The 71,337-nt window shown below is 44.6% G+C and overlaps 3 protein-coding genes and 1 pseudogene across 3 annotated transcripts; 3 read left to right on the top strand and 1 right to left on the bottom strand.

The window, feature by feature from the left end:
• The first annotated feature begins 38,260 nt into the window (after positions 1-38,260).
• On the top strand, positions 38,261-41,732 carry LOC124655221 (alanine aminotransferase 2-like). Its single transcript, XM_047194154.1, has 15 exons — positions 38,261-38,321; positions 38,429-38,479; positions 38,703-38,753; positions 38,848-38,913; positions 38,996-39,057; positions 39,255-39,333; positions 39,503-39,607; positions 39,695-39,805; positions 40,029-40,166; positions 40,369-40,443; positions 40,566-40,686; positions 40,755-40,909; positions 41,024-41,098; positions 41,284-41,487; positions 41,592-41,732. The coding sequence occupies exons 1-15, from the start codon at positions 38,271-38,273 to the stop codon at positions 41,730-41,732; spliced, it is 1,485 nt and encodes a 494-aa protein (XP_047050110.1). The 5' UTR covers positions 38,261-38,270.
• Positions 41,733-50,327: 8,595 nt separating this feature from the next.
• LOC124655339 (alanine aminotransferase 2-like) lies at positions 50,328-54,109 on the top strand. Its single transcript, XM_047194252.1, has 15 exons — positions 50,328-50,378; positions 50,492-50,542; positions 50,808-50,858; positions 51,068-51,133; positions 51,212-51,273; positions 51,468-51,546; positions 51,833-51,937; positions 52,047-52,157; positions 52,404-52,541; positions 52,749-52,823; positions 52,956-53,076; positions 53,184-53,338; positions 53,476-53,550; positions 53,672-53,875; positions 53,969-54,109. The coding sequence occupies exons 1-15, from the start codon at positions 50,328-50,330 to the stop codon at positions 54,107-54,109; spliced, it is 1,485 nt and encodes a 494-aa protein (XP_047050208.1).
• A 631-nt stretch (positions 54,110-54,740) lies between these two features.
• Positions 54,741-55,492, top strand: LOC124657822 (annotated as a pseudogene).
• Positions 55,493-57,109: 1,617 nt separating this feature from the next.
• On the bottom strand, positions 57,110-62,888 carry LOC124652020 (AT-rich interactive domain-containing protein 4-like). The gene is made up of 16 exons (XM_047191040.1): positions 62,753-62,888; positions 62,453-62,667; positions 62,183-62,374; positions 61,668-61,721; positions 61,275-61,363; positions 60,944-61,196; positions 60,792-60,848; positions 60,038-60,069; positions 59,580-59,715; positions 59,329-59,499; positions 58,481-59,074; positions 58,251-58,388; positions 58,048-58,146; positions 57,762-57,862; positions 57,585-57,675; positions 57,110-57,513 (listed from the first exon to the last, which is right to left on the bottom strand). The coding sequence occupies exons 2-16, from the start codon at positions 62,615-62,617 to the stop codon at positions 57,379-57,381; spliced, it is 2,307 nt and encodes a 768-aa protein (XP_047046996.1). The 5' UTR covers positions 62,618-62,667; positions 62,753-62,888; the 3' UTR covers positions 57,110-57,378.
• Between the last annotated feature and the right edge of the window lie 8,449 nt (positions 62,889-71,337).

The following is a 71,337-nucleotide window of genomic DNA, read 5'->3' as shown; positions in this document are numbered from 1 at the left end:
TGTAGAGTCTTATAATGTTTACAATATGTCTTTTATGTGAGTTTTGCTGCACCGGTTCATCCTTGTGTTTGTTTCAAATAACCTTGCTAGCCTAAACCTTGTATCGAGAGGGAATACTTCTCATGCATCCAAAATCCTTGAGCCAATATTCATGCCATTTGTGTCCACCATACCTACCTACTACATGGTATTTCTCCGCCATTCCAAAGTAAATTGCTTGAGTGCTAACTTTAAACCATTCAAAATTTATCACCTCTGATTTGTGTCAATGTTTTATAGCTCATGATGAAGTATGTGGTGTTTATCTTTCAATCTTGTTGGGCAACTTTCACCAATGGACTAGTGGCTTCATCCGCTTATCCAATAATTTTGCAAAAAGAGCTGGCAATGGGATTCCCAGTCCCAAATTAATTAACAAAAATAGACACTCCTCCATGGTATGTGATTGTTGGACGGCACCCGAAGGATTCGGTTAGCCATGGCTTGAGAAAGCAAAGGTGGGGAGGAGTGTCATCTAAATAAAACTTAAATAAAAAGGCACTCCTTCATGGTATGAGATTGTTGGCAGGCACCCGAGGATTCGGTTAGCCATGGTTTGTGAAAGAAAGGTTGGAAGGAGTGCCACCCAAAAACAAAATAAAATGGGAGCCGCTCTTTGAAGGTTTGTCTGGCAAGGGGGTTAGAGTACCCGCTACCATTCGTTGACAACAACAAACACCTCTCAAAACTTTACTTTTATGCTCTCTTTATGTTTTCAAAATAAAAGCTCTAGCACAAATATAGCAATCGATGCTTTCCTCTTTGAAGGACCATTCTTTTACCTTTATGTTGAGTCAGTTCACCTATTTCTCCTTCCACCTAAGAAGCAAACACTTGTGTGAACTGTGCATTGATTCCTACATACTTGCATATTGCATTTGTTATATTACTCTATGTTGACAATTATCCATGAGATATACATGTTACAAGTTGAAAGCAACCGCTGAAACTTAATCTTCCATTGTGTTGCTTCAATGTCTATACTTTAAATTATTGCTTTATGAGTTAACTTTTATGCAAGACTTATTGATGCCTGTCTTGAAAGTGCTATTCATGAAAAGTCATTGCTTTATGATTCAGCTTGTTTACTCATGTCATTACCATTGTTTTGATCGCTGCATTCATTACATATGTTTACAATATGATCAAGTTTATGATGGCATGTCACTTCAGAAATTATCTTTGTTATCGTTTTACCTGCTCGGGACGAGCAGTAACTAAGCTTGGGGATGCTGATACGTCTCCGACGTATCGATAATTTCTTATGTTCCATGCTACTTTATTGATGATACCTACATGTTTTATGCACATTATATGTCGTATTTACGCATTTTCTGGAACTAACCTATTAACAAGATGCCGAAGTGCCGATTCTTGTTTTCTGCTGTTTTTGGTTTCGGAAATCCTAGTAACGAAATATTCTCGGAATTGGACGAAATCACCGCCCAGGTTCCTATTTTTCCACGAAGCTTCCAGAACACCCGGGAAGGACCAGAGGGGGGCCACAGGCCCACCAGACCATAGGCCGGCGCGGCCTGGGGGTGGCCCGCGCCCCCCTATGGTGTCGCCACCCCTTCGACCCTCCTGCGCCGCCTCTTCGCCTATTTAAAGCCCCTGCATCGAAAACCCTTACGAAAGAAAGCCACGATACGAGAAAAGTTCCAGAGCCGCCACCATCGCGAAGCCAAGATCTGGGGGACAGGAGTCTCTGTTCCGGCACCCTGCCGGAGCGGGGAAGTGCCCCCGGAAGGCTTCTCCATCGACACCGCTGCCATCTCCACCGCCATCTTCATCACCGCTGCTGCTCCCATGAGGAGGGAGTAGTTCTCCATCGAGGCTCGGGGCTGTACCGGTAGCTATGTGGTTAATCTCTCTCCTATGTACCTCAATACAATGATCTCATGAGCTGCTTTACATGATTGAGATTCATATGAGTTTTGTATCACTACTATCTATGTGCTACTCTAGCAAAGTTATTAAAGTAGTTCTATTCCTCCCGCACGTGTGTAAAGGTGACGAGTGTGTGCACCGTGTTAGTACTTGGTTTATGCTATGATCATGATCTCTTGTAGATTGCGAAGTTAACTATTGCTATGATAATATTGATGTGATCTATTCCTCCTACATATGCATGAAGGTGACGAGTGTGCATGCTATGCTAGTACTTGGTTTAGTCGTTTTGATCTATCTTACACTTAAGGTTACTTAAACATGAGCATTATTGTGGAGCTTGTTAACTCCGGCATTGAGGGTTCGTGTAATCCTACGCAATGTGTTCATCATCCAACAAAAGTGTAGAGTATGTATTTATCTATTCTGTTATGTGATCAATGTTGAGAGTGTCCACTAGTGAAAGTGTAATCCCTAGGCCTTGTTCCCAAATACCTGCTGAGTTACTACTGCTTGTTTACTTGTTTTACTCGTGTTACTACTCGCTGCAATACTACCACCATCAACTACACGCCAGCAAGCTATTTTCTCGGCACCATTGCTACTCGCTCATATATATTCATACCACCTGTATTTCACTATCTCTTCGCCGAACTAGTGCACCTATTAGGTGTGTTGGGGACACAAGAGACTTCTTGCTTTGTGGTTGCAGGGTTGCATGAGAGGGATATCTTTGACCTCTTCCTCCCCGAGTTCGATAAACCTTGGGTGATCCACTTAAGGGAAAACTTGCTGCTGTTCTACAAACCTCTGCACTTGGAGGCCCAACACTGTCTACAGGAAAGGAGGGGGAACGTAGACATCAGGGACTATCTAAGTCCACTACCTCAAACTCAAGGTTCTCGACACGACAATTGTCGCGTCCTCCGAATGACACGTCCACCCGAACTTTTCCTATCGGGGCGCAAGACAAACCGGGAACAATCCCATGGAAAGTTGTATGAGTTGGCTGCAACATATTCTCTGTTATGCCCAGCGTACGCATGGTGTGCTTGTACATGATGTTTATGCTGCTACCATTGTCTATCAGCACCTTGCTGAATTTTACTCGAGTTTCCGGCCCCTTCATGATTGGGTCCAGAACGAGAGCGTATCCACCCGGATTCGGCATGACTTTGGGGTGATCCTTGAACGACCAAGTGATTTCCTGATCTGACCACAGCATGTATTTTGGAACTGCCGGCATCACGGCGTTCACCTCCATGGAACGGCGATGCACGCTCTGCCTGTCCATTGGCTCAGTGACAAAGACAACCATGCATAGATGCGGGTCCTCGTAAACATTCCGGCCTAAAGGTGCCGGTGGAGGTGGTTGGTCATTGTTTCGCTCCACCCGGTTAACCTGCTGGTACTGCTGCCTATTTGGCTGAGGCTGCACCGGTAAGGCGTTTGCTCCAGTGAGTGGTGGTGGAGGTGGCAATGGCTGTTGTTGCTGCATGGGGCCCCCTGGCGCTCGCGCATCTTTTACCGCCCCTTTTGCATTAGGAATTTGGTCCAAGAACAATCCTTTGTTAAGTGGTTCGATGGGTGATCCGGATTCGGCGTGTGCCACCGGCAAGGTTGATCCATGGCGGCTTCCATGGTGTATTTCACGGGCTCTTGCCAATTCTTTTTCTGGCCCCAGGGTTTCTTTTCTACCCACTGCTTCTTAGGACCTGCCCATGGTTGCGATCCGGTTTTTTGTCTCTGACTGCCGCTGGCGTCAAAATTTTCCTGCACGGCAGCAACTTGCTGCGATGCATATCTTCGATCCGGGAAATCTTCCCTTCTTTTGTTGTTCCGGTTATCCCGGTATTGCTGCTGATGCGGATTCGACTGCTCCGGCTCAGCTTGCACTGCCGGCTGCATTGGGTCTCCCAACGCATAGCTATCTGCCACACGTATCATCTCTGCCAAGGTTGTGGGCATGCTTCTCTGCAGCCTTTGCCACAAAGGCGATCCTCTCCGGCATCCTTGACTGAACCAAGCAATGGCTTGTGCCTCAATCACTCCTTCACATGTGTTTCTCATTGAGTTCCACCGGGTGAGATAGTCCCGGTCTGTTTCTCCTGCACGCTGTTGGCACAGCGCAAGCTGTTGGGGCCGGTTTGGCCTTTTGTAGGTGCTGCTGAAGTTGTTCACAAATGCTTCCTCAAAGTCCAACCATCCGTTGATACTTCCTGCCGGCAAATTGTTAAGCCAGATCCTCGCAGGACCCACGAGGTAGGACGGTATGATTCTTACCGCCCAACGCCGGTTTACTCCACCGCCAGCCACATAAACAGCTGTGACATAATCTGCCAGCCAGTCTTCCGGCTTGGTCGTACCATCATACGTTCTTGTGTCCCGGGGCAATTGGAAGTTGCGTACCGGTGGTTCTTCTCTCATGATGCGTGGACCAAAACACCTTGGGCCCGGAGGTCCCTCAGATTCAACTATCGCAGATAGATGTACTCTGTCCAGCCTGTGCCTCGCATCCCGGTCTGGCAAACATCTCTCCCCCAGGCGTTCTCCCAAAGGGTTCCGGTGGACTCTTGTCCGTTCCACCTCGGAATCTGATTCATCGTACTCTTCCGGTTCCGCGGCTCTTGCCTGCCGGTACCTCGGTGGTGGCATTTCTTCATCCACGTACGCCACTCTTGCGGCTCGATAATTTTGCCCGGTTTCATATCTACCGGCATGACTCGTTTCCGGCATAGCCTCCCTTGGCGTAGCCTCGATCCGCCCCTTGGCTTTTTCTACCGGCATCATGTTGCCCGGCTTTTTGTTTTCCGGCAAGAAGCTGGATCATACACGGTCATCCGCCGTGCATTCTTTTCTCTCTCCCTTCTTTTGTCCGGATGAGGGGACGATGCCTGCCCCCGAGACTTGCTTCCGGCATTCTTTGTTGAACGCGCGGATTTTGAGGCCACTCGCCTCGTTCGGCCTTAGCCACTGCTCGGCATTTTGTCTGCTCAATAGTTTTCAACAGCTCTTTTACACGTTCTTGCTGCTTTACCAACTCATCACCGGAAAGAGACTCACATAACTCTACTGCAGCTTTAGCGGCTTTTATAGTTTTATCCGGACTACTGTACTTAGGCTTTTCTACGATGCTAACAGATACAGATGCACTCTTGCCGGCAAGAACTTCCTTGCGCAAATCCTGATCTAGATTGCGAGCCTTAAGCCGGTTTTCCGGTATCCTAGCAGCATGAGCACTAACTGAAGCAAAGCCATGGGCAGCGTTGTACTCACGTAGGGTTAGGTTCAGCTCGCGCTGCGCCCGGATGATGTCGGCGCCGCCGGTAAGCAGGGCCTTGCGCGTGGCCTCCAGCTCCTCCTGAGCCTTTGCCGGGTCGATGTTCTGCGCGATGGGCGTGGCCAGCGTGTTCATCGCCGCTTGGAGAGGTGTTGCCGGTGGTGCTGATGATGCTCCTGCGGCGCCGGCATCACGTTCCAGCGGTGGTTTCGCTGCGCGGGTCGATGCCGCACGCTCATCTCCTTGCTCCACAGCTCCCTTGCCGGTGTTGACCGCACCAGCCATCATGACCTCCACGCTGCCGGCGGCGCGGCCAGCGCACAGCCATCTTGGCGGATCCGGCGCCACCAGCACCGGCGAGAGGCGCTGGCGCACAGGGACGGTGCCGAGGTAGACGCGGATGCTGCCGAACTCGATGGTGCGGCCGTTCTGCGGGAACTTGCCGCCGTTGGCGAAGCAGCCAGCGTTATCGTTGATGAAGTCCATGTTGTAGATGCGTTCCACGAGCGCGGACACCGTGCGCTCGCCGTTGATGTCGAGGAGGCCCGCCCGAATATGAACTCCAGCAAGCGCCACTTCATGCCCCACGGTGGGCGCCAACTGTCGTCGTGGTGAACGGACAGATGCCATGGGATGGCTTATCTTGGGGCCGAATGGGCGCTAGAGGATTCGGGGGAGGGTTTGTGACTAGGTGGACGAACTTCCGGATGCTTTCCTCAAGAACTTGGCCAAGGCCAGGGGTAGAAGAAGAAAGACACAAGGACGAACTCGCTCTAGATCACCATGTTCATTGATCTCAAGACAGGTTACAGGTTGTTCTCTCTTCGTGGATCGCGCGTATGAAAGAGGCTGCTCCCTCTCCTTATATAGGGGAGAGGGTGGCTTACATAACAAGAAACCCTAATGGGATCTTTGACTAGACAAACTACTTTACAAAGATACTTTATAAAGCTACTTTGACCATAGATGACGCCGGGGTCTTCTTTAAACAAGGAGGCTGACGTCCTCCGGCTTCTTTGACCGTCATCCTCCTCTTTGTCTTCTAGCCTTCGTTTAAAGCTACTTTGCTTAGCTCATCCTTGTCCTTTAGCTCCTGACGGAATCTTTGACCAGTCAGCCGACATGCCCTTCCTTCCGGTGCGCCGGTGTCTTTCCTTCCTGGTTCCGGTATACCCCCTTGGGGATACCGGCTTAGCTTCACTTAGCCAAACTTAATCTTCCTATTCCGGCGTGAACATTAAACCGGTATCTTAAAGGGTGAGACCACCCGGTATGGCGTATCTTTAGCATACCGGGGGTCATCCCCCCAACAAACAGGGCGCAGAAGGTAATCTCGCGACAAGTGTTCATGGCAGAGAAGATGCCTCCACCAACAGTCGAGTACCTAAATTGGTCGGGGCAAGACATCGGCTTCACAATCGCAGACCATCCGCAGCAAGTTCCTCGACCAGGACAATCAGCACTCATCTTACCCGCAGTAATCGCTGGTTTCGACGTGTCGAGAGTTTTCATAGATGGCGGCAGCAGCTTAAACCTCATGTATGCGGATACATTGAGGAAGATGAACATATCCTTAGCAAATCTGAAACCAACTGACACACGTTTCCATGGGATCACACCAGAGAAGCCAAGTTACCCATTGGGCAAGATCAACCTCGACGTTCAGTTTGGAACCCGAGAAAACTACAGGATAGAGAATTTGGAGTTCGAAGTTGTCGATTTCCCGTCGCAATATCACGCTTTGTTGGGACGACCAGCGTATGCCAGGTTCATGGCAGTGCCGCATTATACATATCTGTTGTGGAGGTTGCCTGGGCCCAAGGGACCTATCACAATCAAAGGAAGTTTTGCGCTATCTGATAAATGCGATAAAGATTTTCATCGACTGTCAGAAACTTTCGGGATGCAAGCAGAATATGCGGCGCCAAGGTTCACTGATTATGATGTGCTGCCAGAGGTAGGGAGATCTTCTAAGGAGCCAACTTTCAACACAACCAAGGATTCAAAAGAGGTACAGATCCACCCGACAGATCCAAAGAAAACGACGTCCATTGCCGCAAACATGGATGTCACATAGGAAAGCGCGCTCGTCGAGTTCCTCCGTGAGCACTGGAAAATCTTCGCATGGTGTCCAGCTGACATGCCAGGAGTACCCAGGGAACTTGCCGAGCACCACCTCAATTTGGATCCTCTCGCAAGACCGGTAAAGCAACCTTTGCGGCGTTTTTCGGAGCCTAGCCGCAAAGCCATGTTATCTGAAATAGATCGACTCAAAGATGCTGGTTTCATCAGGGAAATATCTACCGAAGCCACATGGGTAGCTAACCCAGTGATGGTGCCGAAAAACACACAATAGTCCTTCGCATGTGTGTCGACTTCACGTGTCTCAACAAACATTGTCCCAAGGATCACTTTCCCCTCCCAAGGATCGATCAAATCATCGACTCCACGGCAGGATGTGAACGTCTTTCCTTCCTGGACGCATACTCTGGTTATAACCAGATCAGGTTAAAAGAAGAAGATGAAGCCAAGACAGCGTTCATTACACCTTATGGCGTGTTTTGCTACAAAACAATGCCCTTTGGTCTAAAAAACGCGGGAGCAACATACCAGCGGATGATGCAGAAGTGCCTAGCAACACAGATTGGAAAAAATGTACAAGTCTACATCGACGATGTCGTAATAACATCAAAGAAAGGGTCGACTCTGATCGAAGACTTGAAGGAAACCTTCGACAACCTCGACAAGTTCTGCCTCAAGCTAAACCCGACAAAGTGCTCTTTTGGAGTTCCTGCAGGAGAACTTCTCGGGTTCTTAGTATCAGCAAGAGGGATTGAAGCTAATCCCGAAAAAATACAGGCCATCGTTACTATGAGAAAGCCAACAAAGCTGAAAGAGATACAACAGTTAACGGGGCGAGTCGCAGCTTTAAGCGGATTCGTCGCCCAGGCTAGGAGAAAAGGCGTTGCCGTTCTATGCATTGATCAAACAGGGGGGAAAATTTCAATGGAACGAGGAAGCAGATAGAGCCTTCGAGAACCTCAAGCGAGCAATTTCGACACCACCAATATTAGTGGCACCGAAAGAGAAAGAACCTCTCCTCTTATACATTGCAGCCACACCACAGGTGGTCAGCACAGCTCTAGTAGTCGAAAGAGAAGAAGAGGGCAAGCTTCATGGAGTTCAGAGGCCGGTATATTTCATCAGCGAAGTACTATCGCCTTCAAAACAGAGGTACCCGCAATATCAGAAGCTGGCATATGGAGTATTCACGACAGCAAGAAAATTGCGCCACTATTTCTCGGCGCACCCGATAATAGTGGTCAATGAGGCTCCCTTGTCAAATATACTGAACAACCCAGAAGCTACGGGTCGTGTCTCCCTTTGGGGAATAGAACTTTCCCCTCGGGACATCACGTACGAAAAAAGAAAAGCAATAAAATCGCAGGTTTTACCAGATTTCATTGCAGAGTGGATGGAACTACAAAACACGGGACCTCCAGACTTATCGAGAACCTGGACAATGAACTTCGACGGATCCAAAAGGTTGGAGGGTGCTGGAGCAGGCGTGATATTGGTATCACCTGAAGGCGATAAGTTGAAATATGTTTTGCGGATGACGTTCCCAAACGCGTCTAACAATGAAGCAGAATATGAAGCTCTCATACACGGGATGAAGATGGTGAAAGCGTGCGGTGCAACCCGATTGAAAATCTTCGGCGACTCACAATTGGTGGCACAGCAGGTCATGAACCAATGCGACGCAGTCAACGAAAGTATGATAGCATACAAAGAGGTGTACAATGAGCTGGAGAAATTATTTGATGGTTGCGAGGTAAACCACATCAGCAGGATGAGTAACGATGAAGCCGACGTTCTTGCGAACATCGGGTCGCAGTGTCTCGCAATCCCTCCAGGCGTGTTTTGGGAAGAGATAAGCGAGAGATCAACAAAGCCAGCAAAAACAAAGAAGGAGAAGAAAGCGAAATCCTCGAGTACCACCAGCGACACGGTAGAAGAAGAAGAGGAGCAGGAGCTAGTCATGATGGTGCAAATTCCATGGATGCAGGCTTACATATCATACATCCTAAGGAAAACGATACCCGACGATCCAGTTGAAGCAAGGCGAATAATCAGGAGATCAAAAGCTTTCACTCGTGGTAAAGGGGAGTTGTACAAACGAAGTATTTCGGGCGTGCTACAGCGATGTGTTACACCCGAAGAAGGAAGAATCATCCTGAAAGATGTGCACGAAGGAATATGCGGGCACCACGCGAGCAGCCGAGCTATCGCGGCTAAGGTTTTCAGAGCAGGATTTTATTGGTTAACAGCAATCGAGGATGCAAAGGAAATAGTGAGAACTTGCGACGCGTGCCAAAGATTCGCCGCCAGACCTCACTCTCCCGCAGCAGAACTCATGCCAATACCACTATCTTGGCCTTTTGCTCAATGGGGCCTCGACATGGTGGGAAAACTACACAAAGCTTCGCCAGGAGGTTACGAGTATATGCTGGTTGCTGTCGACAAATTTACAAAGTGGATAGAAGCAAAGCCGATAAATTCACCGGACGGCGCATCGGCGATTAAGTTCGTAAAAAGCATTGTCTTCAGATTTGGAGTCCCTCATAGCATTGTCACAGACAACGGCAGTAACTTCACGTCTAAGGAGTTTAAAGCATACTGCGCAGAAGTGGGCATCAAATTGAGTTTTGCGTCTGTTGCGCATCCACAGACCAACGGTCAAGTCGAGAAGGCCAATGGCATCATATGCAATGGCATCAAGAAACGCCTGCTAGGACCACTAGAAAAAGCACGGCATACTTGGCCGGAGCAGCTGCCAAGTGTATTGTGGAGTATCCGAACAACACCAAATACGGCAACACAGGAAACGCCGTTTTTTCTGGTTCATGGCGCCGAAGCAGTCCTGCCGATAGAAATAGAGCACGATTCCCCAAGAGTCACAGAATATGATGAAGAAACCTCGAGAGAAGCCCTGGAGGACGATGTCGATGCACTTGACGAAGCTCGAGATGAAGTCCTGTCACGAGTCGCCAAATATCAACAGGATCTGAAGAATTACCACAGTCGACGATTGCGCCCAAGGTCTTTTCAAGTTGGTGACTTAGTTCTGCGACTAAACCAAAAAAGTCACGAAAAACTCGAGTCACCATGGCTTGGACCCTACATCATCACAGAGGTAATCGAAGGAGGAGCATACAGAATCAAAGACAAGAAGACGAGGATTGCCGAGCCAAATCCCCGGAACGTGGCACAGCTTAGGCGTTTTACGCTTAGATGCCGAAATATAGTCTACTTTGTAAACATACAATGTACTGAAACGCCCGCGAGTTTTCAGACGCACTCTTTTCCTTTTTCGGGGCACCGAGTGGGGCCGGAGAAGGTTTTTAATGAGGCGGGCTCGCGGCGCTGCAATATAATAAAGATAGTGTCAATATAATTTCTTTATCGACATACTCAAAAGTCTCCGACCCGACGAATTCCAATATAGTTGCTCGAAAAAAGAAAAAGCCTCGCCTTGGTATCAAAATACCTCGTGAGTCAATAAAAATACAAAGCAGTACCCAACAAAACAGCTCGGGGGCTTATGTTAGCCAAAACTACATATTGAATAAATGCCTTGGTTCAAAATCTCGCATTATACAAATACAGCGAATAGCCACCGAAAACACTCGGGGGCTAAGACAAATATAGAAATATGATGATTGTTTCACAATATAATCACAATCATGATTTACAAGGAAGAATTATCTACCAAAGGAAAAATAATCAGTCTTGATTCAATATATCATCAAGGGTAATTCTGTTTTCTTCAGGAGCAGCGCCAAGAAAATCAGCATAATGACCATCTGCAAAAAAGTCGGCATCCATCCGAAGAAGGTCTTCAATCATTTCCTCGGCTATAGGTGTAACCTTCGTGTTAATTCGATCAACACCAACTCTTCGGCGCCGTACCTTCTCGTGAACTTTCTCAACAACTTGGGTCAGATCAAGCTTTGAGTGGCAGATTTGAAGCATGATAAGGGCAAATCTGGCGCCAGCTACGAGTTGAGCTCGAACAAAGTTATGGATCCTGTGGGCATCCTTAAACTTCTCCATTAACTCGGGAAGAGTTTTTGGTTGAACGTTCCGAGGAAACATAGAGTTATAAACCATAGACAGGGTCTTGGTACAGAAGTCAAGATACTCGCGAACCTGAAGCGCGCGATCTTGAAATCTGACAATTTGGCGAGTTCGCTCAGGCGTGCCCCAAAATAGTACTCCATGCTCTTTGGCAAGACGAAGAAGTACATTGGACCGAGCTTCGACACGTTCATCCTCGGTAGCAGCATCCAAAAAAGAACCTATTTTTTCTTCAAGAAACAGTGCGCAATGAGACGACAAGTAAAAGGGAAAAGAAAAGCACGACAATGAGACATACCTGCCATGTCCAAGCTAGCATCTGTCAGCAGTTGCAGCATAGCATTTTCGCGGGAGATGGCTGCGGTAACTTCAGCAACAGCAGCGTCCTTCTCAGTCACAGCATCTCGAGCTTGTTGGAGTGCAATTCTCTCCCTTTCAGAAGATTCTCGAGATTGCTCCATAAGCATAAGCGATTGCTTCTTCACGGACTGGAGTTGTACTCGAAGTTCTTTCAATTCTTCTACGAGATCCTTACTCGCAGAATCATCAACAAGATTAACGGGCACAGATGATTTCTTCGGCAAGGACGAAGGAAAAACTTCGGAAGAACCAGGAACTGGCGTATAGTTGTCAAAAATCAACTGAAAAATAGAAAAACATCGACATCAATAGTTGGGACAAAGATAGACTTCCATTCATTCTCATAATATGTACATGTCTCTTACAAAAGAAGGACCTCTAGAAGATCTAATCATCGCCAGGAGCACTATGGCGACAATATCAAAAGGAGGAGGCAAACTAAAAACAAAGCAACAGAATATGAAACTAGACCTCCGGCCTCGATGAGCTAGGAGTTGAAGCTGGCTTGATCCCGAGATACGCCAAGATTTTCTTCGAGTTGGGCTTGGCTGCCTTAATCAGCGACCTCCACCTTGATTGCTCTATTTGATCGGTGTCGCCGACCTTCATCCAATCAACAGTCTGTTGGCTGTCAGCAACCAGGGCAACAGAGCTTTCGACAGCAACCTTCATGTTTTCCTGACGCATCTTCAGTCCAAGGTCTTCTGATGAATTGAAGCTCCTGGCAAGGGCAAGGAAAGTCGGGGGCTCCTCTTTCTTCGGGAAGAAGTAGGGGAACAGCGCCGACAATCCTGCACTAGCATTTGCCACGCCTTCACGAATTTCGGATCCATGAAGCTCCAGATACGAAAGTGCGTCAAGGAGAGGGTCATTGACGGGATTCTCCAGATCAAAACCTTGGTTCGTTTGGGCTGTCACAGGAAACAGAACATCAATCAAAAAGAAAATAAGAAGCAGGAAGTCCACTAAAAAAATAGAAGGGATCGATAATATTACTTTCAATACGTCGACTTTGTGATTTCAGACGCTTGAGGATCCCCTGCTCACGAGCAGCTTGTGCAGTTTTGTGCTCGTTTAAAGCAGATTCAGCATCCTCAAGCCTTTTCTGCAGTTCCTCGACACTAGCGACTTTTGCCTTGGCTTCATCAGCTTCGGCCTTGGCTTCGCTAGCAACAAGTTCGGCTTTCTTGCGAGCCGCCTCACTTTGCTCCAGTTCCTGGACAAGTGCGCTGGCACGTTTATTGGCCTCTGCAAGTTTCTCTGTCGAGATGAAAACGGGGGAAAAGATCAAAAAAATTGCGACAAAAAATCAGAAAGAACGGCAAGTATAAAGATTGTTACCTTCAGTTCTGCTGGCATATTCACGGTACCAAATGAATTGGGATCCGATGCGGATAAGATCTTTGATCATAGGCTGTCAAAGAAATGGCATAAGAAAAAAAGAGAGTGAAGGCGTGAAAAAGCAAAATAGAGGAAACATAGATATCGACAAACTTACATCATCCAAGAGCAGAGTCGAAGAGCTGCCCAATTGAGGGGCAGGTTCAAGACTTGTTTCAATCCTTGCCCTTTTTGGTGAAGGAGCAAGGGGGCTTGATGGTGGAGTAGTGGCGACAACGTTTTGTTGAGGAGGCGAAGATTCTTCTCCTTCAACTAGTGTGTCTGAGGCAAGTACGGTATGCGACGTGCTTGTCCGAGGAGCCACGTCAACAGTTGGTACTTCTTCTTCGTCATCACTGCTAATCAATAGCGTAAAAAGCAAGACAAGATGAACATTTCGAGTACAGAAATACGGAGAAATAAAATTGACTTACGAGCTGACGAGGGATCCAACATAAGGATCATAAGCTGCCTTCGGATGAGAAGGAACAACTTTTTCGGCCTTCGAAGTGCCAGAATCCTCGGCGTCATTCCGTTTCCTCTTGTTCTTTGGGGAAACAGCAGGAGGAAGGGATTGCGTCGACTCGCTGGCTTCAGATTCAACTTCTTTCTCGTGGGAAGCCGTAGATTTGTGAGAATCTGCAACTTCACTTTCAGGAAGAGAAGAACCTTGGTTGTCTTCGGCAACGATAGCTTGTTCTTCGACTTCTCCGTCTTCAGGAAGAGGAGGAAGGGAAGCCATAGTAGGATGGTTCTGCAGGAAAATAGCGACAAGAAAAAATTAAAGAGATATCAGTACATTGAGATGCAGGGAATGTTTGGAACAAGATAAAAATTCGAGAAGACAAAATACCTCAGGGAGGGGATTGGCGGAGCTGTATGGTTCCACGCGGCAAGAAGAAGGAACAGGATCCTTCTTGCTCAAACGGGAAATTCTTTGAATCAGCTTCTCCAAGTCCTTTGCAGAAAGATCATTGGAGAGCCTGTTGGCGTCATTCTTGCCAGCATACGTCCACAAAGGATTTTTGCGAGCCTGAAGAGGCTGCACTCTAATTCTAAGAAAGTAGGCAGTGATTTGAACACCAGACAGCTCTTTGCCTCGAGTATTTTGAAGCTGATGAATACGAGACATAAGTGCTTCTGTCGCCTTTTTCTCTTCTTCGGAAGCTTCAGCATCCCAAGAGCGGCGGCGCTGAATTTTGGCATTTCCGTCGAAGGGGATTATGTTGTGTTCCACAGAATTGGCACGTTCTTCGTGTATGTAGAGCCACCTTTTGCGCCACCCTTGGACAGAATCAGGAAATTTGACGTCGAAGTAATCAACATCAGTTCGGACACAGATAACAACGCCGCCTATGTTATAGGAGGCGTTGTGGGAGTGATACGTCTCCAACGTATCGATAATTTCTTATGTTCCATGCTACTTTATTGATGATACCTACATGTTTTATGCACATTATATGTCATATTTATGCATTTTCTGGAACTAACCTATTAACAAGATGCCGAAGAGCCGATTGTCAGTTTCTGCTGTTTTTGGTTTCAGAAATCCTAGTAAGGAAATATTCTCGGAATTGGACGAAACTTTCGCCCGGGGTCCTATTTTTGCACGAAGCTTCCGGAAGACCGAAGAGATAACGAAGTGGGGCCACGAGGCAGCCGGGGGCTAGGGCGGCGCGGCCCGGCCTTGGCCGCGCCGGCCTGCCCCCTGGGCCCCTCGTGTGGCCCCCGACCTACCCTTCCACCTACTTAAAGCCCCCGTCGCGAAACCCCCGATGCGAGAGCCACGATACGGAAAACCTTCCGGAGACGCCGCCGCCGCGAATCCCATCTCGGGGGATTCAGGAGATCGCCTCCGGCACCCTGCCGGAGAGGGGATTCATCTCCCGGAGGACTCTTCATCGCCATGATCGCCTCCGGAGTGATGAGTGAGTAGTTCACCCCTGGACCATGGGTCCATAGCAGTAGCTAGATGGTCGTCTTCTCCTTGTTGTGCTTCATTGTTGGATCTTGTGAGCTGCCTAACATGATCAAGATCATCTATCCGTAATACTATATGTTGTGTTTGTCGGGATCCGATGGATAGAGAGTACTATGTTATGGTGATTATCAATCTATTGTTTATGTGTTGTTTATGATCTTGCATGCTCTCCGTTATTAGTAGAGGCTCGGCCAAGTTTTTGCTCTTAACTCCAAGAGGGAGTATTTATGCTCGATAGTGGGTTCATGCCTTCATTGACACCTGGGATCGTGACGAGTAGGTTCTAAGGTTGTGATGTGCTTGTTGCCACTAGGGATAAAACATTGATGCTATGTCTAAGGATGTAGTTGTTGATTACATTACGCACCATACTTAATGCAATTGTCCGTTGCTTAGCAACTTAATACCGAATGGGGTTCGGACGATAACCTGAAGGTGGACTTTTTAGGCATAGATGCAGTTGGATGGCGGTCTATGTACTTTGTCGTAATGCCCAATTAAATCTCACTATATTTATCATATCATGTATATGCATTGTTATGCCTTTTTCTATTTGTCAATTGCCCGACTGTAATTTGTTCACCCAACATGCTTTTATCTTATGGGAGAGACACCTCTAGTGAACTGTGGACCCCGGTCCTATTCTTTACATAGCATAAATTCTACTGCAATACTTGTGTTTTATTATTTTCTTGCAAACATCTTCCACTCGATACGCTTAATCCTTTGTTACAGCAAGCCGGTGAGATTGACAACCTCACCTGTTTCGTTGGGACAAAGTACTTGGGTTGTGTTGTGCGGGTTCCGCGTTGGCGCCGGAATCCCTGGTGTTGCGCCGCATCACATTTCGCGACCATCAACCTTCAACGTGCTTCTTGGCTCCTACTTGGTTCGATTAAACCTTGGTTTCTTTCGAGGGAAAACTTGCTACCGTGCGCATCATACCTTCCTCTTGGGGTTCCCAACGAACGTGTGAGTTACACGCCATCAAGCTCTTTTTCTGGCGCCGTTGCCGGGGAGATCAAGACACGCTGCAAGGGGAGTCTCCACTTCTCAATCTCTTTACTTTGTTTTTGTCTTGCTTTATTTTATTTACTACTTTGTTTGCTGCACCTAAACAAAACACACAAAAAATTAGTTGCTAGTTTTACTTTATTTATTGTCTTGCTCTATATATCAAAAACACACAAAAAAATTAGTTACTCGTCTTTACTTTGTTTGCCTAGTTTACTTTTTTATTGCATCATGTTTCCTTTTAATTTTACCACAAAAGACATACCGGTAGGACGTGGGTCCATAGTTGGGAGAAATAATATAGAAGAATTTTTCAATCATGTTAGTATTACTGAAGATTTTGAAGATAGACACTTGGTAGAACTTGCACCTACCTATGAAATTGCTGCTGCTGCTTTAGTTCGCATGTTGGAAACTAAATTTGTTAATCTCAATCCTATAATCCAACACATGTTTCTTACACTCGGTGATATGGAAGAAGGGGAAAAGAAAGATTTTGTTTTAGAAACCCTTCTTAGAGAATTTGGTGGTCTAGCAAGAGAGGCTAGAAAGGTCTTTGCTAAATTTAATATGCTAGGTTCTCATACTAATTTTGTTGGTCTCCTTGAAAAAATGGACATGGATAGAATAAGGTACACAAAAATTAGTTGCTAGTTTTACTTTATTTACTGTCTTGCTCTCTATATCAAAAACACAAAAAATTAGTTACTTGCATTTACTTTATCTAGTTTGTTGTATTGCTACTAAAATGAGTAATCCTGAAGTTGAAGTTCGTTCTTTTAAGCAACAAGGTGGAGAAAGTTTTAAAGATGCTTGGTATAGAATTAGTAATGCTCATCAAAGGTGCATTAAGAAACACTCCACCACTATCCTTCTTAGGAACTTTTATGTTGGTTTATCTAGTTGGAATAGATATGTTCTTGATACTCTTTCGGGAGGTAATTTCCTAGGTACTCCCGCTTTAGAAGCTAGTTGCATCATTGAGAGTCTAGTTGGAATACCACCTGTTAATGAAATTAAAATTGAAATATCCCTTGAGGATGTTATGAAAAAATTGGAAACCATAGAGAAAAAATTTCCAAGTATTGAAACTAAATTGGAAATGTTATTGGATAAAACTGATGAACTTGATAAATCCCTAGGAGGAATTGATGAAAGAATTTGTGTCCTAGGAACTTGTGTTGTCCATGATAATCAAACCAATAGGATTGATGAACTTGAAAAAGCTATGGGAACCTTGGGTTCAACCTTTTCTTCTCTCAAGTATAATGAGAAAGCTTATGTCGGTAAAGAGCAAAAATTCATGTATGCCTCTAAAGTGCCTAAACAAAAGAATTATTATAGGCCTAAAATTGCTAAAACCCCTAGCACCACCATAGAAAATTTAGATAATGGAGCACCTAAAGTACCCTCTGCAACAAGTTGTGTTTGCATGCAAAATAATAATGTTGATGCTCCATCTCCTGATGTTACTTGATTTGCACTTTCTGCGCCTAGCTGAAAGGCGTTAAAGAAAAGCGCTTATGGGAGACAACCCATGTTTTTACTACAGCAATTTTTTGTTTTGTTGAGTCTTGGAAGTTGTTTACTACTGTAGCAACCTCTCCTTATCATGTTTTTGTGCCAAGTAAAGTTTCTATGTCAAAGTTGATGTTATATTTGGGATCGCTGCGCAGAAACAGCATTGCTGTCTGTCACGAATCTGGGCACAGTTCTCTGTAGAAAATTCGAAAAAATCTGCCAATTTACGAGCGTGATCCTCAGATATGTACGTAACTTTCATTAGTTTTGAGTTTTTCCATTTGAGCAAGTCTGGTGCCAGCTTTAAATTCGTCTTTACAGACTGTTCTGTTTTTGACAGATTCTGCCTTTTATTTCGCATTGCCTCTTTTGCTATATTGGATTTATTTCTTTGATCCATTAATGTCCAGTAGCATTATGCAATGTCCAGAAGTGAAAATAATGATTGTGTCACCTCTGAATGTGTGAATTATTAATTGCGCACTAACCCTCTAATGAGTTTGCTTGAAGTTTGGTGTGAAGGAAGTTTTCAAGGGTCAAGAGAGGAGAATGATATACTATGATCAAGAGGAGTGAAAGCTCTAAGCTTGGGGATGCCCCCGTGGTTCACCCCTGCATATTTTAAGAAGACTCAAGCGTCTAAGCTTGGGGATGCCCAAGGCATCCCCTTCTTCATCGACAACATCATCAGGTTCCTCCCCTGAAACTATATTTTTATTCAGTCACATCTTGTGTTCTTTACTTGAAGCGTCGGTTTGTTTTTGTTTTTGTTTTTGTTTGAATAAAATGGATCCTAGCATTCACTTTTTGGGAGAGAGACACGCTCCGCTGTTGCATATGGACAAATATGTCCTTAGGCTTTACTCATAATGTTCAAGACGAAGTTTCTTCTTCGTTAAATTGTTATATGGTTGGAATTGGAAAATGCTACATGTAGTAATTCTAAAATGTCTTGGATAATTTGATACTTGGAAATTGTTGTGCTCATGTTTAAGCTCTTGCATCATATGCTTTGTACCCATTAATGAAGAAATACATAGAGCTTGCTAAAATCTGATTTGCATATTTGGTCTCTCTAAGGTCTAGATAATATCTAGTATTGAGTTTTGAACAACAAGGAAGACGGTGTAGAGTCTTATAATGTTTACAATATGTCTTTTATGTGAGTTTTGTTGCACCGGTTCATCCTTGAGTTTTCTTCAAATAACCTTGCTAGCCTAAACCTTGTATCGAGAGGGAATACTTCTCATGCATCCAAAATCCTTGAGCCAACTACTATGCCATTTGTGTCCACCATACCTACCTACTACATGGTATTTCTCCGCCATTCCAAAGTAAATTGCTTGAGTGCTACCTTTAAACAATTCAAAATGCTCATCAATTTGTGTCAATGTTTTATAGCTCATGAGGAAGTATGTGGAGTTTATCTTTCAATCTTGTTGGGCAACTTTCACCAATGGATTAGTGGCTTCATCCGCTTATCCAATAATTTTGCAAAAAGAGCTGGCAAGGGGATTCCCAGTCCCAAATTAATTAACAAAAATAGACACTCCTCCATGGTATGTGATTGTTGGACGGCACCCGAAGGATTCGGTTAGCCATGGCTTGAGAAAGCAAAGGTGGGGAGGAGTGTCATCTAAATAAAACTAAAATAAAAAGGCACTCCTTCATGGTATGAGATTGTTGGCGGGCACCCGAGGATTCGGTTAGCCATGGTTTGTGAAAGAAAGGTTGGAAGGAGTGCCACCCAAAAATAAAATAAAATGGGAGCCGCTCTTTGAAGGTTTGCCTGGCAAGGGGGTTAGAGTACCCGCTACCATTCGTTGACAACAACAAACACCTCTCAAAACTTTACTTTTATGCTCTCTTCATGTTTTCAAAATAAAAGCTCTAGCACAAATACAGCAATCGATGCTTTCCTCTTTGAAGGACCTTTCTTTTACTTTTATTGTTGAGTCAGTTTACCTATCTCCTTCCACCTTAAGAAGCAAACACTTGTGTGAACTGTGCATTGATTCCTACATACTTGCATATTGCACTTGTTATATTACTTTATGTTGACAATATCCATGAGATATACATGTTATAAGTTGAAAGCAACTGCTGAAACTTATTCTTCCTTTGTGTTGCTTCAACACCTTTACTTTGATTTATTGCTTTATGAGTTAACTCTTATGCAAGACTTATTGATGCTTGTCTTGAAGTACTATTCATGAAAAGTCTTTGCTATATGATTCACTTGTTTACTCATGTCATTACCTTTGTTTTGATCGCTGCATTCATTACATATGTTTACAAATAGTATGATCAAGATTATGATGGCATGTCACTTCAGAAATTATCTTTGTTATCGTTTTACCTGCTCGGGACGAGCTGAACTAAGCTTGGGGATGCTGATACGTCTCCAACGTATCGATAATTTCTTATGTTCCATGCTACTTTATTGATGATACCTACATGTTTTATGCACATTATATGTCATATTTATGCATTTTCTGGAATTAACCTATTAACAAGATGCCGAAGAGCCAGTTGTTGTTTTCTGCTGTTTTTGGTTTCAGAAATCCTAGTAAGGAAATATTCTCGGAATTGGACGAAACTTTCGCCCAGGGTCCTATTTTTGCACGAAGCTTCCAGAAGACCGAAGAGATAACGAAGTGGGGCCACGAGGCAGCCAGGGGCTAGGGCGGCGCGGCCCAGGCCTTGGCCGCGCCGGCCTGCCCCCTGGGCCCCTCGTGTGGCCCCCTGACCTACCCTTCCGCCTACTTAAAGCCCCCGTCGCGAAACCCCCAGTACCGAGAGCCACGATACGGAAAACCTTCCAGAGACGCCGTCGCCGCGAATCCCATCTCGGGGGATTCAGGAGATCGCCTCCGGCACCCTGCCGGAGAGGGGATTCATCTCCCGGAGGACTCTTCATCGCCATGATCGCCTCCGGAGTGATGAGTGAGTAGTTCACCCCTGGACCATGGGTCCATAGCAGTAGCTAGATGGTCGTCTTCTCCTTGTTGTGCTTCATTGTTGGATCTTGTGAGCTGCCTAACATGATCAAGATCATCTATCCGTAATACTATATGTTGTGTTTGTCGGGATCCGATGGATAGAGAGTACTATGTTATGGTGATTATCAATCTATTGTTTATGTGTTGTTTATGATCTTGCATGCTCTCCGTTATTAGTAGAGGCTCGGCCAAGTTTTTGCTCTTAACTCCAAGAGGGAGTATTTATGCTCGATAGTGGGTTCATGCCTTCATTGACACCTGGGATCGTGACAGTAGGTTCTAAGGTTGTGATGTGCTGTTGCCACTAGGGATAAAACATTGATGCTATGTCTAAGGATGTAGTTGTTGATTACATTACGCACCATACTTAATGCAATTGTCTGTTGCTTAGCAACTTAATACTGAATGGGGTTCGGACGATAACCTGAAGGTGGACTTTTTAGGCATAGATGCAGCTTGGATGGCGGTCTATGTACTTTGTCGTAATGCCCAATTAAATCTCACTATATTTATCATATCATGTATATGCATTGTTATGCCTTTTTCTATTTGTCAATTGCCCGACTGTAATTTGTTCACCCAACATGCTTTTATCTTATGGGAGAGACACCTCTAGTGAACTGTGGACCCCGGTCCTATTCTTTACATAGCATAAATTCTACTGCAATACTTGTGTTTTATTATTTTCTTGCAAACATCTTCCACTCGATACGCGTAATCCTTTGTTACAGCAAGCCGGTGAGATTGACAACCTCACCGTTTCGTTGGGACAAAGTACTTGGGTTGTGTTGTGCAGGTTCCGCGTTGGCGCCGGAATCCCTGGTGTTGCGCCGCATCACATTTCGCGACCATCAACCTTCAACGTGCTTCTTGGCTCCTACTGGTTCGATTAAACCTTGGTTTCTTTCTGAGGGAAAACTTGCTACTGTGCGCATCATACCTTCCTCTTGGGGTTCCCAACGAACGTGTGAGTTACACGCCATCAGGGAGCGATTGCGGCGGAGGCAGAAAATGCGTTTCCAAAGAGCCCAATTAGGAGGGACTCCAAGGAAGCACTCACACAGCGTGATAAAAATGGAAATATGGAGGATGGAATTGGGGGTCAACTGGTGCAGTTGAATCCCATAAACAAAAAGAAGGCCGCGGAGGAAATCGTGAATTGGGGCAGAAAGGCCGCGGATGAGGTGATCAACGAAACTAACCCGGTACTCCATTGGAGGGTTTGGGTAGCTTTCTTCGCTGGGAAAGCGGATGGCGTCTTCCTTCTTCATCAGGCCAAGCCTCTTCAGCATGTTGAGGTCTTGGTTGGAGATTTTAGATCTCTCCCAATCAAGATCTTCGGCGGCCATCTTGGATTCAGGAGTACTGTGGCGAGTAAGTCGCGTGCGCGGTGGCATCAACCACACTGGAAAAGTAATGCTCGTGCGCGCGGAAGATCAAAAAGAGTTGGGCGCAGGGGAAGTTTTTGCACAGAAGAACAGATATGCGGCGCAAGCGAAGGAGTGAACCGAGGTTGAAGAAAGGTTTATATAGGAATCAGACGAAGCAATGCACCGTTGGATGGAAAAAGTGTGCGGGAGATGATAACCACGTGGAGATGAGGGTAAAACAGTATTTTAACATCGACGAGGTTACAGATCGTGTGCCAGAAAAAGGGGAGAACATGTGTCCCCCACTTGCACGACGTGTCCGTCAGATAAGGAATTGGGATCCACAAGGCAGCGAAACAAGCGGTAATGGTCAGTTTCCAAAATAAAAATCGTGGCTATCATCAGCAATGACGTCATCAAGATAAAAGAAAAATTCGACTATAAGGTTTCAGAAGTTTATCGACAACACAAGATTATGTCGAGAGCCTTTGATCAAATACAAGTTTTTGCCCAAACGCTCGGGGGCTACTTTGGAAAAATAGAAAATTTCGAGTATGACAAGATAGAAATGACGACAGCCTATGACCAAATGCAAGCATTTGTTCATAGCCTCGGGGGCTACTCCCATCAGGAGCGCTGGTCGCGCACCCGATAAATATAGAACTGTCGAGAAAGATTATAAATATAGCGGCAACGGATACTAATCTGTGGAGCCTACACCCAAGCACAAGTCCTTGGATGTAGCCTCGGGGGCTACTCCCATCGGGAACGCTGTTCGCGTGCCCGATGAATTTTATCAAAATAAAGAAACAAGAAGTGAGTATATTTCGAGTTACACAAATAACTCTACATATACTCCCATCGGGAAGACAAAATAAGTCATCAAATATGACTCAATAAAATGTGCTATTCCAAAGGCGAAAAGCACTCGACAATATATTCTCAGAACGCCAAAGTTGCGATCAATTTCTGAATGCCGCAAATTTGCGAAGGTAAGACCCCGGATCCGTTCTGCCGGGCGTGGCATCGCCAAAGACTCGCGCTCTGCTACTTTTATCCGTATCAACGGATACGAAGAAAAATCCTAACGGACGCGTTAGGTACTCGATAAATTTGACTGGGACTCGACATAATGGTAAGACCTTAAGCGGCACCTGTCGAAGTTTGCACCAGTATCCCGAGATCATGTCCAGGGACGTGATCTTGAAGTAGGTTTTGGCGGATTGCCACTAGAGCAGTTAACTAGTACCTGATCCGTCAGATGAACTAGCCCCAACTACCATTATCCCTACAATATAGAATTTTATGTGAAGTACAAATAAAAGTTCTCAAATAAAAATAAATAGTCGAGATTTTCCTTGACTCTACGATTCAAGCAAAATCTCGGGGGCTACTGACATAGGCATCCCAAATGGGCCTGCCAAAGATAGTACCCGGGGTTTACTGAAGGCCCACTACCCGAAGAATAAGAAGATTCGGAAGTCCAAGATATACTAAGGAAAGTTAGAGTTGTAATAGGAAGTGTTATTTGTAATCTGGCGGGATGATTTAGAAACCGTCCCGGACTCTGTGACTTGTACAAAACGAAACCCTCGGCTCCACCTCCTATATAAGGGGGAGTCGAGGGACAAAGAAAGGATCGAATCTACTGCCAACATAACCCTAATTTTCGTAATCGTCGAGTACTTTTCGCCTAAACCTTCGAGATCTACTTGCCCTCTACTTCTAGCAAAACCCTAGTCTACAATCTGTAGGCATTGACAAGTTAATCCTTTGTCAATGAGCAACTCCATTACTCTCACGATCTACTTGAATAACAGAGACATGATTGAAGATCCGCAGCAACCCCTTGGCATCCAGTATAGTATTCCAGCATTGTGATATATTCCGCTCATCACTTGTCAGTGCTTGCACGACGCGCATACAATCGCTTTCTAGCACTCCCCTGTCACAATGTTGAAGCTGAATAGCTTTTAAACCCTCCAAACAGGCCAAGACTTCCGCCTCTTCAGGGCTGATGCAGACAGGGACATGGTGCCACGCTGATTGTACCACCCGTGCGCATCCGTCTCGGATTACCACTCCAAGCCCAACGGACTTTGCCCCTGCATCTACATTCACTTTGAGCTCTCCATCAAGCGGTTGGGACCACCGAGGTGGTGCAGGGGTTTTAGGCGCATACGATATAAGCAGTGAGTTTTTCCTTTCGGGTCTGGGGCTGGACCGGTGTAGTCTCTGAAGGATTCAACATAATTTCAGAGATAGGAAATCGAAGCTGCAATAGACACCTTCCCATCCCCATGTATCACATTATTCTGATGATGCCAAACACGCAAAAGAAGGAAGATGACTTGATCTCTCTATGGTGCCCGGGAATAAGTAAAAGAGTGAGAATCCATTCATTCCCGGTTTTACTAGCAGCACTTGCTTTTCCTCCAGACTGACCAAGTCAGATTTCCGTTGAAGTTCGTCCAATCTGTCGCGGCTCCACTGCATCTCCTTAGGAACTGATTTAAAATGAGTATTCTTCCACGTATATAGGCTGCACATCATGTCGTGGAATGTGTCGTGCACCAAGCCCAGATCATTGCATGGGACGCGCCGTGACCATGCATCCTCCACAGCGGCGGGGACCGATGGCTCATGCTCCCAAGCGATCTCATAGCGGCGGACAAAAGAGCCCGACCGGCAGCCAATGATCTGTTCCACTTCAAGTAACAATGGGCTATGGTTGATCGCGACGAAGACAAATGTCGAGGACGAAACTGGGGAAAACAAGCCGACCAAGCAGGTGAGGCCACCGCTCTGTCTATACAGACTCGATCATTACAGTCTCCCTTTTGTTTATTGTCAAAGGTCCAGGGAGAGCCCGAGAAACCAATGTCATGGAGATCGCAGAACGACAGAGCTTCTCTAAAATTTGACATCAGTCTCTCTAGCCTCCTCAACATCGAAAAGTGTTCTTCCTGCCACATAGCCTCATTGAAATCTCCGAACATTATCCACGGTTCCGATGATCTTGGCTTCAGCTGATGCAATAAGGACCACATATGATGGCGATCGCTCGCCTTCGGGTCACCGTAGAAAAATGTGCATCTCCACATACGATCATACGGACCCCCACGTATATGTACAGATTTACCGTTATCATTTTGGAGTTATGCATTAGAAATAGTCGCATTCACTTTAAATAGGGTACCATCTAAATCCGTTAAAACAACACCGTATGAATTGTGGTATGGGAAGAAACCTAAGTTGTTGTTCCTTAAAGTTTGGGGCTGCGAAGGTTACGTAAAAAAGTTACAACCTGACAAGCTAGAACCCAAAGCGGATCGAGAAATGCGTCTTCATAGGATACCCTAAAAAACAATTGGGTAAACCTTCTATCACAGATCCGAAGGTAAAATCTTCATTTCCAAGAACGGATCCTTTCTTGAAAAAGAGTTTCTCTCAAAAGAAGTGACTGGACGGAAAGTAGAAATCGATGAGGTTACTTAACCTTCTCTCGAAAATCAGAGTAGCGCAGTACCGGAAGATGTTCCTGTGCCACCTGCACCGATAAGAGAGGAAGCTAATGATAATGATCATGAAACTTCGAACAAAGTTACTACTGAACCTCGCAGGTCGACGAGGGATTCATGCCACTCCAGATTGGTACAACCCCGCCTTAAATGTCATGATTGTGGACAACAATGATGACCCTGCGACATATGAGGAAGCAATGATGAGCCTGGATTCCAACAAATGGCAATAGGCCATGAAATCCGAAATGGGATCCATGTATGATAACAAAGTATGGACTTTGGTAGACTTACCTGATAGCCGCAAGGCTGTCGAGAATAAATGGATCTTCAAAAGAAAGAAAAAACAGATGATGGTGGTAATATTACTGTATATAAAGCTCAACTTGTCGCGAAAGGGATCCGACAAATTCAAGGAGTTGACTACGATAAGACTTTCTCACCTGTAGCGAAGCTAAAGTCTGTAAGGATATTGTTAGCAATCGCTGCATTTTTTGATTGTGAAATTTGGCAGATGGATGTCAAAACGGCGTTCCTTAGTGGTGACATTGAGGAAGAGTTGTATATGGTACAACCCAAAAGTTTTGTCGATCCTAAAAATGCTGACAAGGTATGCAAACTTCAGCGTTCCATTTATAGACTAAAGCAAGCATCCCGAAGTTGGAGCCGACGCTTTGATCAAAGACTTTGGATTTATACAAACATTTGGAGAAGCTTGTATTTACAAGAAAGTGAGTGGGATCTCTATAGCATTCCTGATATTTTATGTGGATGACATATTGTTGATTGGAAATGATATAGAACTTCTTACTAATGTCAAAGGATATTTGAATAAATGTTTTTCAGTGAAGGACCTTGGAGAAGTAGCATACATTTTAGGCATCAAGATTTATAGAGATAGATCAAGACGCTTAATAGGGCTTTCACAGAGTACATACCTGGATAAGATTCTAAAGAAGTTTAGAATGAATGGGAGAAAGAAAGGGTTCTTGCCTATGTTGACAGGTAAGACCTTGAGTAAAACTCACAGTCCAGCTACGGCAGAAGAAAGAGAAAAGATGGACAAAATCTCCTATGCCTCGGCCATAGGCTCTATCATGTATGGCATGCTATGTACAAGACCGGATGTCGCACATGCTGTTAGTTTGACCAGCAGATATCAAAATGATCCAGGAATGGAATATTGGACAGTGGTCAAGAATATCTTAAAGTACTTGAAAAGAACTAAGGATATGTTTCGTTGTTATGGAGGTGACTAAGAGCTCGTTGCAACTAGTTACACCGATGCTAGTTGGAACACTGATTCGGATGACTCTAAGTTACAATCTGGGTACGTATTTATTTTGAATGGTGCATCAGTAAGCTGGAGGAGTGTTAAGCAAAGCGTTGTGGCAAAATCTTTAACTGAATCAGAATACATAGCTCCTTCGGAGGCTTCATCAGAAGCAATATAGATGAAGTGTTTCATTACTGAGCTTGGTATGGTTCCTAGTGCATTGGACCCGAGGACCATCTATTGTGACAACATGGGTGCCATAGTCAATGCATAGGAGCCAAGGTCACACAAGAAGCTGAAGCATATCAAGCTACGTTTTCATTCTATTCGCGAGTATGTTGAAGATGGCGACATAAAGATTTGCAAAGTACACACTGATCTGAATGTGGCAGATCCGTTGACTAAACCTCTCCCTAGAGCGAAATATGACCTACACCAGAACGTCATGGGTGTTAGGTATATTACAATGTAACCTAGATTATTGACTCTAGTGCAAGTGGGAGACTGTTGGAGATAGGCCCAAGAGGTAATAATAAAATAGTTATTATTATATCTTTGTGTTTATGATAAATGTTTGCATCTCATGCTATAATGTTATTAACTAGAAACATTAATACATGTGTGTTTTATAAACATAAAAGTGTCCCTAGTAAGCCTCTTGTTAAACTAGGTTGTTGATTAGTAGATGATCATAGTTTCATGCATGAATATTGGATGTTATTAATAACAAGATCATATCATTAGGTGAATGATGTAGTGGACATACACCCATAGTAAGCGTAGCATATGATCAAGTCATTAAGTTCGTTGTGCTTCAAGCTTTAAGATGCATAGTAACCTAATCCTTCGACCATGAGATCATGTTAATCACCTACACCGGATGGATGCTTTGATGACACCAATCACTACTTCGTAAATGGTTTGTTATAAAGGTGGCATTAAGTGTTCGGAAAGTATAGGTTGGAGCACGTGGATCAATAGTGGGATTTGTCCATCCAAATGACAAATATATATACTTTGGGCCCTCTCGGTGGAATGTCATCCAACTAGCTTGCAAGCATGTGACTGGCTCACAAGGGATGTCATATCACGGTACGAGTAAAGAGTACTTATCAGTAATGAGGTTGTACTAGGTATAGAGATATCGATGATCAAACTTCGGATAAGTAAAATATCGCGCGACAAAGGGAATCAATATCGTATGTAAATGGTTATTTCAATCATGAATTCATCGTTGAATATGTGGGATCCATTATGGATCTCTAGGTCCACTATTGGATATTGATCAGAGAAGTGTCTCGATCATGTCTGCATAGTTCACGAACCGTAGGGTGACACACTTAAGGTTCGATATCGTTTTAAGTAGATATGGAATATGGAATGGAGTTCGAATATTGTTTTGAGTCTCGGATGGGATCCAGGATATCACGAGGAGTTCCGGAATGGTCCGGAGAATAAGATTCATATATAGGAAGTCACATTCTAAGTTTGGGAATGGTCCGACAAATTTGTGGAAGGTTCCGGAAGGTTCTAGAATCATCGGAACAATTCTCTATGGCAGGTGGAGTCCCGGAGGGACTCCACCAGCCCTAGCCGACCCACCAAGTGGGAAGGTGGATTCTATGGTGGACTCCACCATCTTGGCTGGCCAAACAAGAAGGAAAGGGAGGAATCCCTCTTCCTCTAGGTTTCCAATTTTGGTAGGTTTTGCATTTGGACTCCAAAGTGGTTTTTTGGGGGAACCCTAGGTTTTCCACCTATATATAGAGGAGGAGAGGGGAGGGGGCCGGGCATCACAAGCAGCCGCACCACCCATGGCACCCAAGGCCAGCGCCCCAAGCCCCTCTCTCTCCCAAAACCTAGCCCTTCCTCCTCATACCTCCCACACGGTTTAGGCGAAGTCCTGCCGGAGTTCTTCACCACCACCGTCACCACGCCGACATGCTGCCGCGATTCCGAGGGGGATCTACTACATCCTCTGCCCGCTGGAACGAAGGAGGATGTCTTCATCGACACCGTACGTGTGACCGAGTGCGGAGGTGCTGCCCGACTGTGGCACCGTCAAGATCTTCTAAGCGCTTTGAAAGCGGCAAGTGATCGACTGCATCAACCACGAGATTTATCTCGTTAACTCTTAGCGATCTTCGAGGGTATGTTGATCTTCACCTCGTTGCTACCATCTACTAGATTAAATCTTGGCTTGTTATTTGTTTTTGCGGTAGAATTTTTTGTTTTCTATGCTAAGAATCCCTGCATTTTCATCAATGATGTTGCAGAGAAAGATGGAAGTGCTCTCGCTTGGCTTAAAAGTCAGATAGGTACGCCTCTGCCTAATTAAAGGCCACAGTGTTTGCCTCTTTAATCCTTCATCATAATTCTTTGCTTATTATGGCTACAATCTGTTAGTCACATTTTATTGATCATCTAATTCTTATGTCACCCTTGCTTGTGCAGCTCTCCCTGATGTGTACTGTTCTTGTGCTTCCTCCTATCCATGATTATTAATTGACATGTGCTATCTCGTTTGATCATTTGTAATAGCCACTGAAGGTTTCTAACCTTCAAATTGCAGCCTGGGGATCATGAAAGGTCCACAGGCATTTCATTTTGGTTGGTATTGATTGTGTCGCTCTAGCCATAGTTACCCATTTGTGTGAAAGACTTTTCTTGCGATAGTCAGTCTCTTTGTCATTTCTAGTACACACATTTATCGTATTTTCCTGTTCATAACTCCCGTTCTATGCAATAGTACCAGTTCATGTAGCAATGAATTTAGTGTATTATGCTATCATGTATTCTTGTGGACAATACCATCGGTGTTCAGACATGAATTCGTTCATGTTATCGCTTTCCGTTTTGTTACTGGTAACAATAGAAGTGTGTTCTTTAAGATTTGAGCTCAAATACTCATTACCTGATAGTCATTCTTTTTCTATGCATATTAAAGTCGTGCACTGTGAATGGCTTATTTTGTAACAATTTACTTGTGGTGTTCTTCTTTTAGAATGAGGTTGCTAAAGTCAAGGCTGCTGGCAGGGCACTCCATGTGTTCTATGTGATGGCTCGGAGATCCGCAATTTGCACTCGGTGTGCACTGTTTGTTGCTTATCATCCATTGCTAGTTACATGATTCAACGATAAACTGTGATTGTTTGATTGAGCTGGAATACCTAAATTCTTGTTTGGATGATGGGAATTATTGCTTCTAGTATGTCTGTGAAAACGAGTACTACTCTCTGCTGCTTCTTTATCTTTAACTTACGTAAACTGATGAATTAAAATGCCAGCAGTCTGGTTGTGATAAACTTATGAGATCTTGTCCTCTACTTGTTGCATCAACAAGTGATTGTGAATTACTCCCTCCGTCCCAAATTAGTTGTCCTAATTTTTAAAAAAAATATGGATGTATCTAGACATATTTTAGTTTCTTGATGCATTCATATTTTAACAAACTTGAGACAACTAATTTGGGACGGAGGATAGTAGATTTTTATTGAATAGAAAACAAGTGTATTATCCCAGCATAACTTTAGAAGGGGAATGAACGTGGAAGGGGATTGGGGCTGGAAGAAGTGTTTTGGGTGAAGCAAGTGGTTTCACCAAAACCCCCAAGGTTAATACATTACAAAACTAAAAAAAAAAAAAAAAAAAAAAACCCTGCCGAACATGGCCTCACGGGATCGCCGCATGCCCGCATCGGTCGTGGGGGCGAGCGTCCGCGTCGTCCATGCGCGCCGGAGAGCTGCGAGCCGTAGAAACGCAAAGTAAAACGGGGGAGGTCATGTCTCCGTTCGCTTTGAGTTCGACCCGATGTGTTTTCTGGGAGTAATTTCTTGGGCTTACAAAACAGGTGTCACGTGTTCCTGGGTGCGTCGAATTGGTCTGGGAAAATACACGCACAAACCGCTCAAGACACGCCTGCGAAACAGGCCCTAACCCTAGATCGATGCTGGCGGTGGAGAGGGAGGTTGATGCGTTGCTGACGGCGGAGAAGCGGGAGGTGGTGTGCCGTTTCCGCGATTGCATATGCCGCTGGTTGTATTTTTCCCTGACAACTCGCGTCGCCCCCGGGATTGACTACGTCGACATCCCCAATGCCGACCGCCGCCCCGCCTGGTCGCTGCTCGTCGGCGTCACCGACGGCGCCTCCTCCCTACGGGTGAGCCGTCTCCGCGTGGCGCGATCCGGGCGTATCCTCGGCCGGAGCGACGACGCGCTCGACGTCTTCCACAACATGGTCCTCGCCAAGCCGCCACGCGACACCTTCGAAGCTGCCGCCGCACCCCTGGCTCCCGATTGCCCCTCTCTCTGCGTCGTTCGCTGCTACGACGACGATGAGCAACCCCAGGCCCTGCAGCTAACTCTGCAGCCGCAGGCCGACCACGACACCAAGGACAAGGAGTTGCCTCTGCCGGAGCTTGAAGGGACTTGTCCTTGCATACCAATCTTCGGCGACGGCCACGTCTGGGCTCTGTCCGCCACCCTGCTAGACGATGACATCGACTCGTTCCACGTCGTCACGCGACGCCTTGTCGACGGCATGCGGTGGGAGCACGTCGGCGCCCCCTTCACCGGCTCTGTCATACACTACAAGCGCCCGCCGTGGTCCGGCTACTTCCTCCAGGGCTACGCCGTGCTCCCCGACACCGACCAGATCCTCGTCTCCTTCCAAAACTTCGGCCTTTTCCTCACCTTCCACACCAAGTCTGGCCGCTGGACCCCGGTGCTCACCGACACCGAAGAACCAAGGTTGGAAGACTACCTTCCTATCCACGGCCGCGGCATATATGTCCGGCAGCACCAAGCCGTTTACATGCTGCGCGACAACACTATCTACGCCTACAAGCTCACCTACCATGAGCGTGCTCAGGGGACGCCGCTGCTCAAGCTGGATCCGCCTGTGACCATCGACTTCATCTGCCCTTTCATTCCCGAGAAAGGGTACGGGATCCTCGCCCGCCTCACCGACCGCCTCATGTGCTCCGTCTGGATCAGTCTCGCGTGGCGTAAGCCAGCATGCCCGTGCCACTACCTGCACGCCATCGTCACCACCTTCCACCTCCGCGACGAGTTTCAGGGAGGAATCAAGGTGCTGCACTCTACTTATCGCCGGGTAGACATACTGCCCAACCCACTGGCAGACCAGAAGTTCTGCTTTCTACAGTAAGCATACTAGCTAGCGAGTTCTCATTAATTTGATTGATCATGCGTGCATTCATGTTGGTCATCTCGATTGCTTACACTTTCGTTTGGTCTGTCAATTAGGGAGTACGCGGACCAGGGCTCTATGGTGCTGCAACAACATGGAGAAGTGCAAGAGGAGCTAATCAGTTCCCAGAACGTCGATGAACCATCTGAGATGCTTAGCTGTTGCAGGTCTTGCTTGATCTGAATTTAGCTTCATGTTTTAACCTAGCTTGCATCTGAATAATTTTCTCTTCGTGCATGCAGAAGCATGTTGGAAATCCGCCAAGTAAAATGCAGTCCCATTCGCTTCAGCGACTGTCGCATTATCCGCGACTGAGCTCGCCTGCGAAAGAAGCCCTCCTCGACAATTCCTCCCTTGTGACCGAGTCGAACCATTAGGTCGACCCTCCTCCAAAGCAACACAATGTCTGTTTTTCAAGTCCTGTTTGTGCCTAGAAGGTAGAAAAGTTCTTACAAGATCCAGAAAGTCCTGTGTTGTACCCCCGCAAAAAAAAGTACTGTTGTGCCTATGAAGACTGCTATAGCAACTATCAAGAAAGATCAGCTTATCATAGGCCAAGATGACTCACGATCAACTCATCTACCAGGCGGGCGCCAAGGATGACGATGGGAAGCTTCTTAAGCGGCGTTATTTGCAGACGAGTGTGATCGTTATTGGCACTAGTGTAGCTCAAACATACACCAAATACGCTCGTATTGTAACCTCTAAGTCAGTATGGCAGCGGACACCTCTTTTCGAACGGATGGGATGATGTGGACGTAGTATGACACCGGACACCTCTTTTAGGTGCAATTAGTTGTATTTTGGTGGTGGTAAAACTTCTTCTTTTTTTTTGAAGGGGAAGGACCTCGAAGGGTCCAGATAGCTGCATTAAACGGTGAGAATAGAGCATTATTTTTGTTGCCAAATACTAGTGTTTGAGATGATTTGTTGTCAATCAAATGAATAATGTGTTGTTCACAAATGTCTTTGATCTGAATTTTTACATACTGCTGGAGTATATCCTTGCTTTATGCTACTGAACCAAACTTACCAAGGGGTGGATGAGTTCTGAGCAGATGCGCCGGGCTCCACTAACAAATGACAAGCCATAGCCCTAGCCACCATATACCGATGCACAGCTACGCTTCGCTCATGGGTGCCTCTTCAGCGGATGGAGCATCGAGACCTCTTTATGGAGGTGTCTTCACGGTTGGAGGATACGGCGAGAGATATTTTTTCCCAACATGGGTGGCTGCGTGATCTTCGCCTGGATCCACCTAGCTAGTTTTTTTTATCGAGAACTTTGGATTTTTGTCGTCGGATGGTTTGGTGTTTTGTAACAGATATGTGTATGGTTGTGTGCATCCTAGCTATGCAGATGCCGTGTCTATTGCTTAAAGTAATAAAGTGCCCATTTTCGAGAAAAAAAAAAGCCCTAGCCACCATTTTCATAACATCCGCCGGTGGCACATCTGACTGTACGGCAAGGTCTCTGTGATGCTACTGGGACTGGGAGGTATAGAGCACAGTGACCTTGCTCCAGGGAAGGGGGCGTCGAAGTCCACAACAAGGTTGTCATGCTGCTGTTGGGAGGCATTGTTGGAGAAAACAGTGATCGAACTCCTGCTGCAGGGGGTGTCGTCGGAGTCCACGGCAAGCTCTTCGTGCTGCTGCTGGGAGACATCGTTGGAAAGCTCGGTGACCCGAGAGGGCGTTGGAGTTCCACGGCAAGCTCACCGTGATGATGCTGCATATGCTAGATGGTCATATAGGAGGACACGACGTGTTCCTGTAGCTAGGGGAGTAGTCCTGCCACTTTTGTTGGGGATTTAAGATGTGGTAGAAAGAATGGCAAACTCGCGGGCAGATGTATAAGGAAAATAGCAGGAGAAGTTGATGGGAGAGGGAAATATATACCGCGAAACGGTTTTCTCTCACTTATTGAGGATGAATGACGAACATCAATATTAGTCATGCTCTAGCTTATGTGATAAGCAATGAATGATCAAGATTTTGAGTGCTTGATTCCAAGTGAATAATTTAAGTTATGGCTCTAAGTCGGTGTCATGATAGCCTCATGAGTTGAGCTATGGTTTACTAAGATTTAGAGCATGCAAATAAATGAATAATTCTTTATACACCTCAAGATAGTATGATAGAGCATGAGAAGGTACAAGGTTGACCAATACAAAGAGTGAAGAATAGATTCAAGTTTGGTCAACACATAAAGCATGAAGAATGTGCCACGTGAAGTCATGTGGTATGGTGAGCCTTGTCAATTATGCTTTATGAACTAACCCATCATATATGTGCCCTTGTGTTGTCTATGTGGGTTAGGTATCTTTCCATGGGCATGCATCAAAAGTGAGATCTCATATAGCCCATGAGAGGATGCATCAAGTGGTGATCATCATCAAGGTCGAGTTGGACAAGTTCAAGATGAGCATCTCAAGAGGATCACATGCTTGAAGCTTACCGTCCATTTGATGATAATGGACATGTGCAGATGTGCATCAATGGAGCTTTCTCATCATGGTGTATGGGAGAGCATTTGTGAGTCTTCACGAAGCAACAATGATCAAGTGAGGCATTCCGGCTTGAGTGGAGCTTGAGGAGTTATCATCAAGATCAAGCGGGATGCGCAAGGCAAAGGTATGACCTTGCTAGGTTTTCCTTTTACCGGTCTCAAGGTGGTTGTTGGGAAACCGGGTTATAGGATAGATAGCCGCACTATCAAGAGGGGCTTTCGGTTGGGTAACTTGATCACATCGTCTTAGGGAGTTCAATCCTTTGCATACTTTGCATATCCCTATTGCTTCTTGGTGTTTCTCTGTGTGAGGTTCTTGAGCTTGCTGCTAGCTTTACAACAAGCCCAAGTTCATCGATTACGGAATCCGCATGCATCATCTATTGCGTTTTCGAGTTTGGACGTCTTCATCATTTCTTGACGGTGGGAGACTCCCTCTCTAGAATCATCTAAAAATATTCTGTGAGGAGTCTCCATATTTCCAACAAAATTGGTTTCATATCAATTGTAGTTCGGGAGCATTTTCTATTTAAAAGAAAAGGAAAAGGTTTTTCAGGGGTCCCGAATTCCGGCCTCTGGCCCGGTCTACCGGGTGCTGCTGCTGGTCAGTCCGACACCGAGCCCGGCATGCCGAGTGCTGCTACCGAGCGGGCCGACATCTCGCTCGGCCCACCGGGTGTGGTGCCGACCGGCCCAGCGTCCTGGTTTGTTCGGCCTCTGGTCCGGCCTGCCGGGTGCTGCTACCGGTCTGCCCGGCCCCTGGCCCGGCCTGCCGAGTGTGCTGCCGGGTGGCCCGGCACCTGGTCCGGCCCTGCTGGGATGTATGCCGGGTTGCCTGACTTTCTGCCCGTTTTTCTCATCCAACGGTTATATTTCTCCCTAGACTATAAATAGGCCTGCTTCCACCTTGGGCTGGGTAAGTTCTCACACTCTCTCTCTCTTTTCCATTATTGCCTTTGAAGAACTTGCCCTATCTCTTGATTCTCCCTATGATTCTTGCTCATTCTTGAGGGATCTAAGAGAGGAGATCTAGATCTACAACTCCAGCAATCCATTCCTCCTCTTTGTGAGGGGAACTCTTGGGATCCAAATCTTGGAGTCATTTGTTGATTTACTCCATTGTTCTTCCTCTCTGATCTCATCTTAGCATTTGTTGCTTTCATGAGATTCGAGTGTGAAGGATTTGAACACCTCTAGTGTTCTTGCTTTGCATCATTGCATAGTGTTGAGCTCTCCACCACGATTAGTTCGAGTGAGAGACCGTGAGCTTGTTACTCTTGGAGGGAGACCTCCTAGTTGGCTTGGCGGTTGGTGCTCCGATGATCTCTTGTGAAGTGGTTGTGGAGCTTGCCATCTCCGAAGTGAAGGAAAAGCTAACCATAAGGAAAGGGTCATTATCCTTCGTGGGTTTGGCTCGGTGAAGAAGGTGGGCCTTCGTTGTGTTGGGGAATCCTTCGTGGGACCCCCACCTCTCCAAACGTGACGTAACTTCTTGCAAAGGAAGGGAACACGGGAATACATCTTCGTCTCCGCGTGCCTTGGTTATTTCTATACCCGAGCTCACTTTCCTTGTGATAGCCATCGTGCTTGAAGTACATATATCTTGCTATCACTTGTACTACATATATCTTGTGCCTATCTTTCTTAGCTCTAGTTGTTGTTGTTGCACTTAGGTGAGCCTAGCATATTTAGGATTTGTGCTTGTAAAATAAACGTTAGTTTAATTTCGCATTCTTAGCAGACAAATCCGTAAGTGTTTTTTAAAACGCCTATTCACCCCCCCCCTCTCTAGGCGACATCTCGTCCTTTCATCATGAATACAGTATGCATCTATAAATAACGCTCAATCAAGATAACACTAAAGCATAGAATAGTTAGCCATATAAAAATAGATTTCACCATCTCAAATTAACATAGATTCTCATAATCATGTAGAGCAGCTCATACGATATAAATATATTGAAGAACACATAGACACTACTGTATAGCTACTACTACCGTAGACTCGTACATCTCGGATATGACTACTCTACTCACTTCTTATCAGCAGAGCAATGAACTGACGATACTTGTTCGATTATGGTAGTTAATTTCTCTAGAATGACCTTTAGAAGTTGGATATGCTTATGTTCTCTCCCAAGATGGTGTGTCAACGACATGTGGATATTGTGACACCGGCAATGGAGAGTTTTTTTTTTCAAGTCTATGTGGGTGACTCAATGGCTACTCTGCTCGTCTTCGTCTTCGTCTTCTTCAGCGATGTGACGACGCCATAGTGAGCGGTGAAGGATTGAGCCCAACATATAGTTTTTGAGGTTTTTCTTTACAATTGCACATTTTTCCTGTCTCTAGTATGGGCATCTGTCCATCGTACTCAAGGTTTAGTTGTTAGCACAACCATATTAAAACAGTAAATGTTTTTTCACCGTGTGGTGTGTAGATATTTATGAACAATGAATTTAATTTATATAAAAATTATAAATACGAAATGTACATTTCATCTTCTGATTTGATCATACTTGAAAACAAGGCTCGTGGGTTTAAGAGGACCAATAAAAATTAATGTAGTAATTAAAGTACAATCTATAAAATTAACTATTAGAAGATTATCCTACAAATCCGGTTTGATCAAAAAATGGATAGCTTACATTTTTATAATATTATGTAGCTAAATAGATATTTCATGGAGGTGGCGCTTTGGCTCATAGATGCATATGCATATATTATAAAGAAATACATATATTTTTAAAAGAATGTCATAAACATCTGAAACAAAATTTTGCGTGGACATCTAAACATACTATGTTTGTACATAAGTTTTTAGAAAAAAAAATATTTTATGTGGCACGTGTATAAAGATAAAAAAAAAAGTCCCATACATAACCATGTCGGACCACTAAAATTTATCTTTTTCACACAGGATACAAAAATACTTTAAAAAAAATTTGTGAGCGAACATAGAATGGCTAGATGTACATGTGAAATTTTATTTCAGTTATTTTTAACATTGTGGAATGTATCTTCACACTATAAATTTATATATACCAGTGAGCCGAATTGGATTTCGCGGAATATGAACAAAAATTTGGTGCGTGTACGTCGAAATTATATGAATGCACGCCAAATTTCGCGGAAAACTGACTTTTTCGTGCCATGTGTAAAAAACATGAAGAAATGTATCATGAAAAGCTCTTTTTAAGCATAAAATTTTGTCTTTTTTGCACGCGATACAAAAAATGCCGGTTTTCGGCGATATGAACTGATGAGCACATAGGATGTCCACATGTATGCATCAATTTTTCGTATTTTTTTACACTTTAAACTATGTTAGTAGTCGTTGTAAAAACCGGAAGCATATGCTTTCAGGCACAAAAATGCTTCGCAACTTGCTTTATCTATGGATGGATGTATATTTAACAGAGCCCCTGGATTTTGATTTCCCGCCGGGCGGCGCGTCGTGCGTGCCGGATGGCCGCCGCCGCGGGGCACGCATGCGGCACAAATCAACAAAATCACACGGACTCATTGACGCATGCCTTGCCACCACACCAGCCATGCCCTCAGCGCGCGGGCGTGCTTACACGAGGCGGCCCAGACTCGGAGGTCGGAGCCTTGTTCCCACCCGGGACGTGGCAGATGCGGTCTGACCACTCCCCACGGCCACCGCCTAAGCTTAAGCTCCTTTTCTTCTTCACCCATTGTTCTCCTGCCCCAGCTACACAGCCACGCAGCGTCCCTCCTCTCGTCTTCCTTCCCAGCGTCCTCGCCGCCGGCGCCATGTCGTACAACAAGACCGCCTCCATCACCGCGGAGACCATAAATCCGAGGGTACGGCTCGTTCATGCATCCTTCTTTTGGCACTAAATGCAAGCCACGGTTCTGTTCTTACATGAAAAATAGATGGGGTTAACATGTACATATGGCTCCGTTTGAAGGTCAAGACGTTCAACTATGAGCCCTGCGGCGAGATTGCTACGCACGCTGAGGTAATCCTAAGAACCTACCTGCACTCTGCAGAGTGCAGACACCTCCGCAGCTATCAATTTTGACTAATGTAGATTATACGTACACCACTTGTGTAAGCGCACACAGAGATTCCTGTAATCTACTCCATTCTGCACGAACTTTGATCTTCGATGATGTTACACTTATGTGGAAACATTGGTTATAAACCTTGTTTTCTTGTATGCCTGGCTTTCTGTCATCCAGCGCCTGCAGGAGGAGCTGAAGAAAAATCCAGGTTCTCGCCCATTCGAAGAGGTGCGTGCTTGCCATCAATTGTGTTATATACTCCAAGCTAGTAGTGATTCTGGTCAAAAGAAATTATGATATATAAGTAATTTCCTTCTAGCAGATAATATACTGCAATCTTGGGAACCCCCAGGCTCTCGGTCAGCAACCCATAACTTTCTTTCGCGAGGTTACAGTTCTTACGCTCTTAAAAAAACTAAATTGGTAAATACGACATAGATGCTTCATGCCAATTGATATATTGCCTTCAGGTTCTTTCTCTGTGTGACAACCAAGCCCTCCTGGAGAGAGACGAGGCTCGTTTGTTATTCAGGTTGTTGGACACTAAGTAGCTCGATTTTATTTTGGCATCACTCTTGCTACAATCGTTCAAAAAAAAGACAGAACAAGCAAACAGTGGTGGATATTGATCCCCTGATTCAAATTTTTTCTAGTAGAAAAAACTCGCATCTCGACACAATATTTGACTGGCGGAAAATTAACAGGCACTCTTTCCATCTAATATTACAGCCCATGCGCCATTAAAAGAGCGCAGAAGATTATCGAGGCAATGCCTGGCAGAGACTCCGGCCCATATACTCCCAGTCAGGTACTTGTTGGAGTACATGCTCGAGTGGTGTGATGTTTGGACTGCACTAGTTCACTAACATTCACAAATCACCAGGATCAACTTGCTAGAATGTCCTGGCTTAGTCGAATGAAGATATATTTTTCCTTTCAAATTCGGAATTATTATTTGGTTTTTCAATCATGACCAGGGAATCAAAAATTTGCGTGAATCGGTCGCCGATGGCATCGCTGGGAGAGATGGTTATCCATCAAGGCCAGAAGACATTTTTCTGACAGATGGAGCGAGTGCAGCGGTAATACTCTATTACTCTGCACTCCAGAGAGATCCATCACATCTCGATATCCTAAACGTGCCTGCCTTTTTCTTTTCTTCCTTCCAGATAAATTTGACTTTGCAGATGCTCATAAGATCGGAGGAAGATGGAATTTTATGTCCTTTACCTGAATATCCACTATACTCGGCTTCCATTATACTCCATGGTGGAACCATGGTATGGTGCTAGCTTTATGAAAGAATCAAGCAACATTTGCAATTCCTCAGAATAAGTTTGTTAATTAACTCTCAAACTTGTAAAACAGGAACGTGTGTAAAAGTACCAGTTACTGAATTCAGTATTTGGGTACCATATAACCTTAATGGGGATGGTGATGTAAAAGTACTGCTCATTTTAGTTCATGCAAGAAATGACCCAAGTTACTGAATTGAGTTTGTAGGTACCATATAACCTTAGTGAGGATGGTGATTGGGGGCTTGAGATTTTCGAAGTGAAGAGGTGTTTGGAGGAGGCTCGCATAGCCGGTTTGACTGTTCGAGCCATGGTGGTCATAAATCCTGGAAATCCTACTGGACAGGTATGGAAACAGATAATTATCTCTCACAGTACCATACTATATATGAATTGGATAATACTTTAAAATTTCTGAAAAAAATTACCTGTAAAAAGAAAGAATCAACCCATCGTCCAAATGATATGTGGGAGGCGGTCCTGCAAGTAGCATTACTATCAGGCAAACTCCAAAGTTTCTTGCTCAACATTTGCATGCTTTGTTTTAGGTACTCTCTATCACCAACCAGGAGGAGATAGTGGAATTTTGTCGGAAAGAAGGTTTAGTTATACTTGCCGACGAGGTACGCCCTTTGTAAATGGCATATCCTGTTCGTTCTGTAAGTTGCATTTGTTGTGTCTGCAGAAAGCAAGTTCAGCTATTGCTAATGATGATTTTTGATTAATTAACTACATATGTTTATAGGTATACCAAGATAACATTTATGTGGAGAATAAGAAGTTCAATTCTTTCAAGAAAGTTGCCAGATCACTTGGGTACAACACGAATGACATCTCTATAGTGTCATACCATTCGGTTTCAATGGGTAAGCCTCCGTACCTAAAAGCATGGGTTGAAAAACAAAGGTTATTCTCATCATCTGAACTCTTGCAGGGTTCTCTGGAGAATGTGGCAGAAGGGGAGGCTACATGGAGATATGTGGTTTTGGTGAAGATGTGATCGGTGCGATTTGCAAGGTGGCCTCTCTGACTCTTTGCCCCAACATAGGTGGTCAGATATTGACCAGCCTAGTTATGGATACACCTAAGGTTTGTCCTGCCCATCTCATGTTTTATTTTACTTTTAATGTATGTATGTATCCAGAAATTGCCATCATAGAAAGGGGCATGTGTGTTTTAACAAGTTTATCTTGATATCTGCAGATAGGGGACGATTGTTTTGAGAGATTTTTGGCCGAGAAGGAAAGCATTGACTCATCTCTGGCCAAGCGTGCCAAGGTATCCTCCTACATTCAGTTTGGTGTCACAACCACACCGCCTTTCTTCTGCCTCCATCGGAAGTACTAAGGATGAAACTGAACAAAAACCAATTCGCAAAAAAAAAAAAAAAAAAAAAAAAAAACTGAACCAAAACCAGCTTTGCATACCTTGAAACATTGTGGCTTCCCTTGTCTTGGTTACAGACCTTGGAGGAGGCGTTCTGCAGCTTGGAGGGCGTTACCTGCAACAAGATAGAGGGCGCAATCTACCTCTTCCCCAGGATCCACCTCCCTGCAGCAGCGATCAAAGCTGCCAAGACCGAGGGCCTCTCCCCTGACATTTTCTATGCGTGCCGCCTCCTCGACGACGCCGGGATCGCCGTCGCCCCTGGCTCCGGGTTCCACCAGGTCAGACTCTTATATCTGCAAACAGAAATCATTTTCTTCAGATTGTAAAATGTGTTGCCTGACTATGGCATTGATCTTCTTGCAAATGCCCGGGGCGCGACAAGATCTCTGGACGCCACAAGGCCGCCGGGACATGTCACATCCGGTGCACGATCCTCCCCGGCGAGGACAAGATCAAGGAGATGATCTCACGCTTTAAGGCCTTCCATGAGGCCTTCATGAACGAGTTCCGCGACCGAAACTGATGCAGAGATCGCAGCTGGGCGGCAGTCTGCTCTTGGATCCCTGTAAATTAAACCTGTGTTGTACTACTAGTAAATAAAACTTCTGCAACAGACACCGGTGTATTCCTCTCCTTTTCAACTAATAAAAGAGATTAGCTGAAGATTTCTTGACATCACCTGGTCGGACGTGTTAGAGATATATTTGGTAGTAGTATATGATTTGTAATCATCTCCTGCCTTATCTCTAGGATTGTCTTCCTGACTTCCAAGATTTGTACCCCTATATATACTCGTCCGAGAGGCTCAATACAATATCCAACATATTTCGCATATCTCTCTCCCTCTCTATCGTTCTACATGGTATCAGAGCAACGTTGATACTAACCTAGCCGCCGCCCAAGCTTCCGCGCCGCCCCGCCCCGGGGAGATACTAAGTGGATCCAAGTTCCTTCTCCTCTTGAGTGGTGGTGATGTATGAGATCTTGTCGAGGCAGCGGCTATGGAGTCTTCAAGGCGGCAGGGCTCCGCCGTGGAGGTATGTGGTTATGGGGTGTATCTCCCTTGGCTCCTCCCCTCTTTATATAGGCCTAGGGGGTCTCCAATAGCTCCTCCCACGTTGCCTTTGACCTAAGAAAGGTCTAGGAACAAACGGGGACGGATTCTGCGAAGAAACGCGTTCAGAAAGGCCTTTTTCCGCGTGTCCAGGCCCGTGGTACGGCCGGACGGTACGGCCAGATATGTCTGTACCGATTGTCGTTAAACTTGCAGATGTTTTTCGTATTTTGGCCGCCATTTTCTCATACGAACTTCGATTTGGGTATTCTTTGTCTCGTTGAACTCGTATGGATGAGAGCTACAATACCATCATCTTAGATCTTTATTTTGAGATGATGGAAAAAAATGTCACTTTTTCCACTCCTCAAATGACTAAGTCAACATAATAAAATCTTACTAAAACTACTAAATATGCGATGCTCATATGAAAATAAACAAGAACTCGTAAGTATGCAAAATAAGCTGGAGCATGAAATAAGTGACAATATGAGTAATAGTATTATTAAAAACATCAGTGAAATAGTGCTAAATATCGAGCTATCACATGCCAACCGTCTGATGTCTCTCTTCCTATTTTTTTGTTGTTGCTTCCTATTCTGTTAGTGCCATCTGCCCATATCATGCTAGTTAGGGTTGAGTGTACATTAACTTGTAAGGCCATGCTAGGGGTTGTTCCTACCTATAAATCAACATGTAATCTCCACCAAGATCCCTGAAACAAATATGGTATCAGAGCCTTCCCCTTCTACTTTTGTCTAGTAATCAACCAAATCCATCCATCGAGACCCCCCCCCCCCTCAGTCATCATCAGCATCAATAATCAATTCTCCGAGAAATTAACTTGGGAGAATTTTCTCTGATGGCTTGCCCATGTTCTTCGAAAACTCAAGGGCTCTTAGCTCTTCAGGTTCCTTGATGATACCATGAAGGTGCCAGCAAGAACCACCACCGTCGAGTCTCGAGTCATGCCGAATCCAGTGGTTGCTCTGTGGGAAGCACAAGATCAAGAGATACTTGACTATACGTTGAACTCCCTATCCAAGGAGGTCCTCATCCAAGTGGCAGCGCTGACGAGATCCAAGTCTGTGTGGGATGCAGAGCATGTTCACCTCAACATCACGCTCCCGGATTAACAACCTTCGTAGAGCCCTCGCCAACGGTAGGAAGGAGAAGAAGATAGTGGCAACCTACTTCGCGGAGATGAAATCGTACGCAGAAGAGCTCGCCAGGGCTGGTAAGCCACTTGTAGCTCCTATATTGTAGAAGGGTTCGACGAGAACTACAATCCTATTATGTCGACCCTGGATGCACGCATGGATGAGGTCAATCTTGATGAACTTTTTGTGCAAATGTTGAACTTCGACCAGCATGATGAACTCCTCGGCGGATCAACCATGGACAACAATGGTGGCTTCAAGTACTCCGCAAACTACTCCGCATCAAACGAACCATCTAGCCCAGTCAAACGAACATGTATGGGAAGATCCTAGCCTTTTATGTGTTTTTCATCTGAAATTTTTTTGTTTGGAGGGAGGACACTGAAGCAAAGGTGAAATAACGAAGAATTACATTAAAAAGTCCCCCTTTAGTGATCTGTTCCTTGTAGCAGCAGACCCAACAGCGCCAAGAATGCACCAGAAATCATCTTCTCCAAAAGCGGCACCTTCAAAAGGGAACAGTGCACAAGCACCATCATCGCCTGACCATACATCATAGGTTTTCACCAAGGAGAGAGCTCGCGCTCATAAAACAATGCCTTCAACAAGGTCATTACCAGATACAACCAATATGCCATACCTTGGGTTTTCACCCTACTAGTTTAGACTCTGAATTTCTCTTGTGTTGTCACCCCCATTTGCCGATGTCGCTGCTCCAAGTCACGAGTCACCAAGCCAAATCCTCATCGCCACCAGGACTCGAACCACCATTACCAGTCCTCGGATCTCGGCTTCCATGCCATTCTCCGTGACTGACTTTGACATGGAACTAAGGACATGTCCCGTGATGGTAACTGACTGCAAAGCTTAGCATCGCTCCCTCTGAAACCAAACGATCAGAAAAAATATGGTTGTTTGCGACAGAATACTATCCGATCCAGCAATCTTACGCATCTCGTCCATTGGATTTTGTTGACCGCGCCTTCTAGAACTCGGCTTTATTCGGGCGAACCAACTGCCCCCACGCCGCTGCTCATCGACTGAATCTCTCTGAGGAAAGAGGAGGCAAGCCAACACACGAACAACACGCTCGCACCGGTCCTCTAGTCTCTGCCCCGAGCAACATGCCCAACGCAACAACGCAGCGAGTCCGGCTGCACCGAAAATCGGTAGCCTAGAAGTACAACCACTCCATCATCCCATGTACGGGTGTCCAATGGAAGCCCCGCCGGCATGAACAGGGCATCTCCCCATCACCATGGGCAGGCTACAGTGCTACACCTCGCACGGACAACATGCCGAAGGAGACGCCGCCACCATGTGGTCGGGATCGCCGCCCCAACCTCCACACCCAGAAGACAGTCGACGCCGTCCTCAGTCGCCACCAGCGATCCGCTGCAGCGATCCAACTCCCCGGCACCTTTGGCACCGGGCCCACCGCCACCCCGGTCTAGGCCGGCGGCAGCGGCGGCGGGGGAGGCCACTCGGCTAGGGTTTGGCCCCGTGTCGCCACCCCGGCCTAGGCTGCGTTCCCCCTACGCTTCTTGGTGGCCGTTAAATCCATCTTGCCAGTTGCACGACGATTACGCGCCAACAGCTAGCACCATGGCCAAAGGTCTGGAGTGGCAGCTGCTCCACCACATCCGTCATCGTGTTGAAGTCACGTCTCCCTTGTCTCTAGGTGTGCCCCCACCTGTGCTTCGCCGACTGCACCGCACCTCCGCTCTCTCCGCGGCTCCGCCTCTTTCTGGAAGATTAGTGAGGGTAGAATTGATAGTTTATTGTCAGTTTTGGAATAAAAATTGTGGTATATATTATGTGAGATGTCTTGTTAAATATAAGTTGACTGGCAAAATTTGGAATATTGTTTCTATTTATGGGGCTCCGCATAATAGAGATAAAGAGGTGTTCTTAATCGAACTAGTACATGTTTTACAAGCTAATTTTTTTCCTTTTGTTGTGGGTGGCGATTGTAGTATTATTAGAAAGAGTAGCGAGAGTGATAAACCTAGGAGGTTAAATAAATGGTCTACTCTGTTTAATGTTGTTATTAACCTTAAAGAATTAAAGGAGTTAGAATTATCTGGTACAAAGTTTACTTGGTCAAATAACCAGGAAGATCCGATTATGGCTAAGCTTGGTAGAGTTTTGGTTAGTATGGAATGGCAAAGGGGGTTTCCTTTGGTAGTTGTAAGGACTTTGCCTAGAATAATTTTGGACCATGCTGCTTTGATCATGGATGTGTGTTTAGAAAACAGTAAGGTGCCAGGCTTGTTTAGATTTGAATTGTGTTGGTTTTTGAGAGAAGATATTGATAGTGTTGTGAGTAAAGTTTGGCTTAAAGCGTTTCCGGGTAGGAATTTATTGGACTTTTGGCAAAATAGAGCCAGAGAGATAAGAAAGCATTTAAAAGGGTGGAATATTAATTACAATAGCGCCTATAAAAAGGGAAAAAAAATTAGTAGAACAAATCGATAAGATTGATAGAGAAAGTGAGGTGGTACGTTTAATGATGGATAAATTTATGGCTAAAAGAGATATGGAGGCTAGGCTGAACATTTTGGTCAAGGAAGAAGAAATCAAATGGATCCAAAGAGCAAAGGAAAAAAGATTTGCTAGAGGGGGATGCGATGACATCTTACTTCATGGAAAAAGCTAGCGGTAGGCGTAGAAAGAACATGATTTTATGTCTTGAACAAGATGGGATAAATATTAAGGGTGATAAAGATATTTTGTTATATGCAACTAGTTTCTACAAATCTTTATTTGGTCCGGCGGATAATATATATAATCTTTCTTTAGACATACATGAAGATCGTGTTTTAGATGATGTTGATAGAGTTTTTATGGAGCAAGAGTTTAGTTTAGATGAAATCAGAGTTGCTCTGTTTCAGATGAAGCATAATAAGTCGGCATGACCTTTATCAGCATTTTTGGCATTTGCGGAAGTATGACCTATTGTGTCTGTTTAATGAGTTTTATCATGGTAAGTAGAAATTTCTAGGTTGAATTATGCAATTATCACCTTATTACCTAAGGTTAATGATGTAGTAAGGTTACAACTTTTTAGGCCAGTTTGTCTAAGTAATGTAATTTTCAAGTTAGTGACTAAAGTAATCAATAACAAAACTATAGTTGTAGCAGATAAAGTGGTTGCTCCGGTCCAAACAGCTTTTATAAAAGGTAGGTATATCTTAATTGGTGTGATTGTTTTGTGAAGTGGTTAGAAAAAATAATAACGTCTTGATGTTTAAAGTAGATTTCGAGAAAGCTTATGATAATATAAACTGATCCTTTGTGTTAGATGTTTTGAGAATGAAAGGTTTCCCAGCTAAATATGCGAAATGGATTGAGGAGTTAATTATTAATGGTAATGTGGTTGTGATGGTAAATGGAACTTTGGGAAAGTACTTTGAAACAAACAAAAAAAGGCTGAGGCAGGGGGATCTCCTCTCACCTATTTGGTTTGACATAGCAGTAGATGTAGTACAGGTTTCGGTTAAAAGGGCGCATGATAGTGGTTTAATTAAAGGAGTGGTTCCACATTTAGTGGAAGGAGGTTTGACGATGTTACGATATGCCAATACTATTTTCTTTCTTGAAGCTAGTGAAGAGGGGGCTAGAAATTTCAAGATTTGTTGTGTAGTTTTGAGCATCTGTCGGGTTTGAAAATTCATTTCCACAAGAGTGAAATTGTTTGCTTTGGTCAAGCTAAAGTAGATTGTGAGATGTAGAAAGATATCTTTACCTGTGTAGAAGGTTCTCTGCCCATGAAATATCTAGGGATACCTGCTCATAGTGCTAGGCTTAGGAATGTCGATTGGAGACCCTCGGAGGATAAAATGGAAAAGAAGTTAGGAACTTGGCAGGGTAAGTTTTTCTCGTATGGTGGAAAGCTAATATTAATTAAAGGTAGTTTGAGTAATGTGCCATTTTTCATGATGTCTCTGTCCCCTTTGCTGAAAGGAGTAGAAAAGAAAATGGATATACCTAGGAAGAGGATGATGTGGAATGATAAGGAGGACGATAACAAATATCATTTAGTTAATTGGAAAGATGTTTGCCAGCCTGTGGACCAAGATGGCTTAGGGATAGTGGATCTAGGAGTTATGAATGTTTGTCCTTTAAGTAAATGGTTGTGGAAATTGGAAAATGAGGAAGGTTTATAGCAGAGTTTGATTTTAAATAAATATTGTAGGAGAAGTTTGTTAGTTGAGGTAAAGAAAAAGGCTGGGCAGTCTCATTTTTTCCGTGGGATATTAGATGTTAGAGATGTCTTTTATAGGTTTTGTAGAAAAGTAGTGGCTAATGGCGCTAATACACGCTTCTGGGAGGATTTATGGATAGAAGACTCTCCTTTTAATGTAAAGTTTGCTAAATTATATAACCTTACGTTTAGTGTTGGTATTCGAGTAGCTAGGGTGTTCGAGGAGGTGTGGAGTTGTGTGAGGTTCAGGACAACTTTGAATGGCAAGACGGCAGCCTTGTGGGCGGAGTTACAGGATACGTGTAGAGGGGTAGTGTTAAATGATGAAAGGGACAAATGTAAATGGTTACTGGAAAAATTGGGTCAATTCACGGTTAAGTCATTGTACAAGATATCGAAGTTGAACCAAGTTAGATGTCCCTTTAGGAAGTTATGGTTTATGAAGGTACCTTTAAAAATTAAGGTTTTTTTGTAGTTAGTGTTTAGAAAAGGTATTTTAACTAGAGATGTGTTTAAAAAAGAGAATGGGACGGTAATGGTAAATGTTTATCTTGTAGTGAAAATGAAAGTATAGATCAATTTTTTTGTACAATGCTCGATGGAGAAATATGCCTGGGGTTTGTACAATGTGCTTTAGACATAAAAACGGAATTTAGTTCAGTATCTGATATTATGGATTGGGTCTTCATGTTTCCTTCTAGTATGAGAGATTTAGTTGCTTCTGGGGTGGCTTCGGTCATGTGGGCTTTCGGAAAGACTAGGAATGTTGCGTGTTTGATGGTATCTTTCCATATGATCCTACTAGTGTTATAGCTAAGACGGCTTACTTGATGGATTTTTTTAGATAAAAAGGAATATATTAATATTAAAAGATATTAATTACATCTAGCCTCTGCAACAACGTCCCACCCTAGTGGCAGTACGGATACACATAACCAAAAAAGAATAAAGAAAACTAAGAAATAAAAGTCCCGCTACAGCATTTCAGACCTAGCAAGAGCAATACAACCACCACTGTGACAACACCTGAAATACAGACTCTCCAAAAGCGACGCCTCCAAGAAGAGAACAGTGCACCAGCGCCGTCGTCGCCCGACCAAAGGTTTTAGATTTTCATCCTGAAGATAATCCCCACTCTCAAAACAATGCCTCCAACAAGGTCATTGCCAGGCACAACCAGTTAAGGCCAGACCTTGGGTTTTCACCCTGAGATGTAAGACTCTGAACTTCACCTGTGCTGCCGCCCCCACATGCATACCACTGCTGCGGAGCCCGGAACGCCAAGCAAATCCCTCAGCATCACGGAGACTCGAACCTCCTTTAGCCAGTCCACCAATCTAGCCTTCATGATATTCCTTCTTATGACTTCACCATGGACCAAAAAGTCACCTGATGTCAACACAGAATAGAGCTTCGCTTCGCTCACTCCGGAACCAACGGTCGGAATAAAAACATGGGTGCGCGCGACCGAATACCACCCGATCCAGCAAACTCCAGGCAAAAGATGCACTGTTCCATTCGCCGGCTGTTCCATTCGCCGGCGGAGCTTTTCGGAACTCATCTCTCCAGCCAGATCAATGCAAACTGACATCTGGTGATCTTCATCTTCGCTTGCGAGAAACCCGAGGACCGCCACCAAAAACAAAGCAAGACCAGCAGCCCCCATGCCGCCAGTCCCTCCTGTCGGATCACCAGGGAAGAGGGCGGCGACACAGATCATGCGTACCACCGCCAAACCGTCACCGGGGCCGGAGGCCGCCATCGCTCCACCGAATCCTCCATGGCTACCGACGGAGAGCATCAGGCCCCGGCCAAGTAGCCGTGCCGCCCGGCTTCTTCCACCGGCGCTTCATCACCTCCCATGGAATGCCGCCGCGGAAACCCTCTCCTCCCCCTCGTCGTTCGACGGAAGGGGTGCCGCCACCGCGCCGCGAGGGCCGGGGCCGGAGCCGTGACCGGCAGCAGCGACGGCTGAGGGGCGGCGGTCCAGGAGCGGCTGCTCGGGGCGGAGCGGGCGGATCCTCCGCCGCCGCCCGGGAGGATATTTGGGTTAATCTGCAGATCCGAGATCGATGAGGCTTGCAACGCAGAGGAGCAAAAATGCTGCTGCGTGTGGCAGCTGAGATCTTTAGCAAGAAAAGAGGGTGGGCACCAATGGTACTTCGGATTGCTGGGTGAGAACTGGAGGCCTTCTTTTTTTGGAGATCGGTGAAACCAAAGAAGATATAAGAAAAGAGGAAAACATGGTAAGGAGATAGAAGCAGCATGTTATGATTGGCGAGTTTTGAGAACAATTTGTGTAATTGTCTTGTAATGTGGTACTGATTACTGCGTTGTGAGGTTAGCTGCTGGTTGTAAAAGACAGTAAAAAAAAGAGGGTGTAAGGTTTTTCTGTTAGGAGGCTGAGCGTGAGATGAGTTGATGGTCAGGATGATGAATTTGGTGTGTTATTTCTGGTTTCGAAAAAAGCTTGGCGTGCGGGCGTGCTTACACTTAGCGGAGGCCGAGACTCGGAGCATTGTACCCACCCGGGACGTGGCAGCCGCAGTCTGCCCACTCGTGCCACCGCTGCCGCCTATGCTTCACTGCCTCCTTCGCCCATATTGCGCCCGCCCCGTTCTGCTGAACAACTGCACAACAGGCACACGCAGCCTGCATCCTCTCCTCCTCCTTACCAGCGTCCTCGCCGCCGGCGTCATGTCGTACAACAAGACCGCATCCATCACAGCGGAGACCATAAATCCCAGGGTACGGCTCCTGCATATGCATCCTTCTTTGGCACTAAAAGCGCAAAAAAAATGGCTCTGTTCTTACATGACAAATAGATGGGAGTTAACATGTACACATGGCTCCGTTTGAAGGTCAAGACGTTCAACTATGAGCCCCGCGGCGAAATTGCTGCGCTCGCAGAGGTAATTCTAAGCTTCTACCTGCACTCTGCAGACACCCCCGCCGTTATTCTAGCTAGATTATAAACCATTAGTACTACAAGCGAGAACTGGCCCTCTCTAAAATTAATCAATACAGACAACGATTCCTGTAAACTAGTCCATTTTGAACAACATGAGTGGATCTTAATCATCGTTGCCATGGCACTCCTGGCCAATAAATCTGGGGAAACACTGGTTAAGAGTGTGCACCTTATTTTCTCGTATGCCGGGTTTTTGTGTCATACAGCGGCTGGAGGAGGAGCTGGCCAAAAACCCAGGCTCTCGCCCATTCAAAGAGGTGCGTGTTCGGCACTGACGCTTTTATTTGTTCTCTCCTTTTGAGATTATTATTACCGAATCCTAATGATGCAATAAAAGGCTATATGCATCAATCGATGCAGATGCCGAGCCTTTGATTCCCCTTTTCAAAAAACAAAACTACAAGCGAATCTGGTAAAAAGTATCATAAAGTTTTTTTTTGAGGTATCATAAAGTTTCTTTCTACAGATAATATATTGTAATCTTGGGAACCCCCAAGCTCTCGGTCAGCGGCCGATAACTTTCTTTCGCGAGGTTACAATTCTTACCCTCTAGAATTTTGTAGCTTGGTAAATACGACATTGATGCTTCATGCCAAGTGGTTATCTTCAGGTTCTTTCTCTATGTGACAATCCATCCCTCCTGCAGAGAGACGAGGCTCGTATGTTATTCAGGTTGGACGCAGATTGCTCGATTTCACTTGGCATATATCTTACAATCTTTAAAAAGAAAAGAAAAAAGGAACACTGGTGAATATTGATCCCATAATTCATTTGTTTTCCAGTACAAACACTGATCTTACCTTATTTATATGCAATATTTGATATGGCGGGAAATTGACCAGTACTGTTTCAATCTAATATTACAGTCCATGCGCCATAAAACGAGCGCGGAAGATTACCGAGGCAATGCCAGGCAGAGACTCCGGTCCATATACTCCTAGTCAGGTAATAATGCAATAAAAAGTCGCGCACATCTATCCATGCAGAGGCCGGAGCATTTTGCCCATTTTAGAAAGAAAAAAAAGAGGTATTTTTTTTTTTTTGCGAAAAAAAAAAAGAGGTATTTGTTGGAGTACATGATCGTGCTGTGTGATGTTTGGACTGCACTAGTGCACCAACATTCAAAAATCATCAGGATTGGTGTGCTAGAATGTCCTGGCTTCGGTGTTGTCCTGTTGTGCAGTGACGATATACTTTTCCTATCATATTCGGATTTTTTTATCATGATCAGGGAATCAGAAATTTGCGTGAATCAGTTGCGGATGGCATTGCTGGGAGAGATGGTTATCCATCGAGGCCAGAACATATTTTTCTGACAGATGGAGCGAGTTCAGCGGTAATACTCTACACTCCAAAGCTCCATCACATATTCACATCACGTGTGCATGATAGCTGGTCTATCTGGATATCCTAAACCGGGCTACCTTTTCTTTTCTTCCTTCTAGATAAATTTGACTATGCAGATGCTCATTAGATCCGAGGAAGATGGAATTTTATGCCCTTTACCTGAATATCCATTATACTCGGCTTCCATTATACTTCATGGTGGAACGATGGTATGCTGCTAGCTTTGTTTAAAAATTCAAGGAACATTTGCAATTATTCGGACTAACTTTGTTCATTGCATCTCAATGCTGACATTTTTCTCAAAGAAAATGTAAAACGGGAATGTGTGTAAAAGGACCAATTAACTAAACTGAATATTTGGGTACCATATAAACATTGGTGAGGATGGTGATGTAAAAGGAATGGTCGTTTTCTTACATGCAAGAAATGAACAAGTTACTGAATTATGTTTATAGGTACCATATAACCTTAGTGAGGCTCGTGATTGGGGGCTTGAGATTTTCGAAGTGAAGAGGTCTTTGGAGGAGGCTCGTATATCCGGTTTGACTGTTCGAGCCATGGTGGTCATAAATCCTGGAAATCCTACTGGGCAAGTATGGGAACATATATTTATATTATATTTCGCACAATACCATGCATGTAAATTGGATAATATAATATGTTTATGACAAATGTTTACCTGAAAATAAAAAGAGTAAACCGAACGTCCAAAAGATATGTTGGAAGGGGTCCTACATCGTGGAATTACTATCATGCAAACTCCCAAGTTTCTTGTTCAACATTTGCAAGCTCTGTTCTAGGTACTCTCTATCACTAACCAGGAGGAGATAGTGGAATTTTGCCGGAAAGAAGGTTTAGTTATACTTGCCGACGAGGTTCGCCCTTTCTGAATGGCAATATATCGTGTGTCTGTTTTGTAAATTGCGTTCGATGTGTCCGTCAGAAAGCAAGCTAAGTTATTGCTACTGATGATGTTTTGCAAATTAATTGATTAATTTCACTTATAGGTATACCAAGATAACGTCTATGTGGAGGATAAGAAGTTCAATTCTTTTAAGAAAGTTGCCAGGTCACTTGGCTACAACGAAGATGACATCTCTATAGTGTCATATCATTCGGCTTCAATGGGTAAATCTGTGTCGATAAAAAACACGGTTCATAGTCTCCACAAAGTAAGTCTCAGGAGAATGGATTGAAAAACACTGGTTATTCTCTCATCATCTGAACTCTTGCAGGGTATTATGGAGAATGTGGCAGAAGGGGAGGCTACATGGAGATATGTGGTTTTGGAGAAGGTGTGATTGGTGTGATTCGAAAGGTGGCCTCTGTGACCCTTTGCCCCAACATAGGTGGCCAAATTCTTACCAGCCTAGTTATGGATACACCTAAGGTTTGTCCTGCCCTTCCCATGTTCATTAAATTTTATTTTTCTTAATGTATGTTTCGTATCCTGAAATTACTATCAGACAGCTACCATCGTAAAAAGGGGCATTTGTGGTTTTACCAAGTTCATCGTGATATTTGCAGATAGGGGATGCTTGTTTTGAGAGATTTCTGGCCGAGAAGGAAAACATTCACTCGTCTCTGGTCAAGCGTGCCAAGGTACATACAGTTTGGTGTCACCGCCTTTCGTCTCCCTCCATCGGAAGTACTAGGATATAACCGAAGCAAAACCAGCTTTACATACCTTGAAACATTGTGGTTTCCCTTGTCTTGGTTACAGACCTTGGAGAAGGCGTTCTGCAGCTTGGAGGGCGTGACCTGCAACAAGATAGAGGGCGCAATCTACCTCTTCCCCAGGATCCACCTCCCTGCAGCAGCGATCAAAGCTGCCAAGACCGAGGGTGTATCCCCTGACATTTTCTACGCCTGCCGCCTCCTCGACGATGCCGGGATCGCCGTCGTCCCTGGCTCTGGGTTCCACCAGGTCAGACAAAAGGAAATCATTTTCTTCAGATTGTAAACTAAGGTGTACTGACTTTGGCATTGATCTTCTTGCAAATGCCCTTGACGCAACAAGATCTCTGGACGCAACAGGGCCTCCGGGACATGGCACATCCGGTGCACGATCCTCCCCGGCGAGGACAAGATCAACGAGATGATCCCACGCCTCAAGTCCTTCCATGAGGCCTTCATGAACGAGTTCCGCGACCGAAACTGATGCAGAGATCGCAGCTGCGCGGCGCACGGTCTGAACTTTGGCGGCATTCTGCTCTTGGATCCCTGTAAATTAAGCCTGTGTTGTACTACTAGTAAATACTATCCTCCGTCCCAAATTAGTTGTCTCAAGTTTGTTAAAATATGGATGTATCAAGACACTAAAACATGTCTAGATACATCCATATTTAAAAAAAATTGGGACAACTAATTTGGGACGGAGGGAGTATAAAACTTGTGCAACAGACATCGGTGTGTTCCTCTCCTTTTCAACTAATAAAAGAGATTAGCTGAAGATTTCTTGAAGCGCCCGTAGCACGACGGCACGCCTTGTATTAACTGATTCCTTGAAGATTTCCTTGAGACCTTGACATGTCTTCTCTCTGGCATCCCCATCTCTGTGACTGTGCTATCCTCAGTCCACCGCCGCCTCAGTTTGACTTGCGCTCATGAGGACGAAGCTTGTTTCACTTGCACGCCATCTCCGATGACCGCATTCATGCAAGATCACATGGATAAATAGGTGCAATCCGCCGCCGCCTGCCTGTATAAATAGGTGCGTAAGCGTAGTCTTCCTCTCACGACTCTCGCACCGCAGGCAAGGCAACTCGATCGTTCAAGAACAGTTGACGAACATGTTGAGGTCCACCGGTAGCTGCCTCCTGCTGGTGCTCGCACTGGCGGCGAGCCAACTGCCGCTCGCTGTCGACGGCGCCGGATGCATGCCGAGCGGCACGCTCCGGCCGAGCCAGAGCCACTCGTGCGAGGACTGCTGCAAGGCCGGCCAGGCATACCCGACGTACCGGTGCTCGCCGCCGGTCACCTCCTCCACCAGGGCGGTCATGACGCTGAACGACTTCGACGAGGGCGGCGACGGCGGGGACCCGTCGGAGTGCGACGGCATGTTCCACAACAACACCGAGCGCGTGGTGGCGCTGTCCACGGGGTGGTACAGCGGGAACTCCCGCTGCGGCAGGAACATACGGATCCGAGCCAACGGCGGCTCCGTGCTCGCCAAGGTCGTCGACGAGTGCGACTCCATGAACGGGTGCGACCGCGAGCACGCCTTCCAGCCACCGTGCCGCAACAAGCCAACAACATCGTCGACGCGTCCAAGGCGGTCTGGAACGCGCTCGGGATCACCGGCGAGGAGGTCGGCGAGTACGACATCACTTGGTCGGACGCATGACTTTCGTACGTACGCACGTAGCCGCCGGTGGCACTACATAAATAGCTGGCCGGTGTGTGTACCGGAACGCTCGGTAACTTGGTAAATAAACTGCAAGCTGCAGCTAATACCAATTTTTAACACAAATGTGGCACTATGCTCTCCTCTAGCTATTTGCTCTACCTTCTTTGTTTACATTGCTTGCATTGCACAAGTGCCATCTAATGGTCATTCTTCAGTTACAAATGCATGGATAAGAACTGTACGCTAATTAAACAATCTATATTTCCAAATGGCTAAATATAGGTTCTTCTGTCCATCAGATCTATCTTCTCTATCAGAGGCGGAATAAAAATTTATGTGAAAAATTAGGATGCATTCTAAGAAAGTAAAACTTCATGGAGGACAAGCAAATGAACATTTTCAGGTCTATCGAGCGCACCAGATTAAATTAGCGCCGCCTCCTGAAACATGAAACATAGAAGATAAAAACCTTAACGCCACCTCCACCTCCGCTTTTTCCACATATCGGTTTTTCCTTCTTTGGCCAGCCTCGCCGGCATCGGGAGGAGTGAGAAACCTACGTGTGAAGTTTTTAATAAAACTAGTGTTTTCTAGAGATTTGTTAGCTGTCTTCTTTTTGGTATCTGTCTCAATGGAAATGATATCGTGTACGATAAATGATCTTTGATTCTTCGTTCCATGATGATGTCTCCTTCACGGCATTAATGGTGGTGTTAGGATATCACAGTTTTCCAGGTATATATGGCCATATTTCTTCGCCGGATCGATTTTAGATATTTTCTCACGGTTGCCATAAGGAGGATTGTTCTCGCAATATTTGTCCTAGCTGCTACATTTTTAACAATGGTGATTCATATTCACGACTCATCAATGATGTCGATCAAGTTATTTGGTATTTATGTCGGTACTCTTTGCGATATTGACCGACTATTTTAATAGTTGTATGTGTGCACATCATGTTGGCATTGCAGCCCAAATTAAAAGTATGGTGATTATTCGCTGGTATTTATAGATTTGTGGTTTGGTATCTACGGTTCAGCTGCCTTCACAAAAATATAATCATGTCATGAAAGAAGAAAGAGTTTGAAGACCTCGCATATTGCAGGAGACAGGTCGTGTATCTCTACTTCTCTAGCATGTACTCCCTTCAATCCTTTTTTAATTAACTCAAATTTAACATAAAAGTGTATTAAATATGAGTCAATTAAAAAAGACGAGAGGGGGCACTATAAATATATACTTCCTCCATACCGAATTAATGGGCAATTACACAATTCGAGTAACAAGTTTGACTACTAATTTAGTCAATAAAATATAAGTTATGTAGATCACAAAAATTATATTATTGGAAACACTTTTTGAATACGAATCCAATGATATAATTTTTATGGCACATATCTCATATTTCATTGACCAAATTTGTAGTCAAACTCATTTTTCGAAGTGCATAATTGCCCATTAATCCGGTATGGAGGAAGTATATGGTATTGATTATCAAAAATAAATGAATCATTTTCATATAAATTTCTTTTATCAGATGCCGAATAAGAATAATGCCAAAAATTAGAATATGCACTCGGACAAAATGGAACTCCATGAACTAGAAACTTATGAACCGCTTTTCATATAAATTCCCGCATCAACAAAACAGCCTTTTCCCTGGTGCTACTCATGCGTCAGATTGAGTTTCGTTGCAACGGATAATCGTTCTGTAACAAATACGACAGCTCAATCTACAATCATTCTACAGCAAAATGTCCCTAGATGACCAGGTAATCCGAATTTCACGGAGTTGACTGAGAACATGCAGTCTGGCAAGGGAAACTGGAGATACAGATTGATTTATATCAACAGGCGCGCTTACACTTGATCTGGCCAACTACTGTAGTAGCCTCTCTGTGTTGTCAGTTGTTACATGCTATAGAAAAACTTAAGCTCCTACACTGAACCAAATTAATGGATAATACAGATCAACACTACAAAGCCTCCCCCCTCTCTATCAGGCCCTATATTCTACTGACTCATCGCCCCAAAACTTGGGGCAATAACGGCAAAAACAAAAAAACAAAGAGAGAAGAGGACTAAACATTTCGTGATAAGGGGACTGTGTTCGCAAAGCCGTTAGCTACTTTCTGGGGTGGCTGTGGCTTCTTCTTATAATTTGCTAGACTACAATGGGGGCAAATGTATTCCAACCCATCCGTCTTCGCGTAATCCTGCAAAAAAGACGACAAATTAGAGAAGTTATGATGAAGGGGGTGGGGATGATGGGTCAACAAGTTTTTACCTTGAAAGTGCCCAACCCTTGTCGTCTATCACAACCGAAATGAGCCCATTCGCCGCATAAACCACAGTTCACCCAGTCTCCAGGAGCGCTACTGGAATAATGTACAAAAGATGGTGTTAGGTTCCGCAGTGACAAACTTCAAATCCAAACCAAACATAATGATTGAAAGGATCGAACCTGTGACAAAGCAAACAACATTCCCCATCCACGTCATCGTGTGATAGCTCATATTCCAGCAAGTAAGTCTCGTAGTGCCTTTTCAGTGTGTTCCCGACACCCTACATAGACATTGCCAAAGTGTAAAATTAGAACACATTCAACATTTCATCAAAATTAAACTAGCACATATTATAGTCCTTCAAATGGCCCAGATGTTCATATTGTTCCCTTGTTCTTCAACATGACAGCTATAAGATATAACCAAAATAAATAATTTGAAGAAAAGTGAATAGTGGATACGTACAGTCATTCTATTTGTAACAGTATGGTTTCGCATCTTCGAAAATACTTGACCCTTCCAGTTTATACCGTTGCCCACATAAAAGCCACCCCTGGACACAACCTGAAAAAACAAAACCTTTGTCAAGGAACAGTGAACCACATCATGCACATTTATTTAGACATCTTCAGTACTTACACTGTAGACTAGCAAAAGTTCAGAATTACCTCTTTGTACAAGTTATAGAGATCAAGGCGTTTTGCATTAAGGACTGCATCAGGAAATTCAGCTAAACCTCCATGAGGAACAAGTCGATTGTGGCCCCTTTGAATTAAAAACTGCATGACATCCTTCAAAAAGTCCCCCTGCAAAAGGTCAAAGAATAAACCCATTATTCAAGCTTAGTTTAGTGGTCTAGAAGCATTTCATCCTCATCATAAAGGTCAAAGAAGCATACCTCGGAACACACTTGGATGGGCAACCGATCACATCCATGTTTCTTCATTGGAAGAGGATTCAACTGAATGATTGATTGAGCATGAGATGGCCCTGTTGATTTTCTATGTGCTGCTGTAGCAGCAGGTGCTGAATTATGCTTAACAGGTAGAGCAACTGGCAAGTTTGGCTTGGACTGACTAGTTTCATGAGCGTTAGCTTCAGGGAGACCCATAAAAGGATGCATTTGCTGCTGTCGAGAGTGAGGCATAGGCCTCATAGTTGCAGGCTTCAATTTTCCCTTGAAGGATGTCAGTGAGGAAGGCCCTATAACAGGGGGTTTCTTGTCCTCTATAGTTCCGTTCACACCTAACAAATTTGGTTTTGATTCTGAACCCGTCTTTGATCTGTCCTTGATAAGCGAGGCTGACCATCTTGGCAGATGAAAATATGAGCCGTTTTCACTGGCTAAATCTTTCCTTTGACTGGTGCAAAAGAAAAGAAGACGGTCTGCATCTTGTCTGTCGAATGAAGCAACAGGAGTAGCATTTATGCAACCGACTCCAAGTGCAACTAGGCTCCTGTATGAAATTTCTGGTGCTAGATGCTTCAAAACCTGAATATCCAGAAAGTGATGTTCAGTCAGGTATGACAAAAAATTGATTCATATGTAACAACTCAAACTTGAGGCATCGAAAAAGATTATAGGGAGTCTTCATAATGAGAGCGCTAGAAGTAGCTAAACTGAACCACATGCTTAGACAATAAGAATAAAAGTAACCAAAGGATGACAAAGACAATAGGCACGCATCAGCACACCCTGAAAATCTAATTAGTTGCAATCTGTTGTATTCAACGTATGAAACCAACCTGTCCTGCCCACTTAGGAAGGGTCATCCAGACTTCAAAGGTAGAAGCCCCACAAGCTGTGGACATTGAAGTGAAAGGCTCAGCTGATGATAACTTATCCTCACTATTTGCGAGAGCACGGACTAGCTGGCTCTTCTCGATGAGTTCATTTTTGATGTGGCTTTCTAGAAGCTGCAGAGATAGTAAGCATCATATGACTTTGTGTTCAAGACAAGAAATGCCTCAAAGTATGAGCTAATACTAATATGTACCTGGTCATCAAAACATGTTTGTGCACTGCCAGAAACAAGAAGTGACACATGAGAAGAACTGCAAGTAGTTATATCGCAACGCATGGTTACCATTCCACGTGGTAAAGACGCTGCTTCAAGAGGTGGTGGAGAAGCACTGCCACATAGAAAGAACACCCGATCAGTTTCCATTCTCCATAAAGAATCTTTGGCAAAGATAAAGTTGGGACGAGGAAAGCAAATGTTGATGGAAAGACTTATTGCATGGGGGGTGACTGCGACTCTGATATTTACAAAGAAGATAGTATGCATGTTACTTTTAATTAGCAACTATACCAATAAAGGCTCTCAGTGGTTCACTTTATATGAAACAATAATCTACTTCTGGAAGTATCCCCCTACCTCTCTTTCACAAAGGAATAATAAGTAACAATAATGAAGGGCTACATAAGGGTACAGCAGACAGAAATTCAACACACCTGATTCGATTCTGAAGTTTACTCCCACGTATCTGCCCAAAAATAGAATCGACAATTAAACAAACAAAAGTGGTATAAAGATTGGTAGATAAGTATTAGCTATACAAATCCCAGAGCACCTAAATTGGCATATTTGTATCATTAGATGCCTTGTTTTATTTGTGCAAACGCATGTGTTTACCACAGAATAGTGGAAGAAAGCTAACTACTATTGTGTCTTTGGATGTACAATAATCATAATATCAAAATGTCATCTGATTTTGCAGCGTAACGTATAAGACAAATAATGAATCTTCTTACTAGTCTTTTGATTTCATGCACAAATAGAATGAACTAAGCTGTTTATCTAGTATTTCATTTACTTGCAGTGTTTGGTGTCGGACATCATGGTGGATTTTTTTCTGTGGTCCTTGGAACAGTTGTCAATGCAAATTACAGCTCCTTCTGCCTATTGAAATCCATGCACTTAAGAAAACAGATAGCTAACGCATGTGACATTGTAAGATCATAGTAACATACTTATGTAAATAGGATCTCTTAGGTTATCTAACCAAAGGTTTGCTGTTACAATCATTGTGCTACATTTTTTTTCCTTTGCCAAACAGTTTAACAATCATTGTGCTCAATTTTTTCCTTTGCCAAACAGTTCAACATTTGTTACATGACTGAGAAATCATGTGCATTCCAGACACAAAAGCAAGTGGAACACGGAAATTATTGTTAAAGTGTTAAACAACAATGCTTTAGTCCATACTTCAATATTCAGAAGCGCATTCAGACCATCTTCTAATGAGCCCAGCAAACAAGGATCCTGCACAAGAAAACATATTAAGAGATAGTTAAACCAAAAACAAACAACATAAGATGTAAGAGATGTGGATAGTTCATATAGCGTATCAAACTTACCAGGCTGCTTGGTACTCCACAGAGTAGAAATTTCATGTTGATGTCATCATCATATATTTTTATAGCTGGTGAGACTTCAGAAGAACCTTCTTCCTCGACCATTTCATTCTCAGGAGGGACTACATTTATCTTTGGAGAATCCCCAAGTAGACGAGGCCCAAGCTTAACACTTTGTACATGATTGTTTCTTACACAGTATAGTCGAAAGGATGCATGAGCAAGCTGAAAGGAATCCCATGTATGGCTCACGGAGCTACATGAAACATAACCAGATTATTACATGCCATTAATAATGATGATGCCAATGAAAGGTGAAAAGGGGTACAAATACCTTTGAACTACTGACAACAATGCATTGCGAAAATGGGATGCTGCATAAGATGAAAATGAATTTCTCCAGTATATTACATATGGAATACCCTGAAATGAAACAAGCAGCACTAATGAATCAAAGTATCACGGTCCAAAAAAAATTATCATTTGTTATTTTCTAAAATTAAAGCGAGAGACGTAAATTAGGGTAGTAACAGTTAGCAGATTATAATATTGTATAACTACGATAAAGTAAATTTCTTTTGCGAAACTTAAGACAGACTACTAGATACTTCTGTGCGCAGCCAACTTCTTTTTACTACACTCTGACTCTGAGAAATGGACAATGGGACTCTAGTTGCTCGGGTAAAACGTTGCAAACGTGGCACAAAAAACTGACTAATGTGCCTACCTTTGAATGAACTGCTTGGGCAAGTTTTTCGCCAATGGGAACCTCCAGATAAACCTGTGTTATAAGCAGACAACACTGTTACCCTCAACCACGGACAAACAACAGGAATCAACAGAATCTGATACAGACTACATAAGAACAAGGCAAACAAAGTGCAAATGCATTAGAGTGAAGAACTCTGTATCTGAAAAACAGATTGGCTAAGTCATGCATCATGCAGCGATAGGACAAGTTATTATAGCTACTCTAGCGGCACAGGCAGACCAACTGTCTTATTGCAACAAATTAAACAAGCATCCTTGGACAAGTTTCTTCAGATTCATACAGCAGCTGCAGCATGGCACTAGGATGTTGACTTGAAACCTCTGAGGGACCATCATCATGCAACTAAGAGCTGAGGCTCATGCCTAGTTGTTTGTAATTCCACTGACAAGCTAATATCACTACAACTTGCCTTCATCGCTCAGCTAAGAAATAGTAACATTGCAGACGCTTGAGAGGATTTTGGTTCTTACAATCGTCGGGAACGGTGGGCTGATGAGACAGATAAACGACTGCGGGTCAGACATGTCGACATCTCCCCAGACGAGCGAACCAATCTCCTTCTCATCTTCCAGCCGCTGCCCTTGGATGTAGAAGAAGTTGGGCTGCACCACCCGCTGCGCCTCAAGGAACTGCTCAGGTGTTGGATTGTACAGCGTGTGCACCTGCGCCCAGAAGCCCCTCAAGAGTTCAGTTCACAAGCAAATCCAACCCCAGAGTACCAAGTGGGAACACTGACTGACCTCCAATCTCCCCGCTGAGCTGAGCTCGGGAAACGGATAGGACGGCCGTAGCCGTTTGGCCTCCGGCCCCGACCTCCCCGGCGGCGTCCGTTTGTCTGCGTGCTTACCACAGAGCACGGCGAGCAGCACGCAGCTCTGGCGCGACAAGCTCTGGATTTGCGACATGGCCGCAGCGAAACAGGTCACAGGAATTCACCTCAGGCCTTCATGGAACCCTGCGGCAGCCAAAAAAGAACAGATCACGCCAGGAACCACCCCCAAATCGAACAAATCCGGAGGAAATCGGCGCAAGAAACGTACCAGGAGGCGGATTTCGGGGCCAAATCGAGGGCGGCGCGGGCGAAATCGAGGGTCTTGGATCCGGCCGCGGAGGGGGCGGAGGAAGGGGATTCGATTTGGGGGGTTGGGCAGGGAGAAAAGAGTAAAGCGTGGGGGAGAAGACCTAACAAAGAAGAATCCCTTGCCGAAATAGCTCTTCACAGCGCAAAGGCAAATCCCACTCCGGAAACAATAAAAAAGAAGCCTTGTACTTGTGGTGGTGGTGGCGGCGAATTGGACGCGACCCCATCCATCCCGATCGAGCCAGAAAGAACCCCGAGCCCGGGCGAATGAATCCAAGAAACCTGCTCCCTCCTCCAAGAACCCGGACCAGAAAGAATCAGGCGGAGATTCGCGGATTAGGGGAGAGCAATTAGCAGCAGCACCAACCGGGGCTACCAATAATTATCGCGGAGCCGCAAACAAACTGGAGAACAGTAGGGGATAGAGGGGACGCGTCCGTCAAAGATTGGATTTTGACGGCTCGGGGTGGGATCTTTTTTCTCTCGGGCAGTGGGGGCTCGGACTTTTTTTCCTTTGGGGATTTTTTTGTGCTCGCAGCATCTAATCTTCTTTGCTCCGTCGATGATGATGCTGCTGGTGCGTTGTTGTTCTCTTGGCGCTTTTCGTTTTCTCTGCCCCTGCTGCTGCTGCTGCCTCCTCATTACTGCTTGGACAGGAAAACAAAATTAAAAAGATTAGATGGGATTTCGGGAATGGGATTGGGGAATTTGTTTTGTGTTTCTGGCTTGGCTTGCCCGATCGGATGGATGCTTTTTGGTTTGGTTGGGTAGGTTTGGAGGAGAAAGTCGCATGTGTATATGTATTTGTTGCCAAAGTCCTTTGCTTTGGTGCCATCGGATCCCATGGAATCTGTGTGCAGCGTACGATGGATGTGGCGAATTGGACTCGCGTCGATCGTATCGGAGGCGTGCAGTGCAGGCGTGTGTGTTTCTTGCGTGTTTGCCTAGTTGTTCGTGGGAGAGGACCCGTTTGATCCGTTGTCCCGACCCCTGAACAATGGAGCGAGGGAGCATGAGGTGGGTCCCATTCTAGCGGAGGGTTGTGCCGTCTCCTACATGAGGTGGGCCCACCAGCCAACGGCTGCAAAGTTAAAAAACATTGCAAGAAGCATTGCTCATGAACCTGACAAACAAGTCAATGTAATATATGCATGTTAAACATCTTTGTTCATATGACATTCAAATATGTTTTGTTTGCATCAAGGAACAAACATTATTAAGCACTCATGCACAAAGTAACGACTTTACGAAAAGATCACTTGATGGTTAAATTTGTTAAATTACACATAGGGTCGGTAAACAAATCAACTTTCTTAAATTATCAAAAAGAAAATGCTAGTAGTGAGAAAATTCCTTGATCAATTTGAACAAATAGAGCTCCACAATGACACATATGTTGATTTGTTTACCGACCTTGTTGATCAAAATCGGTCTCGCTTTTTGTTGTTTCGTCCTTTGTGATTTGTTGCTTGTATCCAAGTTGCAACCGATTTTAATTTCCTGATCTTAAATTTCTTAGCAGCGTAAGAGCAGCCACAACTGGGCGATTAGGTATGGGCGCCGGGGATTTAATCCTAGTCGTTTTAGGCAGTTTGCTTTACATCGACGCATACATAAGAGACCGATGCCTTAACTATAGGTGTAAAATAGGGCTAGCTAGCTGTCGGCGCTTAATGCTTGGACGATGCTACAGGGTGCTATAGCACCGGTTAGTCTTACGGGGTGACCCCATGTCTGAATAGAATTATTTCCGAGAAAGGAAAGCGGTCCCAATCCTAAAAGCGACATGTCACTCAAAGAGGAAATGTGGCCCGGGGACCCCTTTCCCTGTGCATGCGAGAGCGGAGGCGGGGCGACGGATCAGTTCCAAATACAGCTCTGTGCAGGCACATGTTGAACAAGCAAAAAGCACGCTTTGCACATCATGTCGTGTTACAACAACAAAACTTCATCTTTTTTTTATAAAAAATTACATCCCTGGTAAATAACACAACACATACCACTTATTCTGTGATCTAATTGTGGATGTAAAAAATACAACGATGGATGTAAAAAAGTACAAAAAATACATCCAAAATCACGAAAACTGGGATCACATTAAAACGTTCTGTTTTACGACTTGATCCATTAAAACGTTCTCGATGTAGAAAATTGGCAAAAATTACATCTAGAGTAAAGAAAAATTAATATAATTACATCCTTACACTAAGCGGGAGATGAATATTCTGATAGGTAAGAATTAGTCCGCAAAAAGTACATCCAGAAACCATAATATACATCCTTCTACCAGTGTGTAAGTAAAAAAGTCGAGAAGCAAAGAATAGTCTGCAAACATACATCTAGGAAACATAATTCAGAACCTTCTATTGATCTGGAAGTAAAAAACTATCATCAGTATGTAATATGACTAGTAATAAGTTGCTAGCACCTGAACAAGCACGAAGGCACGAAACAAAACATGAGCAGAAAGAAGAGACAAGGGATGGAGAGTATGCCACATACATACACGAGAAGCAAAAGGTGGCCTGCTAGCCTGCTTGCGTGCACGGGCATGGCTGCAGCGCTGCTGCTGCTGTCGATTGTGAAGTGCTGCTGCGAAGCGAAGAGACAAGGCTTTGAGCCTTTGACCAGAGGGCCTGGCACGGAGATTGGTTGCCCTGCTGCCGCTGCCGGTATGATGCAGGGCGTTGTGCCGGCCGGAGACTGAGACCAAGACGAGCTGGAGCGGTGGCGATTGGGGCTTGGCGGTCGGATCAAAGGAGGACCAGAGTTCTGCATCCCCCGCCGGATCGAGGAGCTCCAGATCGCCGCCAAGCAGCGCCGCCTCGGGGAGGTCTCCGATGTCGAGGCGGAGGTGGAGCCGGGTAGAACCTAGCTACCCGCACCGCCACATCCTCCATTGCCGCCACCCTTCGCCTCCGCCGCCGGTGGTGCTCGCTCCTCCCTCCCCCACAGCCGCAACAACGCCATGGCCGCCTCCCTGATCCTTGGGAGCGCGGGCCGCCATGCGGTTCGCACGACCAGCTTCTCTCCTTCGTGCGTCGCCAACCTCAGGTTCCACTCGATTGGATCAATCCATTTTCCTGTTGGAGTTCATCGAGGAGAGAGTGCGGGGGATTTTTCTTCCCTGATGTGCGGGTGGGAACGGGGACTGTGTGGACCAGAGGGGCAGGGTAGAGACGAAGACCACGTGAACTATTGGTTACAGCCTGGCCACGTGCCACAGTTTCCCAACTCACCCACCGCTTCGTTTAAACCGTCAGATGAAGATCGGACGACGCCAGGACGTGGGCACCGCGGTAGACAACGTAGTGCCCAGGCACGAAACAGAAATTGCGTTAATGCTTCCGGTAACCGTCTCAATTTTCTCATCGGTTAGCGCCCGCCACTTTGGTTGCTCTAACACAACATTTCAGTCAAATGTCTATTAATGAAACTATCAGCTTAGAGTTGTGCTTATTATGCTAGAACACCAATGGGCCATGTTTAATTATATATATTCTAAGAAATAAATATATTTGGCATACATTAAGCATAGCATATATTTAGTGTGCTTACCTTATTGGCAATATCACCATAATCAAATTTCAGTGCATGACCTTGACGGTCGCATTTGTACTCTTGTAACCAATTTAATTTAATTTCTTTCCAGGGCCCTAAGGGAACCAATTTAGTATTTTTAAGTAGTAGAGAAAACCCGTCTTTTTAGATAAAAAAAGTCATTTATTTGAGAATCTATAATATCTAAATAGGAGCAACCCACTAAGTTAATTTCTTTCAACATGCAAGCCATCCACCTCATCAAGTTTCTCAGCTAATCTTAGCCTGCCACATCACCCATTGAATCCATCGAGTATGCCACATCAACAAATAAAACACAACGTTCTTTGCTCCATCCTCTCCTCCACTTAACCCTTCCTCTCATACATCATTACCATAATTAATTTTCAACTTCAGGAATTTCACTCACATAAGGAAGAGACACTTCCTCATATCTCTCCATCTTCTTCATGCAAAAGTAACGGGTGGAAGTGGAGCTAGCTATAAATGCTCTCAAGTTGGAAGTTTATGAAGTGAACCTGCTTTATTCTGATTATCACCAAAAATTTCAAGCCGCGCGTTTCCCAGTGAACCTATTGACCTGCTGGAGGCATATGAGCAAAGCCACTTGCCTTCCTATCAGTTCTCTTCTGATGACCTATTATATATGTCATGCACTCTGTGGCTTTGTGCCAAAGGTGATTGGCAATGGTGAATGGATGAAGCCTTTCTTGCTTACAACTCGCCATGTTCTTGGCGCGGACATGGAGCGATGCCCCACCAGCAAACTCTGAATCAAGACGGTATGAACAGATTAACTTCTCCAATAGCTTTTTGTCATTAATCCCGCGAGTCAAGAGATGATTGATGGCTAGGTCGTCAAATGGACCATGGCTAGCGAGGCGATAAGTAGCAGTCTGATAAGTCAGGTCAATGTACCGTAGATCTGTTCTAATTTGGTGTGTTTCATTTTTCCAATAAAAATTTATTGAGGATTTCAGTTAAATATTTTACCACGTCGCCAACATTTTGTAATATGGTGAGGGATGTCATGGATGAGTTATCGCCAAGACTCACTCATTGGCGCACCGAGTAGATTTGAAAGATTGTGTTCACAAACTTCATCCATGCAGATTATTCTTGCATGCTGATTGATGACCCACAAGTATAGGGGTGTATCGTAGTACTTTCGATAAATAAGAGTGTCGAACCCAACGAGGAGCAGAAGGTGTTGACAAGCAGTTTCGATGAAGGATTCACTGTAAATGCTCACGTGACAAGTATTCGGGGGTTTTGATATTGCAGATAAATAAAGTACAAGTAAATAAAATGCGAGAAAAATAATTGCAGCGAGTGGCCCAATCCTTTTTAGCACAAAGGACAAGCCGGTTTGTTTACTTTAATGACCAAACGTTCTTGAGGACACACGGGGATTTTAGTCTAGTGCTTTCGCTTCATACGGCTGGTTAATCTTCATTGTTTTGATAAGTGTTGTTTGGGTGAACCTATGCTAATGCACCGCCCTTCCTAGGACTAATACATACTTGTGATTATACCCCTTGCAAGCATCCGCAAATACAAGAAAGTAATTAAGATAAATCTAACCACAGCCTTAAACTCGAGATCCTGCTATCCCTCCCGCACCGATATACTAACGGGGGTTTAGGTTGCTCGTCACTCCGGCAACCCCACAATTAGCAAACGAATACAAGATGCACTCCCCTAGGCCCATAAAGGTGAAGTATCATGTAGTCAACGTTCACATGACACCACTAGAAGAGTAACACCACAACTTAAATATCATAACATTGAATACTACTCAACAATAATTCACTACTAATATTTAGACTTCACCCATGTCCTCAAGAACTAAACGAACTACTCATGAGACATCATATGGAACATGATCAGAGGTGATATGATGATGAATAACAATCTGAACATAAACCTTGGTTCAATGGTTTCACTCAATAGCATCAATAACAAGTAGTAATCAACACCGGGAGAGTTTCCCCTATCAAACAATCAAGATCCAACCCAAATCGTTACAGCGGTGACGAGATGCAGCGGTGGAGATGGCGGTGTAGATGATGGAGATGATGGTGATGACGATGGAGATGATGTTCAGCTCGATGACGATGGCGATGGCGTCGATTTCCCCCTCCGGGAGGGAATTTCCCCGGCGGATTCCTGCCCGCCGGAGAGCTCTTTTCTCTTTGGTGTTTCTCCGCCCGCGCAGGCGGCTCGTCAATTCTCCCGTAACTCCCCAGGTCTTAGGTTTTCGGGGCGAAGAAGTACGCGAAGGAGAGGCGGCCAGAGGGGGCTGTGGGCCCCCTCCCCACAAGGCGGCGCGGCCAGGCCAGGGCCCGCGCCGGCCTATGGGGGGGCCATGGCGGCCCCTCTCGGCCCCTCCTTTTGGCTCCCTTCGTCTTCTGGAAAAATAGGAGTTTTCCTATAATTATCGTCAATTGTTGATCTTCAGAAATATGGTGCCTTGACGGTGCTTTTTCCAGCAGAATCCTGACTCCGGTGAATAATTCTCCAATGATCATGAAACATGCAAAATAGATGAAATAACATAAGTATCATCTCTAAATATGAAATATATCAATGAATAACAGCAAATTATGATATAAAATAGTGATGCAAAATGGACGTATCAACTCCCCCCAAGCTTAGACCTCGCTTGTCCCCAAGCGAAACTGAGCTCAATAAACAAGACCACATGTTTATGGAGTGAGGAGTCGATAAATAAAATACGGACAAGAAGCATCATATTGATTCACACAAGATATGCTAGTAAACATTCTCTTTATATAACTCAACTTGAAATAAGTAAAGAGAAATCAAAAATAGAGGTGCATAGGAAATCATGATTGGTTATGGCAAACTTTGTTCTTGGTCAGAGAACTACTAACGGATTGTACTTATCTTCTAAGCAAATCTTTCATATTAGAATTTATATAGCAGGGCTTTCATTCTCAATCATAACAATCTCCTCATAATCATTGATAACTTTCAAAGTAATATTCATTCAGATAAAATTTGTACTAAACAAGAAAGCATAAAAGACATGATTAATCGAATCATAGCATAAATGGTTGGTTCACAACAACTCAATTGCTTGCTTAAGATAGAGGGAAATAGGTTTACTGACTCAACATAAAAGTAAAAGATAGGCCCTTCGCAGAGGGAAGCAGGGATTAAATTATGTGCTAGAGCTTTTCAAGTTTTGAAATCATGTAAAGAGCATAAAAGTAAGATTTTGGGTGGTGTTTGTTGTTGTCAACGAATGGTAGCGGGCACTCTAACCCCCTTGCCAGACAGACCTTCCAAGAGCGGCTCCCATGGAGGACGGCATCTCTACCAGCAAGGTAGATCATCCCCCTTCTCTTTTGTTTACACATGTATTTTAGTTTTATTATGGATGACACTCCCCCAACCTTTGCTTTCACAAGCCATGGCTAACCGAATCCTCGGGTGCCTTCCAACATTTCTCAAACCATGGAGGAGTGTCTATTGCAAAATTAAGGTGCTTACTGATAAATCAGGGCAAAACATGTGAAGAGAATTGTTAATGAAAGCTATTACTTGGGGCTGGGAACCCCGTTGCCAGCTCTTATTGCAAAATTATTGGATAAGCGGATGTGCCACTAGTCCATTGGTGAAAGTCCGCCCAACAAGATTGAAAGATAAAACACCACATACTTCCTCATGAGCTATAAAACATTGACACAAATAAAGAGTAATATAGTTTGAATTATTTAAAGGTAGCACATGAAGTATTTACTTGGGGTGGTGCAAAATACCACATAGTAGGTAGTTATGGTGGACACAAATGACATGGGTTTGGTCTAAGGTTATGGATGTATGAGAAGCATTCCCTCTCGATACAGGTCTTTGGCTAGCAAGGTTTGATAGCAAGCATAAAGGTTGAAGGAAACAAACAAATATACATGTGATAGAAACAATCATGCATCTTTCTCATAAGCACAAGCAATTTTAACTTCAGAATACTAAACTCATTAGCAGAAAGATAATAAAGCAATATATCTACATGTATTTCCCTTTTCTATTTAAACATCTTGGAGTTGTTGCTATCGACCAATGCTAAGTTTGCCAAAACCAAATATATTTACTTGATGCTCCCAAAGTGATATCAATACTAATGTCAAGAGTAATCATATAATGGAGATTGCAAACTAAAATTAGGTGTGCAAAAAGTAAATGATAAGACTTCTCATTAATATTCCATAACGATAACTCACACCAACGGATACATAGATAATCAACTAAGAGAGAGATACTTCCACACTGCAAACTATTCCATATGATAACTTCCCTACTCATGATATGACACTACTTGATAGTAAAAGATAAAGGTAGTGATGATGTGATACCGCGGCACTCCCCCAAGCTTGGAACAAACCAAGGGGATGCCAATACCGATGATGAATTACTCCTTCGGCGGTGATGGTGGATTCTTCTCGCGCTTCTTAAGGATCTCCTTCAGCTTCAGTTTCTCAGTTTGACAATTCTGCACTAAAACTCGAAGAGATTCATTGTTATCCGAATGTGGCGGTGGCAGCCTTGTGATGGGAATCGAGTAATATTCCAGCATTCTGCGAAGTCGCTGATTCTCCTCCTGAAGTATCTCCACTTCCCTTCTTAGAGCACGATATTGATCACAAAACTCATCGGCAACCCGTATTGCTTCCTCCACACAAGGGAAAGAGTCGAGGCTAAGAGCAGGCGGAAGAAGTCCCTGCAAGTTATGAGAAAAAGAACGCCCAGTGTTAACCGATCCCACCAAGATTGGCTTACTCTCCGTAGTTTCCCACTCTCCTTTTGCTGATGCTATCTTCTTCTTCTCCTTATTGATCCTTTCATCCATCTCTTCCTTCCAAGGCTCCTTGTCTTTGTTGTTGGAGACCATAGTGCTTCTAGATCAAAACAGATCCTAACAGAAAACAGCTCGAAACAAAACACGGCGAGAAAACTATA

The sequence above is a fragment of the Lolium rigidum genome, chromosome 5 (assembly GCF_022539505.1).
Source record: "Lolium rigidum isolate FL_2022 chromosome 5, APGP_CSIRO_Lrig_0.1, whole genome shotgun sequence".
Lineage (NCBI taxonomy): Eukaryota > Viridiplantae > Streptophyta > Magnoliopsida > Poales > Poaceae > Lolium > Lolium rigidum.
This window is presented reverse-complemented; position numbering and strand designations above follow the sequence as displayed.

What these genes read in the sequence shown, in the direction of transcription:
- LOC124655339 (XM_047194252.1), top strand. Translation starts at nt 50,328, where the DNA reads ATGTCGTACAACAAGACCGCATCCATCACAGCGGAGACCATAAATCCC. An exon ending in CTGGAAATCCTACTGGGCAA is followed by an intron (nt 52,542 to 52,748) that starts GTATGGGAACAT and finishes GCTCTGTTCTAG; the next exon opens with GTACTCTCTATCACTAACCA. An exon ending in TAGTTATGGATACACCTAAG is followed by an intron (nt 53,339 to 53,475) that starts GTTTGTCCTGCC and finishes TGATATTTGCAG; the next exon opens with ATAGGGGATGCTTGTTTTGA.
- LOC124655221 (XM_047194154.1), top strand. Translation starts at nt 38,271, where the DNA reads ATGTCGTACAACAAGACCGCCTCCATCACCGCGGAGACCATAAATCCG. An exon ending in GAGGCTCGTTTGTTATTCAG is followed by an intron (nt 39,058 to 39,254) that starts GTTGTTGGACAC and finishes CTAATATTACAG; the next exon opens with CCCATGCGCCATTAAAAGAG. An exon ending in CTGGCTCCGGGTTCCACCAG is followed by an intron (nt 41,488 to 41,591) that starts GTCAGACTCTTA and finishes GGGCGCGACAAG; the next exon opens with ATCTCTGGACGCCACAAGGC.
- LOC124652020 (XM_047191040.1), bottom strand. Translation starts at nt 62,617, where the DNA reads ATGTCGCAAATCCAGAGCTTGTCGCGCCAGAGCTGCGTGCTGCTCGCC. An exon ending in GTGGAGTACCAAGCAGCCTG is followed by an intron (nt 60,849 to 60,943) that starts GTAAGTTTGATA and finishes TTTCTTGTGCAG; the next exon opens with GATCCTTGTTTGCTGGGCTC. An exon ending in TCTATAACTTGTACAAAGAG is followed by an intron (nt 58,147 to 58,250) that starts GTAATTCTGAAC and finishes TTGTTTTTTCAG; the next exon opens with GTTGTGTCCAGGGGTGGCTT.